Source organism: Hordeum vulgare, chromosome 7H (genome assembly GCF_904849725.1).
Source record: "Hordeum vulgare subsp. vulgare chromosome 7H, MorexV3_pseudomolecules_assembly, whole genome shotgun sequence".
In the NCBI taxonomy this organism is placed as follows: Eukaryota; Viridiplantae; Streptophyta; class Magnoliopsida; order Poales; family Poaceae; genus Hordeum; species Hordeum vulgare.
Genome location: NC_058524.1, coordinates 443,563,772 through 443,635,860, shown reverse-complemented (window position 1 = coordinate 443,635,860; position 72,089 = coordinate 443,563,772). Strand labels below are relative to the sequence as shown.

The 72,089-nt window shown below is 43.5% G+C and overlaps 2 protein-coding genes across 4 annotated transcripts; both read right to left on the bottom strand.

Annotated features, from left to right (window-relative positions):
* Positions 1-36,434: 36,434 nt before the first annotated feature.
* LOC123412392 (serine/threonine-protein kinase STY8-like) lies at positions 36,435-41,351 on the bottom strand. Its single transcript, XM_045105336.1, has 4 exons — positions 40,981-41,351; positions 37,857-37,941; positions 37,018-37,128; positions 36,435-36,731 (listed from the first exon to the last, which is right to left on the bottom strand). The coding sequence occupies exons 1-4, from the start codon at positions 41,280-41,282 to the stop codon at positions 36,669-36,671; spliced, it is 561 nt and encodes a 186-aa protein (XP_044961271.1). The 5' UTR covers positions 41,283-41,351; the 3' UTR covers positions 36,435-36,668.
* A 17,114-nt stretch (positions 41,352-58,465) lies between these two features.
* On the bottom strand, positions 58,466-61,307 carry LOC123408261 (protein FAR1-RELATED SEQUENCE 5-like). 3 transcript variants are annotated; one of them, XM_045101411.1, is made up of 5 exons: positions 60,975-61,290; positions 60,585-60,839; positions 59,941-60,138; positions 59,103-59,792; positions 58,466-58,952 (listed from the first exon to the last, which is right to left on the bottom strand). In XM_045101411.1, exons 4-5 carry the CDS (start codon positions 59,755-59,757, stop codon positions 58,699-58,701), a joined length of 909 nt encoding a protein of 302 aa, XP_044957346.1. In that variant the 5' UTR covers positions 59,758-59,792; positions 59,941-60,138; positions 60,585-60,839; positions 60,975-61,290; the 3' UTR covers positions 58,466-58,698. The 3 variants fall into 3 exon arrangements, with proteins under 3 accessions (XP_044957346.1, XP_044957345.1, XP_044957347.1); XM_045101410.1 differs by lacking the exon at positions 59,941-60,138; XM_045101412.1 differs by lacking the exon at positions 58,466-58,952 and having other exon boundaries at positions 59,245-59,792; positions 60,975-61,307.
* Between the last annotated feature and the right edge of the window lie 10,782 nt (positions 61,308-72,089).

Sequence of the window (72,089 nt, the reverse complement as noted above, 5' to 3'; positions counted from 1 at the left end):
TCTTCAAACACCCTGAAGTGCGAGGACATACACGGAGGCGATCAAATCTTGTGGGGAACGTGTGCAAAACTCTGCAGAGTACTCAAACCTAACCGATTAGCCGTGTCCACGATCATGGACAACTTGAGCCAAAGGAACTGAAGTTATTTGAAATTCTCAACACAAATAATAATATTGATGTGGGTAATATTGGTAACTTGGGTATCAGAACTGGTTGGCGGAACCATCTCATTAACAACCAACTGTGTAGTAATTTTTGCTTTTAGCCCCTCTTGTTGTAGGAGAAAATTTGCTTTACGCTAAAACTTACAACACCACCTGCCATATATGCATATAGTATAGATGATATTTTACCCCCTCTCATATGTGACTTGCTGGCATATTCAATATACTGACCTACACGGCTGCAACGTCTTATGTTGCAGATATTTTTCTTCGACGAGTAAGAGTACGATTCAGGGTTACGGTCTAGACTCAACTTGTCGTTGGTGTTTATTGGGACTCCACTCCCTTGATTGCTTCCGCTGAGATTTTAAGGTATATATCAGTTTTACGCTATTTACATGTGATTGCACTTTGATATATACATTGATGTACTGTGTGTGCCAGCATAATGATCCAGGGATGGCACAGAAACACAGAGGCTTAACTCGTTTTGAGTCGGGTCACTACAGAAATGGTATTAGAGCACATGTTGACTGTAGGACGTGACCCTAGAATCTAGAAACTTCTTAGGATATGATCTCTCAAAAATATTATTTTCGAAAACACCTTTCACTTCTCATCTCTTCTGATTTCATCAAATGTTCTCTCTCACCTCAAATAGTTATACAATCCCCTTACCCCTTCGACCTCATGAAGAATCAACAGAGTTCTACTTCAAAGTAAAGAGGATTTCACCACGCGTTTGAAGAATTGAAGCTACACCAACAGAGGACTCTCAAGACCCGAAGAACTCGAAGATCCTGAAGTGTTCGAATATTTATATGACCATTAGAAGTCCAAACCCCAATTATATACCCATGTTAGTTATGATGATTTGTGAGCCGTCATTGGTGTGTGTTTTTCGACGGCCACAACTAAAACCTATTCTCCAAAATATTGTTTGTATTTTGTGTATCTCCCTCTCTCTTACCCGTCTCATCCCCAAAACCTCAACCCTACCAGATGGAGTATGAAGCTGGACTTGTAGTCTCTGGACCAATGACCTAGCTGGAGGCTGATATATGGATTCAAAACATGGAGAACCACTTCGGGAGCAACTTTATCTCAAGGAAGTATGAAGTGGAACACGCTCTTCAGTACTTTACACAAAGTGCTGCAATCTGGTGGAAAATGCATCATGCCATGCAAGGATTTAGTGGAGCAGAAACCTGGGACGAATTCAAGAAGACCTTGTTAAGATCTCGTCTTATTCAAAAGTGCTATGATAATCCGAAGGAGAAAACTTGTGCATGCAAGATCTGTGGAGAAATAGGACACACCCAGGAAGAACACAAGGATGGGTGCACTCATTGTGAAGGAAATCACCCAGCTGAGGAGTGCCCAAGTAGTCAGGTGACTTGTTTCCTTTGTGAAGGAACCACCCACTACCCAGCTCAATGTCACATTTACCCCAAGGTACAACAAGTTGTCCAGCAGCAGAAAGAAGCAATGAAGGAAACACTCAAGAAGAAGATTCTAGAAGAGCCGGTGATGAACGAAAATTGAAGACCCTGATGGACAAGGTATGACCAGATTTTTCTCCAATGAATGCTACTCATGTGGAGAATAAGGACATTATTCACAGGATTGCACGAAGGGAAGCCAAGAGTATCTGGGAAACTTGCCGACGGAACAAGTGGAGTTTGACCCACTTGAAATAGAAGAACTGGCCAAAATAAAGGAGTCCGGAAAGAAAAAGAAAAGTACCCTCGGAAGAGCCAAATCTCTGCAAATATAGACCTGAGTCATGTCAGATGTTACAAGTGTATGGAATTTGGCCACCACAAATACATGTGCTCAAGAAGGAAGCCAGAAACCCAAGGAGCAAAAGAAAACACTAAGACGCCTCGAGACTTGACAGAACTCATTTGCTTTCGTTGCAAGGAAGCAGGACATTTTGCTAACGATTGTCCACAAAGGAAGAAAGCTAAAAAGGAGTAGTTAAGTTCTGACCGCGGCAATTAGTGTAATCTGAAGAACTCTTGTTTTTCATGAGATCATGGCGTGAAATTTTTTGTAACAGAAGTCCCTGAGATTGTAATAACATCATGAATAAATGGAATTTATTGTCTCATGATTGCCTATGTTGAAACTGTATGCGTTGTTTCTCTTCGAACAAAGATCTCTGAACAATTATGAGGATATGAGAAAATATGGTCTATGCAGGCATGAGTATAATTCATTTTAAGTGTGGTAGTAATCGGTAAACCCACAGGATCCACTGACTAGGAATGTACCATAACTACCAAGGAGACATATACATTCCTCTGAGTACCTAGTTACTGACACCTGTAGATGACAACTCTCTACGAGTCATTCCTCAAGGGCCCAGAAACGATCATGACCCTGACGAGTGATCATGATTACCCGAAAATCCTGAAGGACATGATGAAGCACATTCATCTTGAAGGAGATGCAGTCTACAAGGGCTACCCATTCATGGAAAGTGGAGTAGAACTTTGGTATGTGGAAGTACACCTCCACCATGTGAAAGGAGTTTGTCCAAAGACTATGGGGCAATACTTTTTCATTTCACGTGTACCACGAGCAACCTTCTTTGATGTTGTTCGTGAAGCTGCCATGGAAGCCATACACCAAATTGGAGAAATACTTGAAGCAAGACCCCGTCATACCCAGGAATACCTGAGTGAGGTACGTGCGGAGATGATGGAGATGAAGCTCATGGCCACCGTGAGAAAGCAAAAGATGGATGATTTCAAGGAACACATTGGAAAGTTCCAGTGGAACTAAAGTACCTTCAAGAGAGACAGATGAATAAAGTTGGCAGAAATGCTTGACCATACCAAACAATGTGGATGGCAGCATTTGTAATAAATTACTTTTGAGTTGGAATTTTGAAGAAAGTAAGGATGTAATAAAGGATTGATTTTGAAATGAATATGGTTTATGGATGAACCAATAACTTTTCATGGTAAACGCACCAATGGAAAGTATCCCACAGAGTGGAGTGTGTACCAAAAATAAGTCCGAGGATTACTATTATATGATGATTACCCCAAGAATATGATGGGTTGAAACACTATGGAATTTAAAGGCGTAGTAATTCCAAGTAAGTCTGCAACCCACAGATCCCGGGACTAATACGGATCTAGCACCACCTTTATGAAGAAAGAAACTTGGAAGAAGCTATGATGAATCAACAAACATTTTCTTAGGAGCACACGAAAACCTGAGAGTTGTGAAAAACGATAGATGTTTGTTCAGCTTGCAGAATCATTGGATTTATCCGAACTTCATGGACAAGAGGAATTCTGCAATGCTTGTGAGGATGCCCAAGTGTTAGAGTACGAGATTCACTAAGCCTTATACAAGGTAATGATTTCAGTGCGACATGGCTTGGCCACCATGACGACTTACTATTATCATTCTCTTGCTATTCGGAATGGTAAATCTGAGAGACTTACCCATAGTGAGAGACGACGTTCTTTGAAGTTTTTGTTTAAGCCTTAGAATGGTATGATGAAAGCCCCATGTACATGGCATTTGTTGTCACGCATAGGAAATTTTGCGGTGAGGATGAAGACAAGACCTCTCTCTCTCTGCAGGATAACCATAAATGGTAGACCACCATGAGAATCATCAATAGGTTATTTACAATTGACCATGAGACTGTCAGTTAAGAAGACCCAGAAACGGAAGAAGCTTATATCAACAGAAGAACCCTCGATTTTGATGGAAACGTTATGAATATAACGAAAGAGCTTCACCAGAGGAGTTAGTGTGAAGACCGTGAGGAGTCAGATGCCAAAACCCGAGAGGATTTCTAAATTTTGAGGGACGAGTAGCTCTCATTTTAAGTGTGGTAGCATCCCGCCTTGCCGGGAGTTGGATTTGTTAGAAGACCCCCAAAACCCTAACCTTTCTTTCTAGCCTCTTCGAATCTCGAGGACGAGATTCATTTTAAGTGTGGTAGGTTTGTAACATCCCAAATTTAGTAATGTTAATATAATTATTAGAATGTTTTTTTGGTTGCTTGAGTGATTGAAAGCTTGAGTGAAATTTGAAAACTTTTCAAAACTTTTGAATGAGAGGGAATAAAATGACTTTCCCCTTCTCCGGTGAATTCAAATTCAATCATTTAAAAGCAAAGAGAGAAGATGACATGACTTCTTCAACTATAAAGAATTTGAACGGAGTTTGCATTTGAATCCTTTCAAATATTTGCCCTTGCTTCTATATTTCTCTTTCCAGAGAAATACCCCGAAAATAACTCTTGCCAAGCAAGAAAGAGCGGAGGAAAATGACCCTCCCAAATCAGGGATATTTTTGGAAATATTTGAGCCAAGAAAAAACAAAATTTAATTGAGAAAATAATTGCAAAAATAAATAAAGCCTTAGGGGTTTTTTCTGAAAAAAACATTTTTTAAGTTTTCATTTTGGTCTTGGAAAAATGATAAACGAGTAGGAATTTTTTTTCTGAAAATTTTGGTATATAATACCCCTATTTTAGGATTTTAGTTTATTGCCTTTTTATTTGTTTTAGTTTCTGTTTTTGAAAAAATAGGGAAAAAATCGCTTTTAGGAAACCGCCCGAGCGTCATATAGTGCCCTGGGCCTTCCCCGAGCCCTCTCCTCCCTATAAAGCTCGCCCCTCGCCTCCGCACCCCGTTCCCCCCAAACCACGAGCCCCCTCGCCCCACGTACCCCACCCCTGCCTCGCCGGAGTTCGACAACCGACCGAACCTCCCCGAGCTACTGCTGCTTGCTGCCACACCCCCTGCGCCACCCACCACCACCAAAGAACCCCCTACCCTCTCTGCGTTCCATTCCCCTCCCCAAAACCCCGAGCCCTCCACCCAGCCTCCCCTGCGACCACCTCGCTGGAGCCCGACCACCACCGAACCCCCCGAGCTTCCCCTGCTCACCCCGACCACCCCCGACACCCCCTCTCCTTGCTGACATCGTCAGAGGACGCCGGAGCTCCTCCGCCACCCCGTGGACACCTCGGACGCCGCCGGAGACCGCCGGAGAGCCACCCCGACCACCGCCACTCCTCTGCCTCGCCGGAACAGGGCCATCGCCGGCAGCCCCCTGTGAGCACCCCATCTCCCCCTCCCGTAGCCGTGGATCTAAACGAACGCTTAGGATTAGAACTACATACCCCTTCGGTCTTTTAAATAAAATCGACCGAGTTTTCTTCACTTATTATTTAGCCACAGAGGTTTTTTTTAATTTGCGGCCATCCGCTAGTTAGTCATCGCAGCGCACACCTCCTAACCACTCAAGACGCGCCATGTAGACCCCCTATTCGTTAGGTTAGATTGGCCTTTCTATTTTTAGTTTTAAAAACAGAACAAGTTCAGTTTTTATTTCCTTTATAACTTTTATTCTGGAGATCTAATGAGGTTGATTCTTTTTCCAGTAGATCACAATTTTTCTATAGTTTTCAATAACATATTATTTGCCTATGTTCGAAATTTTCAAATTTGAATTAGATCAGATTTAGTTTAAACCTTGTTTTGCTTATTCTGGGAGTTTAAAAATAGATTTTTAATTAATTCTTTTTGCTACTGATCACTAGTGACATTATTTCTCAGTAGGTTTAATTTCAGAATTTTTAGGATCATTGGACTTAGGGTTTTAAGCAAAACAGATTCTGTTTTAGCCTTTTTTTTGTTTTCTTGCTATTTCTTTTGTATTAATTGTTCTTAATTTATTTATTTTTTGTAATTGTGACAAGTTATATTTTGTTTTCTGATATTTACCAGTAATGTTGAACAACAACAAAATTTTATTTTATTTATTCTTATTTGTTTGCATGGAATCAATTCTAGTTCTATACTAACTTGCGAATTGATTGCATTGCTAGTTTGATTCCCTATTTTGATAATACTTATAATATAATATTGTTTTGTAAATTTTACTTCTGTTATCTTAGTTATTTTATATTTTGTTTTCTGTTATTTTTTTATTTTATTGTTTTATTTTGTTGTTAAGTTTCATTAGACAAAAACTATTTAGTATTTGATGTAGTAGAAGACTCCCTAGTCTTATTTGAAGTTTCCTTCGGATTCTTATTCGCTCTCTCCTTTGTTTTGATTGCTAGAATGATTGCTAGTATGAGTGCTTACGTGAATGATATGGTTTTTATATAGATTTCATTGGAGAGTGACGAGTGGTCTATCAAGTTATTCCTCGAGAACGAAAATTCTTCTTCGTCAACATCACCAGGCAAGTCATTTGATCATGTATCACCTATGTTTTATGCATCGTAGTTCTACCATCCTATGCCCAATTGCATGCTGAGTAGGTACTTGGAAATTATGGTTACATATTGTAGTATCATGTGGTAGGCACCCAACAACCCCGTTACGAGTGATGCGAGAATAATTTAATAGCCAAGACCGGTTAAGTCAAGATTTTTCAAGACCTCGTGATGCAATGCAACTCTGCGTGAAGGACAGTTGATCGGCTCCTTGGAGAAACCAGTGGATGACCCGGGATGCTGGAGACGTGCCATGACATCTTGCGGAAAGCTTCACCCAGGCTCAAAGAGACGGACGGATATTTTCAAGACCCAAGGCTTACCTGCACAGCCACAAGTCATTATGGGATCTGGCTTGGTTGGACAACACGGCGACTCTGGACAGGCGGTGCCAGTAGATGTAGAAGAACGGTAGGATTTCGATGGGCACCGACAGGGATTCAGAGGGACCCGTTGAAAGACCATGTTTTGATCATCCGGTCTTCAAACACCCTGAAGTGCGAGGACATACACGGAGGCGATCAAATCTTGTGGGGAACGTGTGCAAAACTCTGCGGAGTACTCAAACCTAATCGATTAGCCGTGTCCACGGTCATGGACAACTTGAGCCAAAGGAACTGAAGTTATCTGAAATTCTCAACACAAATAATAATATTGATGTGGGTAATATTGATAACTTGGGTATGAGAACTGGTTGGCGGAACCATCTCATTAACAACCAACTGCGTAGTAATATTTTGCCTTTAGCCCCTCTTGTTGTAGGAGAAAATTTGCTTTACGCTAAAACTTACAACACCACCTGCCATATATGCATATAGTATAGATGGTATTTTACCCCTCTCATATGTGACTTGCCGGCATATTCAATATGCTGACCTACACGACTGCAACGTCTTATGTTGCAGATATTTTTCTTCGACGAGTAAGAGTACGATTCAGGGTTACGGTCTACACTCAACTTGCCGTTGGTGTTTATTGGGTCTCCACTCCCTTGACTGTGTCCGCTGAGATTTTAAGGTATATATCAGTTTTACGCTATTTACATGTGATTGCACTTTGATATATACATTGATGTACTGTGTGTGCCAGTATACTGATCCAGGGATGGCACAGAAACACAGAGGCTTGACTCGTTTTGAGTCGGGTCGCTACAGATACAAGCAGATGGTTTTGTCAATCCTAAGGATGCTAACAAGTATGCATGCTCCAGGGATCCTTCTATGGGCTGGAGCAAGCATCTCGGAGTTGGAATATACGCTTTGGTGAGATGACCAAAGTTTTTGGGTTTATACAAGGTTTGTGAGAAACTTTTATTTCCAAAGAAGTGAGTGGGAGCACTATAGAATTTCTGATTAGTATATGTGGTTGACATATTGTTGATCGAAAATGATGTAGAATTTCTAGAAAGCATAAAGGGTTGTTTGAAAGGAGTTTTTCAAAGGAAAACCTTGATTAAGCTACTTGAACATTGAGCATCAAGATCTATAGAGATAGATTAAGACGCTTAATACAACTTTCAACGAAATGCATGCCTTGACAAGTTTTTGAAGGTGTTTAAAATAGATCAGCAAAGAAGAAGTTCTTGGCTGTGTTGTAAGGTGTGAATTTGAGTAGGACTCAAAGCCCGACCACGATAGAAGAAAGAGAAAGGATGAAGGGAGTCCCCTATGCCTTAGCAATAGGCTCTAAAGTATGCCATGTTGTGTAGCGCACCTGATGTGTGCCGTGCCATGAGTCTGTCAAGGGGTACAAAGAGTGATCCATGATTGAATCACTGAACAACGGTCAAAGTTATTCTTAGTAACTAGTGGACTAAGAAATTTTTCTCGATTATGGAGGTGATTAAAGAGTTCATCGTAAAGGGTTATGTCGATGCAAGCTTTGACACTAATCCGAATAACTCTGAGTAGTAAACCGGATTCATATAGTGGAGCAATCATTTGGAATAATTCCAAATGGCACATGGTAGCAGCATCCAGGATCACATAGAGATTTGTAAAGCACAAATAGATCTGAAAGGTTCATACCCGTTGACTAAAAACCTCTCTCACAAGCAAGACATGATCAAACCCCAGAACTGTATGGGTGTTAGATTCATTGCAATCACATAGTGATGTGAACTAGATTATTGACTCTAATGCAAGTGGGAGACTGTTGGAAATATGCCCTAGAGGCAATAATAAATTGGTTATTATTATATTTCCTTGTTCATGATAATCGTTTATTATCCATGCTAAAATTGTATTGATTGGAAACTCAAATACATGTGTGGATACATAGACTACACATTGTCCCTAGTAGGCCTCTAGTTGACTAGCTCGTTGATCAAAGATGGTCAAGGTTTCCTGGCCATAGACAAGTTTTGTCACTTGATAATGGGATCACATCATTAGGAGAATGATGTGATGGACAAGACCCAAATTGTGAACGTAGCATATGACCGTGTTAGTTTATTACTACTGTTTTCTGCATGTCTATGTATCTGTTCCTATGACCATGAGAACATGCAACTCCCAGACACCGGAGGAATACCTTGTGTGTATCAAACGTCGCAACGTAACCGGGTCACTAAAAAGGTGCTCTACAGGTATCTCTAAAGGTGTCTGTTGGGTTGGCATGGATCAAGACTGGGATTTGTCACTCCGTGTGACGGAGAGGTATCTCGAGGCCCACTCGGTAATACAACATCATAATAAGCCTTGAAAGCAATGTGACTAAAGATTTAGTCGCGGGATCTTGTATTATGGAACAAGTAAAGATACTTGCCGATAACGATATTGAACTAGCTATGGAGATACCGACTATCGAATCTCCGGCAAGTAACATACCGATGGACAAAGGAACAACATACGGGATTAACTAAATCCTTGACATAGAGGTTCAACCGATAGATATCTTCATAGAATATGTAGGAGCCAATATGGACATCTAGGTCCCGCTATTGGCTATTGACCGGGGAGTGTCTCAGGTCATGTCTGTATAGTTCTCGAACCCGCATGGTCTGCACACTTAAGGTTCGGTAACATTTCGGTATTATTCAGTGATGTGTGTTGGTAGCCGAAAGTTGTTAGGAGTCCCGGGTGAGATCTCGGACATCACGAGGAGCTTCGTAATGGTCCGGAGGTAAAGCTGGATATATAGGAAAGTGGTTTTTGAACTCCGGAAAAGTTTCAGGCATTTCTGATTGTGTACCAGGAGTGACGAATGGGTTCTGGGGGTCCACCAGGTGGGCCCACCCACCCCAAAGGGTCTCATGGGCTGTGGGAGGACGTGGACCAGCCCTTAGTCGGCTGGACGAAGCCCCCACTAAAGCCCAAGGCGGATTGGAGGTGGGAAGGAAAGAAACCTATGTGGGGAAGGGAGGAATCCTACTAGGAGTAGGATTGGCGGTGGACTCCTCCACCTCCTCCTAGTTCGGCCGAACCCCTAGAGGATTTTTTTGGGTGGCTCCTCCCCTCCGTCCCTCCTATATATACTAGAGGATTTAGATGGGAGAGATAACCCTAATTGCCATGTGCTCCCTCTACTTCATCTAGATCGGTTTCTCCTCTAATCTAGTACGGCGGTGCTTAGGCGAAGCCCTGCTGGATTAGTTCACCACCACCACCACCACGCCGTCCTGTTGGAGAAATCATCTACCTCTCTGCCCCTCTTGATGGATCAAGAAGGCCGGGATTGTCATCGAGTTGTACGTGTGCTGAACGCGGAGGTGTCGTCCGTTCAGCACTAGATCGGGATGGATCGTCATGGGATCGCGGGACGGATCGTGATGAGATCGTAGGACGGGCTGCGATTTGAATCGAGAATATGTTCCACTACATCAACCACGTTATATACGCTTCCGCTTAGCGATCTACAAGGGTATGTAGATCCACTCTACCCTCTCGTAGATGATCATCACCATGGATAGGTATTGCGTGTGCGTAGGAAATTTTTTGTTTCCCATGCAACGTTCCCCAACAGTGGGAGAGAGAAATAGAAAACGAGCGAGAGCGGAAGGAGATGGAGGGAGCGGCGGGGTTGGTCACCGGTGGTGCGGTGCTCTGGATGCCGGCGGCCGAGGCGGCAACCTCTTGACGCTCCATGGAGGAAGAGGCGGGCCCGAGCAGGAGGCCAAGGTGGAAGCCTCTTTATGCGCCATGGAGGAGGAGGCGCCCCTAGGCAGGAGGTCCATGTCCGCGCCTTGAAGAGAGAGGGGCCAGAGGGACGGGAGAGAGGAAAGATTTAGGGGAGGAGATAGGGATTTTGGGGCTGTTAAAAAACTCTGTACTTAGTAGTAGCGCGGGTATAACCCGCGCTACTACTATGATATGTCCTAGGGGGCCACGTAGAGACCACTTAGTAGTAGCGACGAATAGAAACCCGCGATACTACTATCAACTTAGTAGTAGCATGGGTTTATACACCTTGCTACTACTATTGCATGTCCCCGGGGGGCACGGTTGACACCACTTAGTAGTAGCGAGGGGTAGAAACCCGCGCTACTACTATCAACTTAGTAGTAGCGAGGGGCAAAAACCCGCGCTACTAGTAAGTACCAGTAGCGAGGGTAAAAACACGCGCTACTAGTAAGCGTCTGTCTCTAAGCTTTTCCCTAGTAGTGTAGGGGGCCCCACAAGGTAATAGGGCACAACCACCCCCTGGGCATGCCCTGATGCCTTGTGAGTCCCCTTTGGGTTTTCTAGCACTCTCTCAAAGATTCCTAGGTCCCTTTCATTCCAATAAAATCATCAAAAAATTTCGTTCAATTCCGAGAATTTTTATTTTATGCACAAAAACAACCCCATAGTAATTCTGCAGAAAACAATGTCACTCCGCGCTAGTTCAATTTAAATCGTATAGAGTTCATCAAAACCATACAAAAGTATTGTAAACATGGGGAAAATGTGGCATGAATACTTCATAAATTATTGATATGTTGGAGACGTATCATGCACCACAGCATTACTAGGTATCAAAGATATCGACTGCAAAAGGTGATGTGGTGTTGATGAAAATCCAATGACCAGATAGTATATGAGCATATTTACCATCACCAATGTTTCTCCTAACACCCTTCTTCAGGAGTTCATTATCAAACAAAATGCACTCTCTTGAAACTTAACAACCAATGTTCTTAGTCTTCAAACAATTACGATTCATATTGTGCTCTACAAAGTCTAATTAACAGATCCACATACTCAACTATTATATAGTCTTCTATGATTGCTGGTACTCAAAGCATATTTTTAGAATAAACATCATCCATCAAACACAGAGAAAGATTCGGTCTTAATGTTTTGTACTTTTGTTGGGGAATGTTGCATAGGAAACAAAAAAAATCCTATACGCACCCAAGATATATCTATGGAGATGTATAGCTACAAGAGGGGAGTGCATCTACATACCCTTGTAGGTATCTAAGCTGAAGTATTGGGAAACACATTTGATGTATTCGAACGTCTTTGCGATCCAATCAGCATCCGTCCTAATCTAGTGTCGTACGGATGGCACCTCCATGTTCAGCGTATGTACGGCTCGACGACGTCTCCACCTCCTCGATCCAGCGAGCATAGGTGGAGTAGTAGATGAGTTCTCTGGCAGCACGACGGCTATGGAGGAGACTATCTAGGGACAGAGAGGGAGGGTGCCGCCAAGGCTTGGTGTGTTGGCTGCCTCCCTCTCCTTTCATATATATAGGGGGAGTGGTGAAAGAGGCCGGCCTAGGGTTTCCCCTAGGAGGGGTGTCGTCCAAGGTGGGCAGCCTTGCCACCCAAGGCAAGGGGTGGCATCCCACCTTGGGCTTTCCCTAGCCCTTGGTCGCATGGGCCTTTTGGTGGGAGGGGTGCCCAGCCCACCAGGGGCTTCTGCGCCTCTCTCACTAGACCATGGAGCCCTCCGGGGCAGGTGGACCCTGCCGGTGGACCCGTGGAACACTTCCGGCATCTCCGTCACAAAACTGGCAAGCCCCAAAACTTTTTTGGAACTCGAATATGAACTTCCCATATATGAATCTTTATCTCGAGACCATTCTGAAGCTCCTCGTCATGTCCGGGATATCATCCAGCACTCCAAACAACCTTTGGTCACCAACATATATAACTCAACAATACTATATCGTCATCGAACGTTAAGCGTGCGGACCCTACGGGTTTGAGAACTATGCAGACATGACTGAGACACCTCTATGGTCAATAACCAATAGCGGGACCTGGATGCCCATATTGGTTCCTACATATTGCACGAAAATCTTTGTCGGTCGAACCATGATGCCAAGGATTCAATCAATCTCGTATGCAGTTCCCTTTGTCCACGGATATGTTACTTGCCTGAGATTCGATCATCCATATCTCCATACCTAGTTCAATCTCATTACTGTCAAGTCTCTTTACTCGTTCCGTAATACAAGATCCCATGACTAACTCCTTAGTCACATTGCTTGCAAGCTTCTTGTGATGTTGTATTACTGAGTGGGCCCAGAGATACCTCTCCATCATACAGAGTAACAAATCCCAGTCTCGGTCTTTGGCAACCCAACAGACACCCTCGAAGATACGTGTAGAGCATCTCTATGATCACTCAGTTATGTTGTGACCTTTGATACACACAAGGCCTTTGTCCGATGTTATGGATTTGCGTGATCTTATGGTCATGGGAACGGATACTTGACATGCAGAAAGCAATACCAATGAACGTTGGCATACGATCAAATGCTATGCTTATGGTTGGGTCTTGTCCATCACATCATTATCCTAATGATGTTATCCCATTATCAAATGATAAATCATGTCTACGGTTAGGGAACCTTAACCATCTTTGATCAACAAGCTAGTCTAGTAGAGGCTTACTAGGGACTCTATGTTATCTATGTATCCACACATGTATGTGAGTTTTCAGTCAATCAATTATAGCATGGATAATAAACGATTATCACGAACAAGGAAATATGATAATAACCAATTTATTATTGCCTCTAGGGCATATTTCCAGCATGTTTTGCCTCCCAACGTACTTATCATGAAGATAATTTTCAACAATAATAACTCATGATGAAATATATTTGACTTGATATATGTGTTTGGATCTTTCCCTAGCACATGATGCTTGCCAACTAGAGACTAAGGTTGGAATAAGAAGGTGAACGAACATGAAAAGTAAATAACATGATAGAAAATAACATAAAAGTAAATAGAATGTCCCTTCACACAGGGAAGCAGGGATTTGCATAGGTGCCTTAGCTCATCGCTTAAAACAGGGATGAATATATTTTGGGTAGTGTGCCTTTCATGTCAATGTTACGATAAGCAATTTCAATATCTTCCATGCTAATCACATTATTGGTGTGGTTCACAAACAGAATTGAAATTTTACTCACCATGAACCATTCAAACATATTCCATGGCTAGCCATATCCACATGTGCCCTCCAAACAATTATCTTTCTAGGGGGTTCTTGTTTATTGATTTTTGTATTATGCAGTACTGGGCATCCTTTTTACCAGCCTCTCTCTTGTAATGTCAAGTGAATAAACACTCATCATGAGAATAACCCACTTAGCATGGAAGATATTGACCGCCCCGATCTCTTCATGAGTTGCTTGTATGACCAATATTGCTATTGTCAAACTTCAATATATTTTACTTTCGAAACCCAATCTGAACCAACTACTAAGCATGAAACACATTGATAATTTCAGATTTATGATTTTCGATTCGTTCACAATTTAGTCTTAGGATATATGGGAAGCACAAGAGTAAACATCAAACTACTCTCAAAAGATATGAGTGAATATCAATGAGTAGTCAAACAATCAAGTATCTATGTGAGGGATATCTATCAATAAATATTTTCAGATCTTAAATTTATTTAAAACAGTGAACAAAACAAAAATACACTCCAAGAATAGCACATATCATGTGAACGAATAAAAACCTAGGATCGACATAGGTTAACCGATAGTTGTTGAAGAAGAGAGGTGGGATGCGTAGCATCCCCAAGCTTAGATGCTTGAAACTTCTTGTAATATTGACTTATGGAGCACCAATAACCAGATAGGATATGAACAAGTTTAGCATCACCAATGTTTCTCCTAACACCCTTCTTCAAAAGTTCATGATCAAACAAAATGATTTACCATGTCTACAAGGCCAAGCGAGGTCCCATTGTGTTCAAGAAATCTGGAGTAAATAGCAAAAAAACTAACGCATTACATGCTAGGGTAACAAAAAACTACATGTTCTATTAATTTCCTAAAATCTACGACAAAATTGATGGGATGTTCCAAAAAAACAAATGACGTCGTTGCTTAAAACTAATTCAAATTATGACAGCTCGGGTCCACTCCTAACTAAACAGTGTGTTGACCGTTAACTTTGACTAATACTCCCTCCGTTTCTAAATATAAGACCTTGTAGATATTGCACTCTGAACTACATACAGATGTATATAGATATATTTTAGAATATAGATTTACTCATTTTGCTCCATATATAGTCTTCTAGTGTAATCTCTAAAAGGTCTTATATTTTGAAATGGAGGGAGTAATTGACATGTGGGACCCACATGTTAGCTATTTCTTCCTCTGTCTAGCTTTCTTTTGTATCTCCAATGGCCTTTTGCTGCTTCAGTGGTGGCAACGCCGGCGGCGTCTAGGCTGGTGTTGATGGCGTTCATGACTACGCTGTCCATGGGGGCAATGAAGTGCAGACGACCGCGACGCAATGCATGATGGTGATGGAGAGCATCCCATCTCGGTATGAGGCGGTGCGGCTCCTTCCATGGCCGACAGCGGCTAGAACGGGGCACAATTGGAGGGGCTCCATTGACGAGGTTGTGGATCCAGGCGGGCTCGGGCACGAGGGAGATCACGGGAGGCGCTCCAGATCGAGCATGCTTGGATCCGATGGCGAGTTGTTGGGGAGGCCACCATGGCGATTTGTAGCAGATAGGGGCAAGCTCCATGAAGGTCATCTGGCAACCGGCGGCGGGGTCAGAGAGGACACATGGAGAAGAGAAAGAGATGGAGATGCAACATGTTAGAGGGGCGGCAGGGGTGCCTGGTTTAACAAATGGCGTTCGCTGATCGCCGGAAGGCCCTAGGACGAGGGAGCTCTAGGTCGAGGAGCTCCTCTCGATCCAATCGAGCGTGGCTATGGGAACTCCTCTCTCGGTTTCTTTTTTCATTTTTTGGCAGGGACTCGATTGCTTTTTTCACTAATTATAGGAACCTGATTGATTATATATTTTTTGTAGGGACTTGATTGCCTTTTCTAAATATGTTGGTCCCATCTGTTGAAAATATGAGCAATTTATCATAGACTTTTATTAAAAGAAAAGTTAGGGAAAACATGACTATCATAAAATAGATGAAACAAGATATGGAATATAAAGATGAGACGACGAAAGACATGTGCACATATGATCTAGAAGAGAACATATGTAGAGCCGTACTATATACACAAGGCATTATATGGAGTGATGAACAGAAACGAAACATATCTAGAAGTGAAACTATAGAAAAAAGTTGTGATAGGAACTCAACGAAAAAGAACATGAGTACGTACTGTGTTGCAGCAGCAGTAGGGTTGGTGTTGGCGTTGTCGTTGGCCATGTTACCGAAGAGGTGGTCGACGTCGGGGAAGTAGTCGTCGTCCGGAAAGAGATCGTCGGTGTCCGTGATGGAAGCGAGTAGTCGCGCTGAGCGCTCCTCAAAAACCTTATCGCCCTTCTCCCGCACAGGACTCGAAGAGACGTAGTTTCGGAGGCCTACTGTCCCGACCTACGGTGCACGCCGCAAGACGGGATGGGGAAGAACGTAGCAGCAGCACAGAGAAAGGAACCGGTGGCGAGAGGGCAGTTCTGATACGTCTCTCTAGAAAGGAGCGACCTCTCTTTTATAGACGCGGGAGAAGGAGGCGATAAACCTGCGACGGGAGCCGAAGAGAGCGAGGGATACGAAACGAACAGACAGCAGGGTTCGAGCTTAGTGGGAGTCTGGCTCAATGATAAACCTCAATACTTATCGCACCATCAATGCTTGGTCGAATATGGTCATGCCACCAAGAGCCTTGCACTCGTCAAGAAAAGCCTACATATAGCATGGCCAAAACTGTCTTGCTCGTCTGGGAGCCAAACGCCACTAGTATGGTGCCATTGTTAAAAAATAGAGGTGGCTTTGGATTCCACTTTGGAAGTATTATAAGTGTTGATGGTGTACCACGTGGCCAACACCACCACTATAATTTCTCATCTACCGATGTATCATGTAATATACACTCCACCAATATTTTCTACAGCCAAAAACTATATTTTTGCACCACCATATAGCAATTTGCATCTCCCATTGTAGCATCACATATGAAATGGTATACAATACACCAACAATAAGTGTAATGATGAAACAATGACAGTTAATTAACGACAATCTCATAAACACTAGGTAGTCATTATAAACATGCACTACATGGTGAACTAATATTTAATAAGCAGTTTCCTTAAAATACCTAGTAGCATCAATTGCCAAGCCACGCACATACTTACAAATGATGAAGATAACGATCATCATCCTCAAGTTGCGGCGCATGATGTTCCTGAGAGTGACCAAAATGGCTTGTCCAACCTGAATATACTTGCCAACAAGGAAGTCATTCCACCTCACCAAGCTTAAGATGATGCTATTGTCCGGGTCATCTATGTACGCACTGTTGGGTAACGTAGCATAAATTCAAAAAAATTCCTACGCATGTTCAGATCTTCCTATGGAGAGACCAGCAACGAGAGAGGGGTAAGAGCATCTTCGTACCTTTGAAGATCGCTAAGCGGAAGCGTTGCTAGAACGCGGTTGATGGAGTCGTACTCGCAGCGATTCCGATCTAGTGCCGAACAACGGCACCTCCGCGTTCAACACACGTGCAGCCCGGTGACGTCTCCCGCACCTTGATCCAGCAAGGAGGAGGGAGAGGTTGGGGAAGAAAACCAGCAACACGACGACGTGGTGTTGGTGGAGAGACGAGGTCTCCCGGCAGGGCTTCGCCAAGCGCCGGCAGAGAGGAGGAGGAAGAAGTGCAGGGCTGCGCCGAGGGAGAGGGAAAACCGTGTCCTCCAAAGGCCAAAAGTGCCCACTATATATAGGGGAAGGGGAGAGGGGTGCCACCCCTAGGTTTCCCACCCTAGGGGGTGCGGCAGCCCTCCCAGATGGGGGAAGTGGCGGCCAGGGCAAGGAGGAGGGGTGGCGCACCCCTCTGGTGGGCCTAAGGCCCACCTTAGTCAGGGTTCCCCCCCTTCCCCTTTTTTCTGGTGCACATGGGCTGGGTGGGGGGCGCACAAGCCCACTTAGGGGCTGGTTCCCTTCCCCACTTAGCCCATCTAGCCTCCCGGGGTCGTCACCCCCCTTCGGTGGTCCCGGTGGTCCCGGCACGTTACTGGTGATGCCCGAAACACTTCCGGTGTCCGAAACCATCCGTCCTATATATCAATCTTTACCTCCGGACCATTCCGGAGCTCCTCGTGACGTCCGGGATCTCATCCGGGACTCTGAACAACTTTCGGTAATCTCGTATAACAATTCCCTATAACCCTAGCGTCATCGAACCTTAAGTGTGTAGACCCTACGGGTTCGGGAGACAGGCAGACATGACCGAGACACCTCTCTGGCCAATAACCATCAGCGGGGTCTGGATACCCATGGTGGCTCCCACTAGCTCCACGATGATCTCATCGGATGAACCACGATGTCAAGGATTCAATCAATCCCGTATACAATTCCCTTTGTCTGTCGGCATAGAACTTGCCCGAGATTCGATCGTCGGTATACCTATACCTTGTTCAATCTCGTTACCGGTAAGTCTCTTTACTCGTTCTGTAGCACGTCATCGTGGGACTAACTCCTTAGTCACATTGAGCTCATGATGATGTTCTACCGAGTGGGCCCAGAGATACCTCTCCGTCACACGGAGTGACAAATCCCGATCTCGATTCGTGCCAACCCAACATACACTTTCGGAGGTACCCGTAGTGCACCTTTATAGTCACCCAGTTACGTTGTGACGTTTGATACACCCAAAGCACTCCTACGGTATCTGGGAGTTGCACAATCTCACGGTCGAAGGAAAATATACTTGACATTAGAAAAGCATTAGCATACGAACAATACGATCTAGTGCTAGGCTTAGGATTGGGTCTTGTCCACGACATCATTCTCCCAATGATTTGATCCCGTTATCAATGACATCCAATGTCCATGATCAGGAAACCATGATCATCTATTGACTAACGAGCTAGCCAACTAGAGGCTTGCTAGGGACACATTGTGATCTATTCATTCACACATGTATTACTGTTTCCTGTTAATACAATTATAGCATGAACGATAGACGATTATCATGAACAAGGAAATATGATAATAACCATTTTATTATTGCCTCTAGGGCATATTTCCAACAGTCTCCCACTTGCACTAGAGTCAATAATCTAGTTACATTGTGATGTATCGAACGCCCATAGCATTATGGTGCTGATCATGTTTTGCTCGTGGAAGAGGTTTAGTCAACGGGTCTGCAATATTCAGATCCGTGTGTACTTTACAAATATCTATCACTCCACTCTGGACATGGTCCTGGATGGAGTTGTAGCGGCGCTTGATGTGCTTCGTCTTCCGGTGAAACCTGGGCTCCTTGGCTATGGCAATGGCTCCAGTGTTATCACAGAAGAGTGTCATAGGACCCGACGCGCTTGGAACCACTCCAAGGTCGGTGATGAGCTCCTTCATCCAAATTCCTTCATGAGCCGCTTCTGAAGCAGCTATGTACTCCGGTTCACATGTAGATGCTGCCACGACTTCTTTCTTGCTGCTGCACCAGCTCACTGCCCCACCATTCAACACATATACGTATCCGGTTTGTGACTTAGAGTCATCCGGATCTGTGTCGAAGCTAGCATCGACGTAACCCTTTACGACGAGCTCTTTGTCACCTCCATAAACGAGAAACATTTCCTTAGTCCTTTTCAGGAACTTAAGGATATTCTTGACCGCTGTCTAGTGTTCCGCACCGGGATTACTTTGGTACCTCCCTACCAAGCTTATCGCAAGGTTTATATCAGGTCTGGTACACAGCATGGCATACATTAGAGAGCCCACGGCTGAAGCGTAGGGGACAGAACCCATCTTCTCTCTATCTGCTGCCGTGGTCGGCGACTGAGTCTTACTCAATCTCATACCTTGTAAAACTGGCAAAAACCCTTTCTTTGAGTTTTCCATATTGAACTTCTTCAATATCCTGTCAAGGTATGTACTTTGCGAAAGACCTATGAGGCGTCTCGGTCTATCTCTATAGATCTTGATGCCTAATATGTATGCAGCTTCTCCAAGGTCCTTCATTGAAAACTCTTGTTCAAATAGGCCTTTATGCTCTCCAACATCTCTATATCATTCCCCATCAATAATATGTCATCCACATATAGTACGAGGAAAGCTACAGAGCTCCCACTCACTTTCTTGTACAGACAGGCTTCTCCGTAAACCTGTATGAACCCAAACGCTTTAATCACTTCATTAAAGCGAATGTTCCAACTCCGAGATGCTTGCACCAGCCCATAGATGGAGCGCTGGAGCTTGCATACTTTGTTAGCACCCTTAGGGTCGACAAAACCTTCTGGTTGCATCATATACAACTCTTCCTTAAGGTTCCCGTTAAGGAACGCTGTTTTGACGTCCATTTGCCAAATTTCATAATCATAAAAGGCGGCAATTGCTAACATGATTCGTACTGATTTCAGCTTCGCTACGGGAGAGAAAGTCTCTTCGTAGTCAACTCCTTGAATCTGTCGAAAACCCTTTACGACAAGTCGAGCTTTGTAAACGGTTACATTACCGTTTGCATCAGTCTTCTTCTTGAAGATCCATTTATTTTCTATGGCTCACCGGTCATCGGGCAAGTCCACCAAAGTCCATACTTTGTTCTCATACATGGATCCTATCTCGGATTTCATGGCCTCAAGCCATTTGTTGGAATCCGGGCCCGCCATCGCTTCTTCATAGTTCGAAGGTTCACCGTTGTCTAACAACATGATTTCCATCACAGGGTTGCCGTACCACTCTGGTGCGGAGCGTACCCTTGTGGACCTTCGTGGTTCAGTAGTAACTTGATCCGAAGCTTCATGATCATTATCATTAACTTCCTCTTCAGTCGGTGTAGGCACCACGGGAACAACTTCTTGCGCTGCGCTACTTTCCTGTTCGAGAGGGGGTGTAATTACCTCATCAAGTTCTACCTTCCTCCCACTTACTTCGTTCGAGAGAAACTCTTTCTCTAGAAAGGATCCGTTCTTGGCAACAAAGGTTTTACCTTCGGATCTAAGATATTAGGTATACCCAATAGTTTCCTTAGGGTATCCTATGAATACGCATTTCTCCGCTTTGGGTTCGAGCTTTTCTGGTTGAAGTTTCTTCACATAAGCATCGCAGCCCCAAACTTTAAGAAACGACAACTTAGGTTTCTTGCCAAACCACAGTTCATACGGTGTCGTCTCAACGGATTTAGACGGCGCCCTATTTAAAGTGAATGCTGCAGTTTCTAATGCGTATCCCCAAAATGATAGCGGTAAGTCGGTGAGAGACATCATAGATCGTACCATATCTAATAAAGTGCGATTACGATGTTCAGACACTCCGTTGCGCTGCGGTGTGCCAGGCGGCGTCAGCTGTGAAACGATTCCACACTTCCTTAGGTGTGTGCCAAACTCGTGACTCAAATATTCTCCTCCACAATCAGATCATAGACATTTAATTTTTCTGTCACGTTGATTCTCAACCTCACTCTGAAATTCTTTGAACTTTTCAAATGTCTCAGATTTGTGCTTCATCAAGTAGATATACCCATACCTACTCAAATCATCGGTGAGAGTGATAACATAACGATAACCACCGCGAGCTTCAACGTTCATTGGACCACACACATCAGTATGTATTATTTCCAATAAGTCGGTTGCTCTCTCCATTATTCCTGAGAATGGAGTCTTAGTCATCTTGCCCATGAGGCACGGTTCGCATGTGTCAAATGATTCAAAGTCAAGAGACTCTAATAGTCCATCAGTATGGAGCTTCTTCATGCGTTTAACGCCGATATGACCAAGGCGGCAGTGCCACAAGTACGTGGGACTATCATTATCAACTTTGCATCTTTTAGTACTCACGCTATGAATATGTGTAACATCACGATCGAGATCATCAAGAATAAACCATTCACCAGCGGAGCATGACCATAAAACATATCACTCATATAAATAGAACAACCATTATTCTCTGACTTAAATGAGTAGCCGTCTCGCATTAAGCAAGACCCTGATACAATGTTCATGCTTAAAGCTGGTACTAAATAACAATTATTGAGGTTTAAAACTAATCCCGACGGTAGATGTAGAGGTAGCGTGCCGACGGCGATCACATCAACCTTTGAACCATTCCCGACGCGCATCGTCACCTCGTCCTTGGCCAGTCTCCGCTTATTCCGCAGTTCCTGCTTTGAGTTGCAAATGTGAGCAACAACACCGGTATCAAATACCCAGGAGCTACTATGAGCGCTGGTAAGGTACACATCAATAACATGTATATCAAATATACCTTTAACGTTGCCGGCCTTCTTGTCCGCTAAGTATTTGGGGCAGTTCCGCTTCCAGTGACCCTTTCCCTTGCAATAGAAGCACTCAGTCTCAGGCTTGGGTCCGTTCTTTTTCTTCTTCCCGGCATCTGGCTTACCGGGCGCGGCAACAGCTTTGCCGTCTTTCTTGAAGTTCTTCTTACCCCTGCCTTTCTTGAAACTAGTGGTCTTGTTGACCATCAACACTTGATGCTCCTTCCTGATTTCTACTTCTGCAGACTTGAGCATCGAGTACAACTCGGGAATGGTTTTCTACATCCCTTGCATGTTGTAGTTAAGCACAAAGCCTTTGTAGCTTGGTGGGAGAGACTGGAGGATTCTGTCAATGATAGCATCATCCGAAAGTTTGACTCCAAGTGAAGTCAGACGACCGTGTAACCCAGACATTTTGAGTATGTGCTCACTGACAGAACTGTTCTCCTCCATCTTACAGCTGAAGAACTTGTCGGAGACTTCATATCTCTCGACACGGGCATGAGCTTGAAAAACTAGCTTCAGCTCTTGGAACATCTCATATGCCCCGTGTTGCTCAAAACGTCTTTGGAGCCCCGTTTCTAAACTGTATAACATGCCACACCTGACCAGAGAGTAGTCATCACTCCGCGCTTGCCAGACGTTTAGAATGTCTTGGGCTGCTGCGGGAGCGGGAGGGTCACCTAGAGGCGCATTAAGGACATAAGCCTTTTTTCTTGCTTCAAGGATGAGCTTCAGGTTGCGAACCCAGTCCACATAGTTGCTACCATCATCTTTCAGCTTGTTTTTCTCTAGGAATGCGTTGAAGTTGAGGTTGACGTTGGACATCTACAATATTTATAAAGACAACTTTTAGACTAAGTTCATGACAATTAAGTTCATTTAATCAAATTAAGTATGAACTCCCACTTAAATCGACATCCCTCTAGTCATCTAAGTGATACATGATCCATGTTGACTAACCCGTGTCCGATCATCACGTGAGACGGACTAGTCACCATGGTGAGCAACTTCATGCTGATCGTATTCAACCATATGACTCATGTTCGACCTTTCGGTCTCTTGTATTTGAGGTCATGTCTGTACATGCTAAGCTCGTCGAGTCAACCTAGGTGTTTCGCGTGTGTAAATCTGGCTTACACCCGTTGTATGCGAATGTTAGAATCTATCACACCCGATCATCACGTGGTGCTTCGAGACAACGAACCTTCGCAACGGTGCACACTTAGGGGAATACGTTCTCGAAATTTTAAGAGGTATCATCTTATTATGCTACCGTCGTTTTAAGCAATAAGATGTAAAACATGATAAACATCACAATGCAATCATATAGTTACATGATATGGCCATTATCATCTTTGCTCTTTCGATCTCCATCTTCAGGCATCGCATGATCATCATTGTCACCGGCGTGACACCATGATCTCCATCATCATGATCTCCATCATCGTGTCTCCGTGAAGTCGTCACGCCAACTATTACTATCACTACTACTATGGCTAACCGTTAGCAATGAAGTAAAATAGTAAGCACATGGCGTTGCATCTCATACAATAAATTAAGACAACTCCTATGGCTCCTGCCGGTTGTCATACTCATCGACATGCAAGTCGTGAAACCTATTACAATAACATGATCATCTCATAATCATACATGCAACATCACAACTTTGGCCATATCACATCACATGTCAAACCCTGCAAAAACAAGTTAGACGTCCTCTAATTGTTGTTGCAAGTTTTACGTGCTGATTTGGGTTTCTAGCAAGAACGCCTTCTTACCTACGTGACAGCCACAACAATGATATGCCAAAGCTATTTACCCTTCATAAGGACCCTTTTCATCAAATCCAATCCGACTAGAGTAGGAGAGACAGACACCCGCTAGCCACCTTTATGCACGATGTGCATGTCTGCCGGTGGAACCAGTCTCACGTAAGCGTACGTGTAAGGTCGGTCCGGGCCGCTTCATCCCACAATACCGCCGGAAAAGAATAATACTAGTAACGGCAAGCAAATTGACAAACCATTGCCCACAACTTTTGTGTTCTACTCGTGCATAGAATCTACGCATAGAAAACCTAGCTCGGATGCCACTGTTGGGTAACGTAGCATAAATTCAAAAAAATTCCTACGCATGTTCAGATCTTCCTATGGAGAGACCAGCAACGAGAGAGGGGTAAGAGCATCTTCGTACCTTTGAAGATCGCTAAGCGGAAGCGTTGCAAGAACGCGGTTGATGGAGTCGTACTCGCAGCGATTCCGATCTAGTGCCGAACAACGGCACCTCTGCGTTCAACACACGTGCAGCCCGGTGACGTCTCCCGCACCTTGATCCAGCAAGGAGGAGGGAGAGGTTGGGGAAGAAGACCAGCAACACGACGGCATGGTGTTGGTGGAGAGACGAGGTCTCCCGGCAGGGCTTCGCCAAGCGCCGGCAGAGAGGAGGAGGAAGAAGTGCAGGGCTGCGCCGAGGGAGAGGGAAAACCGTGTCCTCCAAAGGCCAAAAGTGCCCACTATATATAGGAGAAGGGGAGAGGGGGTGCCACCCCTAGGGTTCCCACCCTAGGGGGTGCGGCAGCCCTCCCAGATGGGGGAAGTGGCGGCCAGGGCAAGGAGGAGGGGTGGCGCACCCCTCTGGTGGGCCTAAGGCCCACCTTAGTCAGGGTTCCCCGCCTTCCCCTTTTTTCTGGTGCACATGGGCTGGGTGGGGGGCGCACGAGCCCACTTAGGGGCTGGTTCCCTTCCCCACTTAGCCCATCTAGCCTCCCGGGATCGTCACCCCCCTTCGATGGTCCCGGTACGTTACCGGTGATGCCCGAAACACTTCCGGTGTCCGAAACCATCCGTCCTATATATCAATCTTTACCTCCGGACCATTCCAGAGCTCCTCGTGACGTCCGGGATCTCATCCGGGACTCCGAACAACTTTCGGTAATCTCATATAACAATTCCCTATAACCCTAGCGTCATCGAACCTTAAGTGTGTAGACCCTACGGGTTCGGGAGACAGGCAGACATGACCGAGACACCTCTCTGGCCAATAACCATCAGCGGGGTCTGGATACCCATGGTGGCTCCCACTAGCTCCACGATGATCTCATCGGATGAACCACGATGTCAAGGATTCAATCAATCCCGTATACAATTCCCTTTGTCTGTCGGTATAGAACTTGCCCGAGATTCGATCGTCGGTATACCTATACCTTGTTCAATCTCGTTACCGGTAAGTCTCTTTACTCGTTCTGTAGCACGTCATCGTGTGACTAACTCCTTAGTCACATTGAGCTCATGATGATGTTCTACCGAGTGGGCCCAGAGATACCTCTCCGTCACACGGAGTGACAAATCCCGATCTCGATTCGTGCCAACCCAACAGACACTTTCGGAGGTACCCGTAGTGCACCTTTATAGTCACCCAGTTACGTTGTGACGTTTGATACACCCAAAGCACTCCTACGGTATCCGGGAGTTGCACAATCTCACGATCGAAGGAAAAGATACTTGACATTAGAAAAGCATTAGCATACGAACAACACGATCTAGTGCTAGGCTTAGGATTGGGTCTTGTCCACCACATCATTCTCCCAATGATGTGATCCCGTTATCAATGACATCCAATGTCCATGATCAGGAAACCATGATCATCTATTGACTAACGAGCTAGTCAACTAGAGGCTTGCTAGGGACACATTGTGATCTATTCATTCACACATGTATTACTGTTTCCTGTTAATACAATTATAGCATGAACGATAGACGATTATCATGAACAAGGAAATATGATAATAACCATTTTATTATTGCCTCTAGGGAATATTTCCAACACGCACAAGTGGAGGTGGCACCCCTTGTCGTGAGGTGTACTCCAGTATAGCATGTTTCATCGGCCTCGACGGCATAGGGCAGAGCTAGCTTCTTAGGCAATCTTTGTAAGAAAACATACACATATATAGAAGTGATGTCAATTAACTAGCGTAGCATATACTCCCGCAAGCATATCATATGGATTCTACACAAAAGTAAATCCATACACTAAGATAAATGAGCATGTCATGCAAATTATAAAAAAGGCATATACTTGAATTTGCATATCATCGAATTCTACACTAAGATAGATTTCGCGTTAAGAATATCATCGGATTCTCGACTAAGCATATCAATAATATTCTACACTAAGCATGTCAATTAGATTCTACACTAAGCATATCATCGAATTATACACTAAGCATGCATATCAATCGGATTCTACACTAAGCATACTATCGGATTATATGCTAACCATACATATCAGTCAGATTTTAAATGAAACGAGCAGATTCTACACTAACATACCATGAGATGGCGACCGCTAACATTGGTCTTAGTCAACAGGGTCATGAATGGCACCCCGATGTAGTCATCATGTGACAGAAGTTTGTTGAAAAGATTCTAGTCTCATCCTCGTTGAGCTTAATTCTGTTGGGGAACGTCGCATGGAAAACAAAAATTTTCCTACGCGCACGGAGACCTATCATGGTGATGTCCATCTACGAGAGGGGATGAGTGATCTACGTACCCTTGTAGATCGTACAGCAGAAGCGTTAGTGAACGCGGTTGATGTAGTGGAACGTCCTCACGTCCCTCGATCCGCCCCGCGAACAATCCCGCGATCAGTCCCACGATCTAGTACCGAACGGACGACACCTCCGCGTTCAGCACACGTACAGCTCGACGATGATCTCGGCCTTCTTGATCCAGCAAGAGAGACGGAGAGGTAGAAGAGTTCTCCGGCAGCGTGACGGTGCTCCGGAGGTTGGTGATGACCTTTTCTCAGCAGGGCTCCGCCCGTGCTCCGCGGAAACGCGATCTAGAGGAAAAACCGTGGAGGTATGTGGTCGGGCTGCCGTGGGAAAGTCGTCTCAAATCAGCCCTAAAACCTCCGTATATATAGGTGGGAGGGAGGGGACCTTGCCTTGGGGCTCAAGGAGCCCCAAGGGGGGAAGGCTCCCCCCCCCCCAAACCGAGTTGGACTTGGTTTGGTGGGTGGGAGTCCTTCCCTTCCTTCCCACCTCCCTTTTTTTTCTTTCTCTTTGATTTTTTTCTCTATGGCGCATAGAACCCTTTTGGGCTGTCCCACCAGCCCACTAAGGGCTGGTGCGCCACCCTTATGGCCTATGGGCTTCCCCGGGGTGGGTTGCCCCCCCCGGTAAACTCCCGGAACCCATTCGTCATTCCCGGTACATTCCCGGTAACTCCGAAAACCATCCGGTAATCAAATGAGGTCATCCTATATATCAATCTTTGTTTCCCGACTATTCCGGAAACCCTCGTGACGTCTGTGATCTCATCCGGGACTCCGAACAACATTCGGTAACCAACCATATAACTCAAATACGCATAAAACAACGTCGAACCTTAAGTGTGCAGACCCTGCGGGTTCGAGAACTATGTAGACATGACCCGACATACTCCTCGGTCAATATCCAATAGCGGGACTTGGATGCCCATATTGTATCCTACATATTCTACGAAGATCTTATCGTTTGAACCTCAGTGCCAAGGATTCATATAATCCCGTATGTCATTCCCTTTGTCCTTCGGTATGTTACTTGCCCGAGATTCGATCGTCAGTATCCGTATACCTATTTCAATCTCGTTTACCGGCAAGTCTCTTTACTCGTTCCGTAATACAAGATCCCGCAACTTACACTAAGTTACATTGCTTGCAAGGCTTGTGTGTGATGTTGTATTACCGAGTGGGCCCCGAGACACCTCTCCGTCACACGGAGTGACAAATCCCAGTCTTGATCCATACTAACTCAACCAACACCTTCGGAGATACCTGTAGAGCATCTTTATAGTCACCCAGTTACGTTGCGACGTTTGATACACACAAAGCATTCCTCCGGTGTCAGTGAGTTATATGATCTCATGGTCATAGGAATAAATACTTGACACGCAGAAAACAGTAGCAACAAAATGACACGATCAACATGCTACGTCTATTAGTTTGGGTCTAGTCCATCACGTGATTCTCCTAATGACGTGATCCAGTTATCAAGCAACAACACCTTGTTCATAATCAGAAGACACTGACTATCTTTGATCAACTGGACAGCCAACTAGAGGCTTGCTAGGGACGGTGTTTTGTCTATGTATCCACACATGTAAATGAGTCTTCATTCAATACAATTATAGCATGGATAATAAACGATTATCTTGATACAGGAATTATAATAATAACTATATTTATTATTGCCTCTAGGGCATAATTCCAACAGTCTCCCACTTGCACTAGAGTCAATAATCTAGCCCTCACATCATCATGTGAATTACATTGTAATAAATCTAACACCCATACAGTTCTGGTGTTGATCATGCTTTGGCCGTGGAAGAGGTTTAGTCAGCGGGTCTGCTACATTCAGATCCGTGTGCACTTTGCATATATTTACGTCCTCTCCCTCGACGTAGTCGCGGATGAGGTTGAAGCGTCGTTTGATGTGTCTGGTCTTCTTGTGAAACCGTGGTTCCTTTGCTAAGGCAATGGCAGCCGTGTTATCACAGAACAAGGTTATTGGATTCAGTGCGCTTGGCACCACTCCAAGATCCGTCATGAACTGCTTCATCCAGACACCCTCCTTAGCCACCTCCGAGGCAGCCATGTACTCCGCTTCACATGTAGAATCTGCTACGACGCTTTGCTTGGAACTGCACCAGCTTACCGCACCCCCATTAAGAATAAATACGTATCCGGTTTGCGACTTAGAGTCGTCCGGATCTGTGTCAAAGCTTGCATCGACGTAACCTTTTACGACGAGCTCTTCGTCACCTCCATACACAAGAAACATCTCCTTAGTCCTTTTCAGGTACTTCAGGATATTCTTGACCGCTGTCCAGTGATCCACTCCTGGATTACTCTGGAACCTACCTCCCATACTTATGGCCAGGCTAACATCCGGTCTAGTGCACAACATTGCATACATGATAGAACCTATGGCTGAAGCATAGGGGACGGAGCGCATATGCTCTCTATCTTCATCAGTTGCTGGGCACTGAGTCTTACTCAATCTCGTACCTTGTAAAACTGGCAAGAACCCTTTCTTGGACTGTTCCATTTTGAACCTCTTCAAAACTTTATCAAGGTATGTGCTTTGTGAAAGTCCTATCAGGCGTTTTGATCTATCCCTATAGATCTTAATGCCTAGAATGTAAGCAGCTTCTCCTAGGTCCTTCATAGAGAAACTTTTATTCAAGTAACCTTTTATGCTCTCTAAAAACTCTACGTTGTTTCCAATCATCAATATGTCATCCACATATAATATTAGAAACGCCACAGAGCTCCCACTCACTTTCTTGTAAATACAAGATTCTCCAACCACTTGTATAAACCCCAAATGCTTTGATCACCTCATCAAAGCGTTTGTTCCAACTCCGAGATGCTTGCACCAGTCCATAAATGGATCGCTGGAGCTTGCACACCTTGTTAGCATTCTTAGGATCGACAAAATCTTCGGGTTGTATCATATACAATTCTTCTTTAAGGAAACCGTTAAGGAACGCCATTTTGACATCCATCTGCCAGATTTCATAATCGAAAAATGCAGCTATTGCTAACATGATTCTGACGGACTTAAGCATCGCTACGGGTGAGAAAGTCTCATCGTAGTCAACTCCTTGAACTTGTGAAAAACCCTTTGCCACAAGTCGAGCTTTATAAACGGTGACATTACCGTCAGCGTCCGTCTTCCTCTTAAAGATCCATTTGTTCTGAATGGCCTTGCGGCCCTCAGGTAGTACCTCCAAAGTCCACACTTTGTTCTCATACATGGATCCTATCTCAGACTTCACGGCTTCGAGCCATTTGTTGGAATCTGGGCCCACCATTGCTTCTTCATAATTCACAGGTTCATTGTTGTCTAACAACATGATTGATAAGACGGGATTACCGTACCACTCTGGAGCAGCACGTGGTCTCGTCGACCTGCGTGGTTCGACAGAAACTTGAACTGGAGTTTCATGATCATCATCATTAACTTCCTCCTCAACCGGCGTCGCAATGACAGAGGTTTCCCCTTGCCCTGCGCCACCATCCAGAGGGATGAGAGGTTCGACAACCTCGTCAAGTTCTATCTTCCTCCCACTCAATTCTCTCGAGAGAAACTCCTTCTCGAGAAAAGCTCCGTTTTTAGCAACAAACACTTTGCCCTCGGATTTGAGATAGAAGGTGTACCCAACTGTCTCTTTTGGGTAACCTATGAAGACGCACTTTTCCGCTTTGGGTTCCAGCTTTTCAGGCTGAAGCTTTTTGACATAAGCATCACATCCCCAAACCTTAAGAAACGACAACTTTGGCCTTTTGCCATACCACAGTTCGTATGGTGTCGTCTCAACGGATTTTAATGGTACCCTATTTAAAGTGAATGCAGTTGTTTCTAATGCATAACCCCAAAATGATAACGGCAAATCGGTAAGAGACATCATAGATCGCACCATCTCTAATAAAGTACGATTACGACGTTCGGACACACCATTACGCTGTGGTGTTCCAGGCGGTGTTAACTGTGAAACAATTCCACATTGTCTTAAGTGAGTACCAAACTCGAAACTCAGATATTCACCCCCACGATCAGACCGTAGGAACTTGATCTTCTTGTTACGATGATTTTCCACTTCACTCTGAAATTGCTTGAACTTTTCAAATGTTTCAGACTTGTGCTTCATTAAGTAGACATAACCATATCTACTTAAATCGTCAGTGAAGGTGAGAAAATAACGATATCCGCCGCGTGCCTCCACACTCATCGGACCACACACATCGGTATGTATGATTTCCAACAAGTCACTTGCACGCTCCATTGTTCCTGAGAACGGAGTCTTAGTCATCTTGCCCATGAGGCATGGTTCGCACGTGTCAAGTGAATCAAAGTCAAGTGACTCCAAAAGTCCATCAGCATGGAGTTTCTTCATGCGCTTTACACCAATATGACCTAAGCGGCAGTGCCACAAAAATATGGCGCTATCATTGTTAACTCGAACCCTTTTGGTCTCAATGTTATGTATATGCGTATCGCTATCAAGATTCAATATGAACAATCCTCTGACATTCGGTGCATGACCATAAAAGATGTTACTCATAGAAATAGAACAACCATTATTCTCTGACTTAAAAGAGTAACCGTCTCGCAATAAACAAGATCCAGATATAATGTTCATGCTCAACGCAGGCACTAAATAACAATGATTTAAGTTCATCACTAATCCTGATGGTAACTGAAGTGACACTGTGCCGACGGCGATTGCATCAACCTTGGAACCATTTCCTACGTGCATCGTCACTTCATCTTTCGCCAGCCTTCGTCTATTCCGCAGTTCCTGTTTCGAGTTGCAAATATGAGCAACAGAACCGGTATCGAATACCCAGGCACTACTACGAGAGCCGGTTAAGTACACATCAATAACATGTATATCAAATATACCTGATTTTTGTTTGGCCGCCTTCTTATCTGCCAGATACTTGGGGCAATTGCGCTTCCAGTGACCCATACCCTTGCAATAGTAACACTCCGTTTCAGGCTTAGGTCCAGCTTTGGGTTTCTTCGTCGGATTGGCAACAGGCTTGCCGCTCTTCTTCGAATTGCCCTTCTTGCCTTTGCCATTTCTCTTGAAACTAGTGGTCTTATTCACCATCAACACTTGATGCTCTTTACGGAGTTCAGACTCTGCGACTTTCAGCATCGCAAACAACTCGCCGGGAGACTTGTTCATCCCTTGCATGTTGTAGTTCAACACAAAGCCTTTATAGCTTGGCGGCAGTGATTGAAGGATTCTGTCAGTGATAGCTTCTTGCGGGAGTTCAATCCCCAGCTCAGCTAGACGGTTTGAGTACCCAGACATTTTGAGCACATGTTCACTGACAGATGAGTTTTCCTCCATCTTGCAAGCATAGAATTTATCGGAGGTCTCATACCTCTCGATGCGGGCGTTCTTCTGAAAGATAAACTTCAACTCCTGGAACATCTCAAATGCTCCATGATGCTCAAAGCGACGTTGAAGTCCCGGTTCTAAGCCATACAAGACTGCACATTGAACTATTGAGTAGTCCTCCTTACGTGCTAACCAAGCGTTCTTAACATCCTGATCAGCCGTAGCGGGTGGTTCATCTCCTAACGCAGCATTAAGGACATAATCCTTCTTCCTAGCTTGTAAGATTAGCTTAAGATTACGAGCCCAGTCTACAAAGTTGCTTCCATCATCTTTCAACTTAGCTTTCTCTAGGAATGTATTAAAATTCAGGATGACTGTCGCGTGAGCCATGATCTACAACACAAATATATTCAAAGTGGACTTAGACTATGTTCAAGATAATTAGACTTTAACTTAATCAAATTATTCGCTAAACTCCCACTCAAAAAGTACATCTCTCTAGTCATTTGAGTGGTTCATGATCCACTTACACTAGCTCAAGTCCGATCATCACGTGAGTTGAGTATAGTTTCAGTGGTAAGCATCCCTATGCTAATCATATCATCTATATGATTCATGGTCGACCTTTCGGTCTCATGTGTTCCGAGGCCATGTATGCACATGCTAGGCTCGTCAAGCTTAACCCGAGTGTTCCGCGTGCGCAACTGTTTTGCACCCGTTGTATGTGAACGTTGAGTCTATCACACCCGATCATCACGTGGTGTCTCGAAACGACGAACTGTAGCAACGGTGCACAGTCGGGGAGAACACAATTTCGTCTTGAAATTTTAGTGAGAGATCACCTCATAATGCTACCATCGTTCTAAGCAAAATAAGGTGCATAAAAGGATTAACATCACATGCAATTCATAAGTGACATGATATGGCCATCATCACGTGCTTCTTGATCTTCATCACCAAAGCACCGGCACGATCTTCTTGTCACCGGCGCCACGCCATGATCTCCATCAACGTGTTTCCATCGGGGTTGTCGTGCTACTCCTGCTATTACTACTAAAGCTACATCCTAGAAAAATAGTAAACGCATCTGCAAGCACAAACGTTAGTATAAAGACAACCCTATGGCTCCTACCGGTTGCCGTACCATCGACGTGCAAGTCGATATTTCTATTACAACATGATCATCTCATACATCCAATATATCACATCACATCATTGGCCATATCACATCACAAGCATACCCTGCAAAAACAAGTTAGACGTCCTCTAATTTTGTTGTTGCATGTTTTACGTGGTGACCAACGGTATCTAGTAGGATCGCATCTTACTTACGCAAACACCACAACGGAGATATATGAGTTGCTATTTAACCTCATCCAAGGACCTCCTCGGTCAAATCCGATTCAACTAAAGTTGGAGAAACCGACACTTGCCAGTCATCTTTGAGCAACGGAGTTACTCGTAACGATGAAACCAGTCTCTCGTAAGCGTACGAGTAATGTCGGTCCAAGCCGCTTCAATCCAACAATACCGCGGAATCAAGAAAAGACTAAGGAGGGCAGCAAAATGCACATCACCGCCCACAAAAACTTTTGTGTTCTACTCGAGAAGACATCTACGCATGAACCTAGCTCATGATGCCACTGTTGGGGAACGTCGCATGGGAAACAAAAATTTTCCTACGCGCACGGAGACCTATCATGGTGATGTCCATCTACGAGAGGGGATGAGTGATCTACGTACCCTTGTAGATCGTACAGCAGAAGCGTTAGTGAACGCGGTTGATGTAGTGGAACGTCCTCACATCCCTCGATCCGCCCCGCGAACAATCCCGCGATCAGTCCCAAGATCTAGTACCGAACGGACGGCACCTCCGCGTTCAGCACACGTACAGCTCGACGATGATCTCGGCCTTCTTGATCCAGCAAGAGAGACGAAGAGGTAGAAGAGTTCTCCGGCAGCGTCACGGCGCTCCGGAGGTTGGTGATGACCTTGTCTCAGCAGGGCTCCGCCCGAGCTCCGTAGAAACGCGATCTAGAGGAAAAACCGTGGAGGTATGTGGTCGGGCTGCCGTGGGAAAGTCGTCTCAAATCAGCCCTAAAACCTCCGTATATATAGGTGGGAGGGAGGGGACCTTGCCTTGGGGCTCAAGGAGCCCCAAGGGGGTCGGCCGAGCCAAGGGGGGAAGGCTCCCCCCCCCAAACCGAGTTGGACTTGGTTTGGTGGGTGGGAGTCCTTCCCTTCCTTCCCACCTCCCTTTTTTTTCTTTCTCTTTGATTTTTATCTCTATGGCGCATAGGGCCCTTTTGGGCTGTCCCACCAGCCCACTAAGGGCTGGTGCGCCACCCTTATGGCCTATGGGCTTCCCCGGGGTGGGTTGCCCCCCCCCCCCCCGGTGAACTCCCGGAACCCATTCGTCATTCCCGGTACATTCCCGGTAACTCCGAAAACCTTCCGGTAATCAAATGAGGTCATCCTATATATCAATCTTCGTTTCCGGACTATTCCGGAAACCCTCGTGACGTCTGTGATCTCATCCGGGACTCCGAACAACATTCGGTAACCAACCATATAACTCAAATACGCATAAAACAACGTCGAACCTTAAGTGTGCAGACCCTGCGGGTTCGAGAACTATGTAGACATGACCCGACATACTCCTCGGTCAATATCCAATAGCGGGACCTGGATGCCCATATTGTATCCTACATATTCTACGAAGATCTTATCGTTTGAACCTCAGTGCCAAGGATTCATATAATCCCGTATGTCATTCCCTTTGTCCTTCGGTATGTTACTTGCCCGAGATTCGATCGTCAGTATCCGTATACCTATTTCAATCTCGTTTACCGGCAAGTCTCTTTACTCGTTCCGTAATACAAGATCCCGCAACTTACACTAAGTTACATTGCTTGCAAGGCTTGTGTGTGATGTTGTATTACCGAGTGGGCCCCGAGACACCTCTCCGTCACACGGAGTGACAAATCCCAGTCTTGATCCATACTAACTCAACCAACACCTTCGGAGATACCTGTAGAGCATCTTTATAGTCACCCAGTTACGTTGCGACGTTTGATACACACAAAGCATTCCTCCGGTGTCAGTGAGTTATATGATCTCATGGTCATAGGAATAAATACTTGACACGCAGAAAACAGTAGCAACAAAATGACACGATCAACATGCTACGTCTATTAGTTTGGGTCTAGTCCATCACGTGATTCTCCTAATGACGTGATCCAGTTATCAAGCAACAACACCTTGTTCATAATCAGAAGACACTGACTATCTTTGATCAACTGGACAGCCAACTAAAGGCTTGCTAGGGACGGTGTTTTGTCTATGTATCCACACATGTAAATGAGTCTTCATTCAATACAATTATAGCATGGATAATAAACGATTATCTTGATACAGGAATTATAATAATAACTATATTTATTATTGCCTCTAGGGCATAATTCCAACAGTCTCCCACTTGCACTAGAGTCAATAATCTAGCCCTCACATCATCATGTGAATTACATTGTAATAAATCTAACACCCATACAGTTCTGGTGTTGATCATGCTTGGGCAATTATGAGCAATTCATAATAATAAATAGTGATGTAAAATGGATGTATCAATGTGTTAGTGCGTGAGTGTTTCCCTACTATTAATGCTTCTTATTTGGTCATGTGTTGGCTTTTCCAACTTTCTGCTCATATCCCTTATTATTTTTCTCCAGTTATATTTCTATTTTTGGATAGTTGACAATGTTTTTTTCTTATTGTTTTCAATAGTGTAGCGTGACCAGCATGACACGTGCGTATGAAAAAAATGTGAACTCGCAAGACGAATCATGAGCCTTATTTGTTTATGAGGAAATACTGTTTAATCGAATAGGTGAGCGTTTCAAGTTGTCCGGTGTTATTTTCACCCTAGGCATATTTCCCTCTAACAAAACAACACACATTTCTTCACATGCAAGACATGGTAGGATTTTTTGCATGAATTGCAAGAGACTAACGACGACATGTTATTGTCTTGCACCCGTTTTTCCAAGTTACACATGGCATAATGATTATCGATGGAGAACCACATAAACTCAAGATCTAGATGGGGGATAATTTATGGGTTGGGGATTCAGTAGGAGTTTGTGTCGGTTGGGGAGGGGATTGGAGGTTCCTAAATGATGATGGCAAGAGATGGTAATCTCTCTCTCACATCAATAGCCAAGAATGTCTGTTAAACTCCATGGTTCACCTGGCACATGTATCTTTGAATGATCATGTAATAACATTGAGCCAAAATGGTATAATTGGAATATACCACAATGACGTACAATACATCATAATTTTCCAAACAAGGAATCACATTGGTACGGTCCTTGTTGGGAACCATGCCATGAAGAGACATGTTTTATTTCACTCATATGTACTAGTGTATGTAGGACATATAGATGCATAATGATCTATTATATAATTTCACGTGAGATTCCAGAACTTTGCAAGTTCAATCACTGTGAACAACTTCAAATAGATCTCAATCGTATGAGACTATAATTGGTATTTTACATATACCACTACAATTATTCAATCGGTGTTAGTGGGCACACAATACGCTCACACCACACACAGAGTCACACAATGACATCACCATACACACTTATAAGCCTCCACAGGGCTAATAGGATATCAAATTTATCTTCAACTTCAACATGTGCATTCTTCAATCCGCATGGCTTATTATATATACATATTTTCACGTATCATTTCATCTTTTATTGCCTCGAGCATACCTTTAACATCCTGGAAACAAAATTGAAGTGTGATTTTCATTTTCATGGACAAATCATAACCTAACCCACTAATTGTCAGGAAAGTGTACGAAAACTATTTATGTGAATAATACAACAAAACACATTGATGTCAGTACATTTTGCCCTTTGGATTACATTCATATAATAATATAATGTTAGGAAAAAATCACGATGACGATCCAACAATCTAGGCTTCACAATTGTTGGCATAATGATTAATATCAACCATGATCTCGATTAATTCTAGTAACATAGTAACATTTAGAAAACTTTACCTCTTGAGGCCAACCATCAACATTAAAAATGCTCAAACAAAATCCATCAGTTGTGGTGAAGATATGAGCTTCATGAACATGAAATCCAACCCCATACATCAATAGAGACAACTGCACAATAAGTAATAGTATATAAGACTGAATGGCGAATTTTTGAGTAGACCTCACTTAAGAAAAAGGTTCCACTTTCTACCATCTAGTTGTATCATGGAGTACGAACGATGACCCAATTTACTTTGCCTTATGCCCATCTTGTCATTTATTCCAAAATCATATTCGATTTGTACTTATATTACAAACCAGAATAACTTATAACAAGCATCCATTGAATTAGATGGAAAGTGTTTTTTTCAAGAATAAATATAATTATAAAATGATATTCCATTATAGTTTAAGTTGTAATATCATAAAAAAATAAGACAATCAATTTAATCGAGTTAATAATAATAGATATATGATTTCTACCAAGATTTAAAAAAAATCTCTACAACCATTCTAGAATATATTTGGCATGGCATACATATGGCATGTCAGTCATCTGCCATAGGCTTGACATGTGTGGTTTAGTCATGTGTCATAGGCTTGACGTGTGTGGTCCGATTTATAGGTTGGAGGAACATTGTTAAATGAGGTAAATAATAGAGTTAAACATAATTACCATGAGGTGGCCGGTTGAAGGAACATTTTCTGTAAAAATCAATAATTTATGACATGCACACTATGAAAATCATACTATGTATTTAAAATTTATCGCATATCACTAAGTTCTCAATGTTTCAAAAGCAGTAAGGTTTTACAAAATAAAATATACATTTGTTTAAATTAATTTGATAAATTACCTTGCTAAGAAGCTTTGGTTTGTCGTAAGAAGCAAAAATGATCTCATGGATAAATATTTCATCTTGCATTGTACTTCCACTTGATCTGAATCATAGAAAGTTCATATTCTAATTAATTTCTAAAAAAATCTAGGTGTCTAATAAACCTAAAGTCTAGAGTAAAATTACTTTCTACACAAAGATCTGATTTTTGTGATAATGAGTACCTTATTTGAGAAATTTGTCACCAATATACCCCATTTAGCAAGTTTATTGATATTGTACTCTTTTTTAGCAAATTGAGTAGGGAAGAGATACAACCGGGGAAAAGGACAAAGGAAATATGGTGCGAACATGGACAAGAAAGCGAGAGTTTATCGGAACTAACATATCAGTTGGATAATACACAAGCAAACCAACGAAGATGATCAATTGCTGACCGTTATGGATGTTAGGAAGCGTGTGGTATGGGAATATATTATTTGACATGATTCATTTGGGTCAAAAGTATATGTATGCATGGGCTACACAGACAAAACATAAACAGGGCTTCAGATACGAAAATTCTGTTTTTACATGAGTCCCGCCGGAAAAGACTATTCATTTCTGTTCTCATATGTAAGAGAAACTTTCCGTCCCCGCTTTAGTTAACTTTCATTTTTTCATATGTGTTATTCTTCTTCCCAAAACAGACATGAAGTTTACTCTCCATTTTTATCCCTACACATATTTGTGAAATATGCTTCCTAACTACCAAAAGGGAAACTGTTAATTTGGTCAATACGTCCAAACCAACTTGTTGTATCGCTCATGAACGTCATTGACAAAACTCGATCTTACCGCGATCGGTGAGATTACTTGTCACATGCTATTCGATGTGTTGGTTTTCCAATACAAAACACTATTGACAACCAGTGGCGGAAGAAACAAAATGAAGGATCGGCTCAAAGTTCATGCGTAGTGAACTAAACGTCCTTTTATACAATAATTTATATCGGTTTAGCAAGATGGCCATTATCTTCTAGTCCTATTGTCCAATTAAGCTCAGCACCTTCTAAATTACTAGTGGGAACATGTATCATTCACTAGAATATTCTATGAGTTTTTCAAAAATAAAATTTTGAGCTAAAATTTTATATATTTTTTAACAAAATAGCCATTATCTCTCACTCATTCGTCCAAATAAGCTCAAAATTTGCTACATTTCTACAAACGCATGCAATATTTATTAGAAAAAATAGCATTTTTATTATAAAAAATTTGTGTACTAATGCAATACCAAGAAGAGGCCAAATAAAGGATTTTTTGGCAATACGGCAAGTGTATGGGCTAAACTAGTTGGTTAGCACGGAGACTCCAAGGCTTCCACCAGTTCCTACTGCTCAAGCAAGTTCGACTACTCCCAATTCAAAAATTTACTAATTCTCTGCACCATTCCCTGTTGTTGCAGGAAGGAAGCCAGAGTGTGCATACAGACTAGGCCAAGAGTAATAACATTAGTCGGATTCTTTTACTTATTTTGTAAGGGTAGGCTTCAGCTGTTGAAGCCCCCCTCTTGGAATTGCCATTGCTGACAACTAAGGTTACAATTAGAGTGACAGTCGAGTAGTTGACGACATCAGTTCCTATTGCTGCAAGTTCTACTACTCCTAATTCATTTTTTTTACAATTTATCTGCATCGTTCATCGTGTAGTAAGGAAGTTAGAGTACGCATATGGGCTGGGCGCCTGGGCCGAGAGTAATAATAGTAGTAGAATTTTTTTACTTATTTTGAAGGATATGCTTCAGCCCGTTGAAGCCCATCTTGAAATCGCCACGGTTGACAGTTAAGTTTAGGATTAGTGTTGCGGTTGAGTGGCCAAACAAATGGTACTCCTTCGATCCATATTTATTAGGCTGGTTGTAATAAGAAGTATCATATATTAGTATCATGCATATATATTAATATATGATATTACATTCGTAATGCATAATATCATATGTTAGTATCGTAAGGTAGTTTATTTATTAACATGCATGACACCTAATAACACATCATTTAATATGATACGATATTATGATATAATATTTAAATTTTTTATTTAATTTTATATCATCTCATTAAAATTACCTAGTTAACATGCATAATAAAAATACTATTTATGATACTTTCGTTACTACGAGGCTTAGAGGATGCTTGGATCCAAGGGACTAAAACTAGTCTGACTAAAAATAGTTTCTTTAAGAGGCTAAAGTTTCAAGCACCCCTGACTAAAGAGAGGCTAAAAATAGTCTTGAGGCTAAAATCTTTTAGTCAGGGGTACCCCTACTAAAATGTGGATTAGTCCTCTCTCTCCTCATTTAATTTCTCTTCTTTAACACATGCGAGGTCTGGATTGAAGGGTTTGGAGGATAATAAATGCTCATTAACTTGATTTTAGTCTCTTTAGTATTTGGATCGAAGCATGGATGAGGCTAACAAGTTTTAGTCCCACTACTTCTAGTCATGGGACTAAAACGTATCAAGCACCCTCTTATCACTACTCGAGTACAACTTCATGTTAATAGTGAAGGACGAAGCAAACGAGTGCGGACGTTTGGAGCTCGACCTCCATGGAGGCTGAAATTTTTGAATAATTCAAAATTCAAACTTTTCGGTTTCAAAAAAATCTGAAAAAAAATATGGAAGTAAAGAAGGATGTTATGTGTATGTGTGCAAAAATTTAGGATGAAATACCTTGAAATACAATCTGCATAAAAAAAACAAATTCTTGGTCTGAAACGATGAATAGTGTCATGTGTAAAAAAGCCTTAGATTTGTCTTTTTTGCATAACCCTCATTTCAATGTATTTTTTTCTGAAAATTTACACAGATGTGTGTTACGCCTTCACTTATCCCTGTATTTTTTTCAAAACTTTTTAAAATGTAAAAATATGAATTTTCATGAAATTTGAATTTCAAATTTAAAGGCCACCGTGGAGCTCGGCCACCAAACGCAATTTCCGGAAGCAAACGCCATAACAAAGGGCACGTGACAGCGAGGGCCAAGGCGAATCAAATGGTGCCTCTGTCAGCTAGAAAGTGTATTCCACGTGGCATGGCTTGCTAGCCCGCTAGTCATTTCAGTCAGTTTAGGGGAACAAGTTGGGTGGTAATGTTTATACCTCAACTCCGGCAGCCGTGGCTGAGCCGCTGGCGGATCGCCGCCGCCGTCATCGTCGTAGTGGACCTGAACACGGTGCACGAGGCGGGCGTGGGCGACGAGGCGCTTCTTTGCTTTGGCGTCGGCGAGGAGCCTCTGGTCGAGCAGCACGTCTTCCGGCGACCCCACACAGCGGGTGTGCAAGTAGCTCCGCGGAAGGCGATCAAAGTGATGGCGGAAGGAGGAGAGCGGCTCATGCGATTTGCCCGTCGCCACCAGCCGGTGGTGCATCATCCGCACAGCCGCGGCCCGACCGTCCTCCATTGCGGCCTGCCGGCGCCGGCGCCGGCCAAGATATCAACTAATCGCGCGATCTTGGGTAGGTACGTTGGCTCAAGTAGAACGGAACATCGAGCTCGGTATGTACGGCCTGTCGACCTATAAATCAAATGGAATGCCCTCTCCCAGCCACACATTTATTAACAAATGCATAAACGAGGTCGGCGTACGATGGATCCATCGATCGATGGTAACGATGTGCTTGGTAGATTCATTCACCCCCCGCAAAAACGAAAGAGATTCATTCACCCGTTCTACTATTTCATTCATTTTCTTTTGATCGTGACTACTTCACATTTTTTAGAGTACTCGTTAATCGCTATGCAATCCCAGTCGGTGATCGCACAAAGAGCGCGTGGAGTGTGAGAAAGCATCAAGGTCATCGCTCGGTTCCTCGTCAAGTACGGTCGAATCCCGTCTGATCCCACGATTCTCTTTTGCGTCGATGTCGTATCCGTCGTCGGGAGCATTACCTCCTTTCGAAAATTTGTGTAAGTAAGAGCATCTTCAGCTATCACTTGCAAAATTGAAACCTTCAAACGTTCGTAAACGTGTTCGGTCAGTGACCGGATATGTTCCCTATTTGTTCATTCGTACGGCTGTATTTTTATTGTTTTTTTCTCATATGTGTGTTCACTTGCACATGATTGATGAAGAGAGAAAAAAAATGATGGTTCGGGGTGGCGCCGCATCTTATGTGACGGACTGACCGGGCACGCCCGGACGCGTCCACGAGCCCTTATATCCTCCTCATATTTGAGATAAGTATTAGGATTCGCGAACATCACGGACATATAGAGACGATAAAACGGGTCCGATTGAGTCATTTTTTTCTTCTTCTCTCTCCTGCCAGGTCACTGTCTGGTCGCGTCCGTGGACATATGAGGGGTCATTTGAGGGGTCCGACTGTCATGGCATAACTGTTAGGTATTCAGATATCTAAGGATAGTTTGTCAGTTAGGTATAGCAGATCTGGCACGTACCGCTTGTCTACACGGACTCCTTGAATTACTCTCATCGTCGACCGTCTGATCTATTTTATTGTTTATTAATGTTCTTCTTCAACACATTGCCGCAGTGCAGGCAAAACTGATACACTTATATAAAGGTCGGGTTGTGTGAGAGTTAGGTATTGAGAATTCCCCAATTTGCCTTATGGCTAGACCCTAATACATACACCATGGCTTATTGGTAATCAAAGCACTAGTTCCTCGACAGCTTTCAATTAGATCAAAAGAATTCAAGAGAGGAGAGAACACCGACCCTATTCCTTCCTTAATGTGTTGAGGCGGAGGTGATTCGTAGTGATGCCGGCGCACGGTGGCGGACTTCCTTCGCGAGCGTGGTTGGCGGCGGCGAATCCCTGCTGGCGCAGGGGCGGTGATTGCTCGGGTACAGATCAGTAGCGCGGAGTGGTTGTGTTGGATCCCTTCAGTGTGATAAAATCCCACGTCCTTCGTCGATCCATGTACCTTGGCGTGGAGCTTTGGCGCGGGAGGATTTGGAGTTTTGAGGCTGGTTGTCGTAGTTGTGGTGGTAAAATTCCCCCTCTCTTCTCTAGATCAAGGTGATGGGGCATGCCAAGACTATTGATGAGGACGATTTGTAGGAAATTTTGCCCACGCGAGATGATTTGGAGTATTTCAGGAAGATAGTGCCGAAAATTCGTTTCTGAGCTCGAGCTCAGATGATCTCCATATCCATACCGACCGGAGGCGTTATGATTCGTGCGGGCTGATGTATACTCCGGATGTATTTTCCTATTTTCTGTCCGTGACTGTCATCCATTTATTGCGGCCACTGTCTCATCTCCATTTGGGGACAGATGGAGGAGCGATGGATCAGCAGCTATTATGTGCCGTCTTGAGCCGTTCTGAGACGTCAAATACACTGTATCCCCCCGGGCCCGTGCTGCTCACATTAACACCACTCTCACACCGGCCATCCGTGCACATCTCTCATTCAACGCCCTTCCTCCTTACTCCTCACTCACCCATGTCTGCCTCGTCGTCTTCATACCTCCCCGTCCCAGCCGATTGGCTTCTACCCATCATCCCATGCCCACTATGCGGCGAAGAAGTCGACACTAACGTCGCAAGGACCGGTCGCCAGGCGGGACAACGCTTCTACAAATGCATCAGATATGATGTAAATGCATTTTGAGCGCTTTTTCGTTCAGGTTTTAGATCTCGCTAATGCGGTCGCCCATTTCTTGAATTTGCAGGCAAACAGTGCAGATTCTTTGAGTTCCAGCGCACCTACTGCAGAAGGATGACCCATCAGCAGATCACTGCTGCACAGCAGGAAGCCGGGATGCAGCCACGCGCCCATGGACCCGGATTTCACCAGCTTGTTCCTGCTGCTGTTCAAGGCGATGTGCAGGCGCATAACAAGATGCAGGCTCAGCCGCAGATCCAGCCCCAAGTGCAGCAGCTCGCGTCGGTGTCCAACAACTTAGCGGTCGTGGTTGTACATCTTACAGTCATGAACATCATGCTTACTTTGCTCGTCCTAGTCGTTGTAGTCGCGATATACTTCGCGTAGGCCATGTAATCGTGCATTAGCCCTGGTTTGGATTATCCGTGTTGTACCAAATGTGTTGCTCCCTGTAACTCTAGGCATGTTTCCTCCACCCCCCACACCCCTTTAAAAAAACATGGGGATATCTTGGCACATAGCACTGATTTCATTGTAATGGAGTGTCTTAAGTTAATGGATCTATTATTACCTTCTACCTAATTCTAGTCAGTAACCCCATTTTTATTCATATTTTGTTTTGCGTACGTGTTTTGTGGTACTGCAAGACCACCTGCTGTTTGCAAGTACAGCCATACTGTAGACAACGAGCTGTTCTTCAATTTAACAAGCTCGAGAAACATGTTAGTCTCGTATCTACCAGAGCATTCCGCAGATCAGGGCTAGTTGCCACATCTATGCCAATCGGGGCACACTTTTTCCGCGTCCAACCATTAATGATTAGTACCCCCACCTTCAATAATCGCAATGGGCAACATCGTCATTCCTCCCCAACCCCCTCGTCTCCTTTCTCCTAGGTGCATACACGCTGTCCTCGGATATATCGTTTCTGTTCATTCCCCAAACAAATCTGACGCCGCCGCCGGTCGGGTTGGCCAAGCTGCTATCGTCTTCTTCCTAGCATGGTATGCAATGCGCTACTAATTTGTTTTCCCCCCACCAATACATTTCTTTGGCCAGTCTGCCGAATCTTACATGTTCTGCGCGCACAATCCCTTTCTCGTAGAACGAGCATAGTTCGCAGTCCGGTAGTTGCGCCGCCCAGAGCGATGGTTCCGGCAACGTTTCCTCGGATGCCGTTGGTCTCGGACACGGTCCCGATCTGGATGGTTCATCCTCCAGCGCGAAAGGTGGCCATCCACCTGCGCCAACATCACGAATCTCCGTCAAGCATGCAGTCAGTGTGATTCACACATTCGACGAGTACAAGATGTGGCTGGTAGATCAAATTGGTTTTGGAGGCATGCTGAAGCTGCCAGATCTTCAAAAACTGAATTTGAAGTGCAATGCATGGATAATGAGCAGAGTTAGTGTCAACCGTAGAGAAATTCAGCTGAGCGAACACAAGGTATTAAAATTCTATGCTGAGGACGTTTACAAGGTTTTTGGTATACCTTGCGGCCACCGTAATGTTAAAGGAAGGGATGCAACCATAAATCCAGAGGCTGTTAATTTCATAAAATCAACACTCCAGATGAACAAAACTGGCGTGCATAGTTTAAGCGCCGTTGAACACTTTCTGATGCGGCAAATCGATGAGAATTCTAGCAAGATAGAGAAGGATTGCTTCCAGATTGCATTTGTTATTTTTGTCATGGGACATGTGCTAGTGCCAACCACAAAGCACAACTACACCACCATTCGCTTCTGGGGTGCTATTGCTAATACTGAATCGATAGATTAATTTAACTGGTGTGAGTATGTTCTTCAACACCTCCTTGGTGCAGTGAACAAACTTAAGAGAGACATGATGGCCAACAATGCATCGACCAATTTAACTAGGTGCCACCTATTCTTGCAGGCAAGTAAATTTTTTTCGCATGTGCAGTACCTCTATTGATCAATTGCAATTCAATTCGTACACCTTACGTATTTCTTATCGTCCATTTGGTATGCAGATTTTCTTGCTGGACAACCTTGATCTCGGCATCTTCAACAAACCGCACAATGTTCTCCCCAGGATATCTGTTTTCGACGGGGATTCGCTAAGGAGAATGCTTACCATGGCAGTGGACCCTATCAAGGGGGCGACATCGTACTCTCATGCAAATGTAAGATCTTTTGAATCAACTCAGTTTTGTTGTATAAATGTTTGTTCCAACACACCCTCATTCTAGGTTCATATGTCCATCTGTGCGTCAGCTAAGAGATGTGTCGACTGTCTGCTACACACGTCAGAAGTCGCAGATTTCTGCCCCCTTGTCATCAGCAAGCAAAAAGGCTGCCAGGGTTTGTGATTCAACCACACTGGGTCATGACAAGAATACAAACACCCCATGTAAGCATGTCAACAGCAGCAGACCTGAACCAAATGTTGCAACTCCTGGGCCATTAGACTTTGCCAAGTACCTACCTGAGACATATCCACAACTTGTACGTGCATATTTCTCTTTCTTTTTCCAGCATTGTTTACACCAATTTAAAATCATATACACATATGCGAACTCGTGTCACTCCTTTTTTTCACCAAAATGTGCAAATGCAGGTCGCTGACGAGGTTACCATGATGTTAAAGCAACACAATCACTAGTGGGGACGGGGCCTTTAGCCCCGGCCCGTAAGGGGCTTTAGTCCCGGTTCACCAACCGGGACTAAAGAGGCGGGACTAAAGGCCTAACCTTTAGAACCGGCCCTGTTACAAGCCGGGACTAAAGGTGCTCCACGTGGGCGCCTCGTAGCGCCCGAGGGGCAGGCCCTTTAGTCCCGGTTCGTTACACGGACCGGGACTAAAGAGTTTCAGATTTTGTTTATTTTTGGGTTTTTTTTGAATGAAATTATTTTTGGGTTTTAGGGTTTTAGGGTTTAGGTGTTCGGAGAATAACGTGATGCCTCGTTTGGTGTTTGGGAATTAGTTTTCATATAATTTAAATAGAAATAATTATGCATATATATATATATATATATATATATATATATATATATATATATATATATATATATAAGGTTAACTTATCTTACAAGCGAGCATATATATACAATTATATGGAGATCTGAATTATCGGGACTAGAGCCCGTCTATTCGATTACATGGACGAACATCAGTAATGGCCCCTAGCTACACTAAATCGTCCTTTGTCATCTATAGCTTCCCTCCTCAGAAAGGTCGCAAGCTCCTGTGCAACAGCAATCGCGCGTTGCTCTGGTAGGACCTTCGTCGTCATGGCCGTGTGCTATATAAGAAGAGGAGATGAATATGAATATCAATCATGATAACAAAGAATGACGGGTAAAAATAGATGTGTGAATGTTCATTGCTTACGTCGAATCTGTGATCCTTGTGTTGAGAGATAAACGTGCGAATGGTCTCGCAAACATAGTATCTGCATAGATGCGTCCCCCGTGGCTGCTGGTCGCACTTTATGATTATAGAATATATATAATCAAAATAATAATCTAGCATCATAAATGTATTGAAAATAGAAGTATATCATACTACTACTTACCTGAGCCGCTCTAAAGGTCAGCTTCTCAGGCTCTATACCGGGAGTCACGCACTTGAACCGCTTCCAAACCCTGCCCGACAAGGATAATGATTTGCTAAGTTTTTCATTAATTGATATATCAAAAAATCATCGAAAGAGACTGATAGAGTGCAAGAATGATTGAAATTACCCTTGGAGCATGTCCTGCAGGCTTTGGAACTGTTCCAAGGGTCTCGATAATGGGTCGAAGGCATCAACTCTTCCCTTATCAATTTGAATGTCCAACAGAATCCAATGGAAGCTGCACATGTATATATATATATATATATATATATGTGTCAGTAACTTATCAATTACACTTATAAGTGAATGGACACAACAGAGTAAAGACCCTCACCTGAAGTTGTATGGAAACAGTATGTGGTCACAGAAATTTTGATCTGTTAGAAACCTTAGAAGGTTTTCCTCCGTCTCCTTGGGATAATCAGTTAGCGTCGCTATATGTATTTTATCTGGGTCAATAAACCCAATATTTAGGATGTTCTTACTTTTACAATCCAGAATCTTCATTCTGCATAATAGAGTACAAGTTATATATAGACAATGAATTGAAATAACTAAACAAGTTATATGTAGACAACGAATTGAAAAACTTACAGACAATAGCAACTCATAAGCGATTTGTCGAGGGCGTCGCCATTGTACATCTGAAAGAGTTCATCAAAGTCGATATGGATTTCTTCGGGGCGGCCGTAGTACTCTCGTGGGACACGCAGCACGATCATCGTTCTCCCATTCCTTGATTCACTTAAGTACCATTGATGCAAGTAACGCATATTTGTTGGGAGATCATCTTTGCTGACCAAAGGCTCACCCATGACAAACTGTGGCTTAGGGGCTACCACAGCCTTGGGTATCCTGTCGTCTTGGGAAGCCAACAAATCTTCAACGGCGACACCACATTCAGCCGCCAACTCCTTTGCTATTTCAAAAGCTAGCCCCTGCACCGGAGGGGGAACATTCTCGGTTAACACCTTGAGGGGTGGGATCGACTGTTTGGCCTGTTGTCCAAGCTGAGGAACGTCTGATTTTTTCTTGCTTGTAGTGGAACTTGATTTGCTCCCACTTGCACTTGCACGTGATCTGCTCTTTTTCACTTCCTTCTGCAATGTGCGTGTATAGTCATCAGGCTTATGGTGTAAGTCATACTGTCATGGAAGGGTCATGAAGTAGTTTGCAAATGCTATTTGCTTCTCGGTGTATTCCGGGCGGGGCTCGGGTTCCTTCTTTTTCATCTGCGCATCATGATGTTCCTTTGCTATCCTGGCATTTTCCTCGGGGGTACGATCATAAGGTCTGATAGGAAGATTAGCATGACATACCTTTGGGAGGGGCGACCGTTTGCGCTTTGGGGGGCTCCGTGGCTTAGGAATCGTCGGCGGAGCGTTCTTGGTGGCACGCTCCCGCTTAGTATCCGGAGCGGGCGGTGGCAGAGACGGACGACCCAAGTCCGGCGGCGGTGATCGAGATGGACTCGTGTTGTGATGGCCGACGTCATGCGGAGGGCTTGGAGGTGATCTGCTCTTTTTCACTTCCTTCTGCAATGTGCGTGTATAGTCATCAGGCTTATGGTGTAAGTCATACTATGATGGAAGGGTCGTCAAGTATTTTGCAAATGCTATTTGCTTCTCGGTGTATTCCGGGCGGGGCTCGGGTTCCTTCTTTTTCATCTGCGCATCATGATGTTCCTTTGCTATCCTGGCATTTTCCTCGGGGGTACGATCATAAGGTCTGATAGGAAGATTAGCATGACGTACCTTTGGGAGGGGTGAACGTTTGCGCTTTGGGGTGCTCCGTGGCCTAGGAATCGTCGGCGGAGCGTTCTTGGTGGCACGCTCCCGCTTAGTATCCGGAACGGGCGGCGGCGGAGACGGACGACTCAAGTCCGGCGGCGGTGATCGAGATGGACTCGTGTTGGGCTGGCCAACGTCATGTGGAGGGCTTGGAGGTAATGGAGGTTTAGGTGACCTGCGACGACTCGGAGGCGGTGTTGTCCTTGGGGCCGAGCCTGGAAGCTTGATGTAGTTCTTGTCCCATAGGATGACTCCACCCAGTACTTCTCCGAGTGTCCTCTCATCTTCGAGTCCAGCTTTTTCGAGCTCCATATCATGAAACCCCGTCAGGATTTCATCGTCGGGCGGGGCCTCAGATTCAGCCACGCTGCTTTCCTCTTAGATGGGGCGCCGGTAATATCAAGTGCAGGATCTTCCTCGCGCGCTACTCCTCTAAGCTCATCAACCTGCTTCTGTTGCTCGTTAATCCTGGCAAGCAACTGGTTGAACTTGTCATTCTCCTCATGCTGCTGCCGCTTCTTTGCTCTCTCTCGGCTTCTGTAAGTGTCTTGGTCTCTGGCAAACCCACCCACCACGGGTAAGAAGGACCGAAGCCTCGCGTTCGTCCTCCATGTTCGTCATTGCCGAGGACCAGTGTGAGCAAATCATTCTCTCTATCTGCAGTGAACTTTCTTTTTCCCTCCTTAATTTCTTTCACTATCCTTTTCCAATTCTCCCTGGGTATCCTAAGACCGTCAGTGCAGATGAGGTCCCCTGTTTTTTCGTCGTACGAACCACCATGCGCAAGGAACCAATTTCTTGGTCTCAATTCCCACTCATCACGGAGTGGTTCAGGTACGATGCCTTTATCTAGCAGATCTTGCTCTTTCTTATCCCACTTTGGGATGGCAGTCTCATAGCCCCCTAGCCCCAGCTTGTGGTGATATTTCTTCTTGTCGGCATTTATCTTGTTCTTTTCTGATAATGCCTGGGCATCTTCTGACTCCTTGTAGTCTTGAAATGCCTTCCAGTGATTCACCTGCTTGGCTAGATACCCCTCGAATACTGGCACTTTCTTTGTCTTCAGATAGTTTTTCCATAGCTTCTTCTTCCAGCTACGGAACAGTTCGGCCATCTTCTTTAGAGTCCACTGCTTGACTTTGGCCCTCACTTTGTCTACGACGTCTTCATTCTCACATTCTGGCAGGTTGAAATGTGACATGAGATTATTCCAAAGATTATCTTTGTACCTTTCAGCGACATAGTCACTATCGGCTGCCTCTTTGCGCTTGTTCCACTCCCGAACGCTGATCGGGACGTGATCCCTAACGAGAACTCCGCATTGCTTCTTGAATGTGTCAGCAGCATTCTTAGGAAGCTTGGGTTCGCCCGTAGGCAATATCACCTCAAAGGTGTAATGCGTCAGTGCATCCAACTTTCTAGTCGGGCCTCGTTTCGTAGCTTTGCTCGATGTGGAGACCTAAGAGGGAGAAACATTCGTCAAATGAATGTATATGTATACAATATAGAGCTATCTCCAATATTTTTCACATATTACAAGTGATTGTCGAACTTCATATGTATACCTCGCCGGACTTTATTATTTCTTCACCGGCTTCTCCATCAGTGGAGCTATCACCTTCTCTGTCATTGGACCTATCTACTGCCCCATCGGCTTCATCTTCGCGTCGCTCGACCTCCATTCCATATCCGGAGGGGTTTAGATATGATGACGGAGATACAACTGGTTCAACGTCGGGGCCGTCTTTGATTATATCTTCGAAAAGTTCTTCCTCTTCGAGGTTCCTGATATGTGGATCCATAGTTCTGCAAAAAACGGACATTTGATTAACTAATAAACTAACAAACTATATAAGAGGGGTTGGAAACTTCGAAGTGTCGTTTTATATAGGAGGACCTTTAGTCCCTGGTCTTGGCTAGAACCTAAACTCTAAAATACCAGCCGGGCGGAGCCCAGTCCCGGACACTTAAGCATATACAATAGCAAAATTAAACTAGTTATATTAATTTTCTTGCTAAAAATAAACTATTAACACTTAAGCATATACAATAGAAAAAATAAACTATTAACACTTAAGCATATACAATAGCAAAATTAAGCAATAATCTAAGAAACACTATTAACACTTAAGCATATACACTATACAATAGCAAAATTAAATGACAAAAATAATATTTCTTCTTCTTGTAACCCTAAACTAATTTTTCCTCTTCTTCTATTTCTCCTCTTCTTCTACTTCTTCTTCTACTTCTACTTCTCCTCTTATTCTACTACTTCTCCTCTTCTCTTCTTCTACTTCTCCTCTCCTCCTCTTCTAATTTTTTCTCTTCTTCTACTTCTCCTCTTCTTCTATTTTTCCTCTTCTTCTCCTCTCCTCCTCTTCTTATTCTCCTTTTTCTTCTTTTCTTCTCCTCCTCTTCTTATTTTCCTTTTTCCTAATTCTACATATTACTAACCCTAATAATCTAGCACAAACCTAATAACAATAGGAATTAAATGACAAAAAAAATCTTTTTCTTCCTTTCTTCCCTTTTTCTTCCTTTCTTCTCCTTTTTCTTCCTTTCTTCCCTTTTTCTTCCTTTCTTCTCCTTCCCTTTTTCTTCCTTTCTTCTCCTTTTTCTTCCTTCCTTCTCCTTTTTCTTCTTTTCTTCTCCTTTTTCTTCCTTTCTTCTCCTTTTTCTTCTTTTCTTCTCCTTTTTCTTCTTTTCTTCTACTGGCCGGAGTGTTGGGGAGGAGGGGGCGGGGGCTTACCGGCCGGAGGTGTCGACGGCGCACGGCGAGGAGGACGGCGGCGCGCGGCGCGCGGCGAGGAGGACGGCGGCGGCGAGCAGGACGACAGCGACGGCGACGGCGAGGAGGACGGCAGGCGGCGACGAGCAGGACGACGGGCAGCCTGACGGCGTCGTCGAGTTCGTCGTTGTGCCGCGCCGGGCAGGAGAACGAGAGGAAGAAGAAGAGAAATGGACGATTTGGGTTCGAAATTTTCTAAATCCCTCTTATACAGGTGGATCTTTAGTCCCGGTTCGGGGCTCGATCCGGGACTAAAGACCCCTTTAGTCTCGGGTGGAGCCACGACCCGGGACTAAAGGTCCTTTTTCGGCAGACCAAAAGGCGGGAAGCAGGGTCCTTTAGTCCTGGGGCGTGGCTCGAACCGGGACTAAAGACACCCTTTAGTCCCGGGTGGAGCCACAACCCGGGACTAAAGGCCCTTTTTCGGCAGACCAGAAGGCGGGAAGCAGGGGCCTTTAGTCCCGGGGCGTGGCAAGAACCGGGACTAAAGTGTTGCCTATATAAACCCTCGCCCCTGCCCACCATATCCCCTGTTTTTTGGTTGTTGAAGTGTGACCATGCCATGCTCTTGCCACTCTAGTTCATGCACATGACGTGTTCGATGAAATGCCCGAGCCACTCTATTTAAGCTTTCTCCTCTCCAAGCTCGACCTCCAAGCTCCATTTTCCTTAATATTTGTCTAGGTTTGGCCATGCACCAACTGCACAATTGTTTTAAAAGGTTAGCTACTTCATCCTTTCCTTTGTCACTGCTAGTGTAGCTCATTTCAAATGCTCAAATTAACTTCTTAGAGTCTGCACATGCGTAGGGTGTCGTCCCGTGCCCGTCCTCACCATTGTCGATCGCCCCGTGCCGATCTCGTCGCGAGCACCACCGTGGTGAGCCTCTTGTTCTTATCTTCTTTTTAAAAGAAAAAAAAATCTTACTTGTATGATTTAGATACATACTTGTATAAATTACTAACTTTCATTATTTTTTGTTATTATATAGTGCGATGATTTTGGTATCCGCCTCCGTCGGCCCTCGTCCTGTCTATGATTCGGATGTGGTATATATTATATTTTATAACTATTTGTTTTATTTAGTGTGTATGACAATTATGACGACCAACGTGACATATATTTTTTTAATCTAGGAGCTATGTGAACCGGAAATTCCAACCCACATAAAAATTCTTGTCGAGAAGTTAAATTTGGTTGAAAAAGAAAATAAATACTTGAAGAAAAAATTGAAAATAATTGAGGATAAGAATATGGAACTGGAGTTGCATGTCGCCGATGTCATCGATGATCGCAAGATGAAGATCGATGCGATGCGGTTGAAGATGGATGCAATGCGCTTGAAGATTAAGAATATTAGAAAATATGCCATTGATTAGGAGGCTTGGTATCATTATGCTGTTGGGTCAATTGTTACCTTAGTTGCGATTTTGATCGCGTTTGTTGTTGCATTTAAATGTTTTACATAGTTGTATGTTGTTTTATGAGAGAACTTTATGTATTTATTTTTTGCAATAATAACATTTGATCACTACTGTTCTTTGGCTTTAATGTGATGATGAACTTGTATTAATTTGGTCATATGTTCTGCAATGGTTTTTTGATATATTTAATTTCATAATAGAGATGAATCGCCAATTTGACCCTGAAATTGAAAAGCACTACAAATGAACTCTGAAAATGTTGAAAGTTGGCATGCTATCATCATTTCACCCACATAGCATGTGTTAAAATGTTGAGAGGGATACGACAAAAACTGGATGCACTTCGTGTACAAAACGAACAATCTCTCTCGAAGTATCAGGGTTTTGAACGAGAACTCATCTCTTACATGGATACTATGTAAATGAAAAGTGTTTGAAATTTAGTACATTCCATACATGCATTACATAAAAGGTTTAATACATTATTACATTATTGCACCAATATTCCTATCTATTATTTCTGTTTTCTTCTAGGTCGTAGCCATGGAGAATCTCCATCATTCAGTAGGATGCTTGGGTCAGTTTTCACTTTGAAGGGCGGAATTTCATGAAACTTATTATAATCTTCTGACATGTCTGTCTTGTCATCTACTCCCACGATGGTTCTTTTCCCTGAAAGAACTATGTGGCGTTTTGGCTCATCGGACGATATTTTCTTTTGCTGATTTCATTTTCTCGTTTTTGTAGACATGTCCTTCACATAGAAAAGCTGAGTGACATCATTGGCTAGGAAAAATGGTTCGTCCATGTACGCAAGATTGTTGAGATCCACTGTTGTCATGCCGTACTTTTGGTCTACAACTACCCCGCCTCCTGTCAGCTTCACCCATTTGCACCGAAACAAAGGGATCTTAAAAGTAGGTCCATAGTCAAGTTCACATATCTCCTCTATGTACCCGTAATATGTTTCCAAACAGTGCCCATTCTCATCTGTTGCATCAAAGCGGACACCACTATTTTGGTTGGTGCTCTTTTTATCTTGGGCAACAGTGTAAAATGTATTCCCATTTATCTCATACCCTTGGAAAGTACATATAGTTGAAGATGGTGGCCTGACCAAACAGTACAGCTCATCTCCAACGGTGTCATCATTCATGAGATGTGTCTGCAACCAACTGTCGAAAGTCTTCTCGTGTTCCCCTTTAATCCAAGAGTCAGCCTTCCCCAGGTTTTTGGAGCGTAGAATATTCTTGTGTCTCACGATATACGGAGCCACCACAGTGGAATTGTGTAGAGCTGTGTAGTGTGCTTGAGAGAAAGAATGCCCGTCCATACATACTTTTGCTTTCCTTCCTAGTGTGCCTTTTCCTGTCAGCCTACCCTCACACCGAGATTCGGGAACACCAATCGGCTTAAGGTCAGGAAGAAAGTCCACACAAAACTCAATGACCTCCTCTGTTCCATAGCCCTTGTAGATGCTTCCTTCTGGCCTAGCACGGTTACAAACATATTTCTTTAAGACTCCCATGAACCTCTCAAAGGGGAACATATTGTGTAGAAACACAGGACCGAGAATTATAATCTCTTCGACTAGGTGAACTAGGAGGTGTGTCATTATATTGAAGAAGGATGGCGGGAACAACAACTCAAAGCTGACCAGACATTGGACCACATCAATCTGTAACCCTGATAGACTTTCTCGATCGATTACCTTCTGAGAAATTGCATTGAGGAATGCACATACCTTCACAATTGCCAGGCGAACATTTTCCGGTTGAATTCCTCTCAATGCAACCGGAAGCAATTGCGTCATAAGCACGTGGCAGTCATGAGACTTTAGGTTTTGGAATTTTTTGTCTTTCATATTTACGATTCCCTTTATATTCGACGAGAAGCCAGTCGGGACCTTGATACTGAAAAGGACTTCAAAGAAGATTTCCTTCTCTTCCTTAGTAAGAGCGTAGTTGGCACGCCCTTGAAATTGTCCTGGATGCATGCCATCTCTTCCTTTATGACGTTCCTGGTCCTCCCGTGCTTCCGGTGTATCTTTTGACTTCCCATACAAGCCCAGGAAGCCTAGAATATTCACGCAGAGATTCTTCGTCAGGTGCATCACGTCGATTGCCGAGCGGACCTCATGGACTTCCCAGTAGGGTAGCTCCCAAAATATAGATTTCTTCTTCCACATGGGTACGCGCTTATCAGGGCCATTAGGAACAGGTTGGCTGCCAGGACCCTTTCCAAAGATTACTTTTAAATCTTTGACCATATCAAATACTTCAGCACCAGTACGGATGACAGGCTTCCCCCGGGGTTCTGCCTTGCCATTGAAATGCTTGCCTTTTTCTTTAAGGGATGCTTGGGCGGAAGAAAACGACGATTGTACGGGTACACATTCTTCCTACATTTGTCCAGATATATACTTTCTGTCTGATCCAAACAGTGCGTGCATGCATTGTATCCCTTGTTTGACTGTCCTGAAATGTTACTAAGAGCAGGCCAATCATTGATGGTTACGAAAAGCAATGCTCGAAGGTCAAATTCCTCTTGTTTGTGCTCGTCCCATACACGTACACCTGGTTCGGCCCACAGCTGTAAAAGTTCATCAACTAATGGCCTTAGGCACACATCAATATCGTTGCCGGGTTGCTTTGGACCTTGGATAAGCACTGGCATCATAATGAACTTCCGCTTCATGCACAACCAAGGAGGAAGGTTGTAGATACATAGAGTAACGGGCCAGGTGCTGTGACTGCAACTCTGCTCCCCAAAAGGATTCATGCCATCTGTACTCAGACCTAACCATAAGTTCCTTGCGTCAGCTGCAAATCTCGGGAACTCTCTCTCGATTTTTCTCCACTGCCGACCATCAACGGTGTGCCTCAACTTATTGTCTTTCATACGATCTTCCATGTGCCATCGCAACAACTTCGCATGATCTTTATTTCTGAATAGACGTTTCAACCGTGGTATTATAGGAGCATACCACATCACCTTGGCAGGAACCCTCTTCCTGGGTGGCTCGCCCTCAATATCACCAGGGTCATCTTATCTGATCTTATACCGTAATGCAGTGCATACCGGGCATTTATCCATATTCTCGTACTTCTCACCGCGGTAGAGGATGCAGTCATTAGGGCATGCATGTATCTTCTGCACGTCTAATCCTAGAGGGCAGACAAGCTTCTTTGCTTCGTACGTGCTGGCGGGCAATTCGTTCTTTCTTGGAAGCATCTTCTTCATCAGTACCAGCAACTTTTCGAATGACGAGTCAGTCACACCGGTCTCTGCCTTTCACTTCAGCAATTCCAGTGTGCTACCCAGCTTCTTCTGGCCATCATCACAAGTTGGGTACAACAATTTGTTGTGGTCCTGTAACATCTGCTCGAACTGCAACCTCTCCTTTTCTGTGTCGCAACCTCGCCGTGCATCAGAAATGACCCGGCCAAGATCATCAGCAGGCTCATCTGGTTCCCGTTCTTCATCCCGATCTTCTTCTTCATTGTCTGCCATTGCGGTATCAGCATACTCAGGGAACATAGATCGGTAGTTGTCATCATCGTTCTCTTCTTCTTCATCGTCGTCTTCCATCATAACCCCTCTTTCTCCGTGCTTGGTCCAAACATTATAGCCCGACATAAAACCGGACCGAAGCAGGTGGCTCTGAATGACTCTTGAGGAAGTGTAATCCTTCTCATTCCGACATTCAACACATGGACAAAACATATATCCACCACCATGCTTGTTCGCATCGGCTGCATCTCGAAAAGAATGCACGCCTTCTCTGTAAGCGGCTGTGCATCGATCACCGTACATCCATGGATGGCTCATCTATGTTATACGACAGTATATCAAATACAATCACGATCCTAAAAATTAGTACCGCACGGTCTAAACGAGGAAATATAGTTGCTAACCTTTTAGAATAAGTAGAAATAAAGAGGAAGAGGTTTTAGCATGGCTCAGGCATCTCATATCATAGTTGTGTTCGGTGAACTGAAGCGGCATCGCTCTAACACACATTTCAACAAACACCTCTAGTGCATAAAAAAAAGTGGAGAGCTAGCACACACCCACAATCCTCCATCCAAGAAAAATGCAAGGAAGAGGGGAAAGGAGGGCTGTGCTATATATAGGCAGAGGACTTTAGTCCCGGTTTGAAACACAAACCGGGACTAAAGGTGGCGCACATGCGGGCTGCCCACCGCGTAGCCCTTTAGTCCCGGTTTGGGACACGAACCGGGACAAAAGGCTCCTTACGGGCCGGGACTAAAGCCTCGAGGGAGGCATTGAGAATTGGGGCGACGTGGCCGGGACCAGGCAGGCCGGGACTAAAGGGTCCCGCCAAAGGCCCGTTTTCCACTAGTGAATGTGAGGGCGTTGATGCATTTGACACAGGCAAGCAACTCTATCCAACAGACGTTGTTACAAGAAAAACACGGTCTACAGATGGATATGTACAAGTTTTCCGATAAAATTATCAACTCAATAACCAGTCGGTGCGTGTGCGCCCGTAACCGCAGTCTTACTGATTGTCAAGCATCAGGCAAATACCTGTTTTGTTCCATGTTGTAATTTTATGTCAATCAACTATGATTATACGGGATTTGGCCCTCCTCGTTTCTCACAATTTTTTTTCGGACACAGCCTCTGTGCCCGCTAACACGAGATCTGTGCGTTTCAGCACGCTTGTTGCTCACAAAATTCATGGACAAAGGCTCGAACTGTCGGAATATGAAGGTTAGAACATCGTCGTTTTCTCCTAGCATTCTCATATTTTCATTTCTTGTTATGGCCACCGCTGATTATCTTTTCTGCTCTGACGACTTCTTTTTTGTGTGTGCTAGAGATGTCCCCTGCTGCAGCAGGTTGCCCCTCTCGTAAACGCATGTCCGATACTGTCGACTCTACATCCACCATGAAGAAATCATCATCATCAGCATCATGCAGTGTGCTTAATTATTTCAAGGCAACGTTAATGTCAGTCGCCCAGTTATATGCGGATCTTCCAGCCAACCCACCAATCGTTGTTTTTGGACAATGTCGCCCAAATCTACAAAAGCGCAAATATATATTCCAGCATGGTTTTTCCACTGACCCATGGCAGAATGGAGTAGTGTCACATCCTCCTCAGGAGCAAACCACTGATCTTATTGTGGCCCATTCTACGGACATGCCTGACGAAGATCTAAAGAGGTGAATCTGTTTTCGTTAGACGCTCTTCTTTCCATGTGCCCTGCCACTAGTTCAAATATTATAGCTTCCCCCTTGACTAGTCCTCCACACGCCCACCAGTTGAGTGGTGTCGTTACAAAAGTCTGCCTACTTAACTCACATGGTCTCATTTGTTTAAATCAGACACTACATTATCCATGGTAGCCCAAGGCTCATTCGCGTTTCCGGCTCAGCTATGCATAAGCAATTAATTGAGACAGATGCCCTTGACCACGAGCTCGCGTCCATTGTTATAAGAAGATATTCGTAGTGTGATCAGGAATCAAATTCCGAGAGTACATACATGAACTGGAGGCACAACATGGAACCCGAATTTGCGGTATTTGATTGATGTTTCCTACTGGTTTCAAATCTAGTTCATCCTCCTTTCTAATCAATTTCACCTTTCTGGTATCTTATTACTGTCTTTTCAACCTTTTTTCATCTCTTGGGCTCAATCGAAGACATTTGTTCTGGATTGTACTTATCGAGAAGCGCACCCCAAGCTGCTTCGAACTCGTCTTCGGTCAGCATGTGGTTCACAACCTTATGAAATTCAGCCTGAAAATCACTCTTCCTGGTGTACAGTGGGCCGAGTGTTTCCTTTGCCTTCTTTTGTACATGCCACTTGCACCATCGGTGCACAGTGTCTGGATAAGTTTTTCTTATCGCGACCTCCATAGCCCTACATTGATCTGCCGACGAAAATTAGGAACATTGTCAGCAAAACGCATCTCTGAACATTTTCTGACTAATTTATTGGTTTAACATACGTGTTGTTTTTCAAAAGTTAATGAACAGCTAGGTCATTACTAAATTTATGACAAAATGGTTTGGTGTCCTACCTGTAAGTATCGTTTTTGGGGCAGGTCCGCCCATCAATCGAACAAATTCAGCAAAAACCCATTCGAAGCTTTCTTCTTGTTCATCACGCATCAACACCCCTGCTAATATTATGCTCTGGTAGTGATTGTTAACCCCAACAAATAAACCAAAAGGCATGTCATAGTGATTGGTCCTATACGTCGTGTCAAATGTTACCACATCACCAAAAAACTTGTACTGTAGCCGTCTGCTTCCATTTTCCCACATGAGATTTTTCACCTTGTTTGACTGGTCGGCTAACACAACATAGGTGAATCCAGGATCATTTGAACGAATGTCTGCAATCGCCTCTAGCGTCTTTCGCACATCATCCTCTGCCTGTTCACGGCTAATCTTCCCACAAATATTCCTCAGTGTCCTTTTGGTGAAGGGTACCTTCTTGACAAACCCGAAGAAGCTGCCGATTATGCTGTACACCTTCGTGAGGTTGACGTTGTTCTCCCTCAGCTGTTTTATCAAATCCTTTGTATACACATCTATATGTTTATAAGATGGCCAGTGCACTTTCTCACCCATCGTAATTGACATTGAGTGATTGTGACTTTCCGGTGCTCTGTGATATACCAGCTGTTGTTGGACGCACGCAGGAGCCTGATCAAAGCTGGGCATTCGCATCTGCAAGACCTGCTGTTCACGGCTTCTGGTTTTCCCTGTACATAATAGCATCATGAGTAACGCCATAGCAGTACCAAAAAGGATCGTCATTTGGCTTTTATGCAAAACATTGCTCACGAGCAACCACACACTATCTCCTGCATGGTTTTTGTCCTTTTGGCATTTAGCCTGCTTTTCCCGTACCTTATTCCAAATCCAATCTCCCAAGAATAGAGATTATAGAAATCATACGCCTCACCCAATGAGTCAAAGGCGAGTCCCATCTCAGGTCGAACAACACTCTTGTCGGGTTGTTCTGCATATTTTCTGATTGATATCTCAAGAGCGCAACGCCTAGAAGGACAGGGTGTATGATCTGGGGGTGCACTGCCAAGCCTAAGCCTGACATAACATTTTCAAAACTAAAAAAGTTAACCTTTCATAAAAATCACCTACTGCTGTCATCTATCAACTTTTATTGAGAAATACACTGACATTCGTGCGGAAAACGATCGTCACCACCGCCGAAAAAACGAACATTATAAATTCTTTACTATGCCTAGGAAAACAAGTTTTTGTTTATTACCTTTTTGTCCATGGGGGACAAATCAAACTCTAAAACAAAATACGAGTTGTCCTGGTTTTTTCGAGTGTCGAACCTAAATGACTACCAGCATTTTTAACAGCTGAAAAAGATCATGTATACAACAAGACGCAGGCATAATAAAATTCGATTCCGTATCTTAAAAACTAGTCTTCATTTTTGGTAAGTGCTTTTTTGTTGCTGAGACAGGGGCAAACCAACGCTAAAACAAATACGATTAATAGTTTTTTTTGAACTGCCGTACCTCTTAGTCCACCCCGGAGCCTCTGGATTCACTCTGTCAGTGGACTGAGCCGACTTTGCTGGAGATGCATCACGCCGGCGCCGACCAATTTCTGTCGCAGCGGCCAACCCAAATTCGACGGATTTCTCAGCAAGGCCGGAGGTTGCAGTAACATCCTCGGGACTGAGATCTGCTACCTCATTCCGCAGCAAATACAACAATGGCACCGGATCTGGCTGTTCGAGGTTGTCGGCAAACTCCTCTGTTACGCGGAACCTTCAAAAGGGACGAATAATGTAGGGCATAATCCTTAGAACATGCAGCTGCCAACCCAATCATCACCATCCGAATCCCACTAATGTTAAAAATGACGAAATAAAATCCGAGGAGGCAGATCTGGCACATACTAACCTGTCCACCGCGTCGAGCAAAAACTCCATACCATCATTGTCCATCAACGGGGCGCCACCGCTGACTGTTGCCGTCAATGCGCAGACTAGGAAATGCCTAACCACCCTTCCTTGATTCTTGGTTTCCTCTGCTATCTCGTGTGGTGTCGACTGCAAAATGGAGCAGATGGGAGGAGCTAACAGTTGGGGATGAAATCCTATTTTTTTGGGGTGCCGTCCAGGGATACGAACACATGTGTTTCCTTACGATTGACAATCGGCTCAGATAGCGATCAACAAACTGTACCCATTATCTGTTCCCTGCCCACAAAAAAAGGGAACGCTAACGTCCCTGCTACACGGCTCATACGTTAAGCGAACTTACTGGGCCACGGCTCGGTAGCAAACCTGCGCGACGTCCGTCAGGTCTACCCGGCACGGTCCCATTGTGTCGCACTGTTACCTAGCGTATATCGCCGTATTTGTTTATTTTCCACGCACCCCCTCTGACATGTCAATTGTGTTCTTCCGCATCGCAACACGGAACTCACGACCGAGATATCAGGTGCATCTGGGCTCGGGCACCGAAACGCCACTCTCAGTTATGCGTACATATGTCTCTAAACTGTAGGAAGATGTGTTGTCTATCACTTCCAAACAAGGAGAAATATCATTTCAAGTTGGGAGCATATAAAATATTGTGCTAGAATTCAGGAAATAGTTAACTCCCATGAGTTCAGTTTTGCAGAAAACTGTGTCTCCTAGTGGTTCTGGAACCCAAGAAGTGCAGCACACTGATACTGGTCACATTGTTAAGTCACCTACTCTGTAACACCAACAAGTAGAAAGACCAAATGCTAGAACACAACAGTTGAGACATCAGTTGGAGGCTGAAAGAGGGAAAACCAGACAGTTAGAGGAGTTACGGCTGCTCAACTTACCCCCAATCAAAACTAGTAGGCACACAGTTACACTACACCTGGTTACACTAATCAAGTACATCAGGAAAGTACTAATATGATTGGTACTCCAGTTACACAAAGAAGAGAAGGGCATACACCTGCATTCCAACAATACCAAAAGCCAACTAGGGACAAGCAATTGTGGCAAGGTTACTTGAGAGCATATGAGCAAGAAATGCAAGTGCAATTTATGAAAACAATGAAAAAGGACCTAAGATGGATTTCCCTATGTTTTCTGGTGAAGATCCCGTAGGTTGGATACGACAGTGTAACAAATATTTCAAATGGTAGGACCACCTGAAAAAGTACAAACTTTCACTGTCTCAGATGTACATGAATGGAGATGCAAATGTGTGGTTGAGGAGATCTAGCCTGCTCAAGAAACAGCTAACATGGCAAGCATTTGGAAAGGTGAAGCAATTTTCCTCACAGGGCTCTTATGATCTCACTTAGAAATTTAACAATCTCAAACATAGCAATCAGACTATGCCTGAATATACCAAATTATTTGAAGATTTGATGGCTGAAATACAAGAAGAAAATCCTACATTATCTGAAGAATTGTTTGTTTGATGCTATGTCAATGGATTGAGGGATGGCATTAAGTACCAATTGAGATCTCTGAGGTGAGCTACTTTAACTGATGCATATTGTTTAGCAAAAAGGTGGAACCCTATCACCGTCCTCAAGTATTTTAGGAGAAGAAGCCAAGTGTTCCTTACAACACCTACTAACAGAAAAATTATGTGTCATCAACTGCAAAATCTACAACTATACGTATAACATCACAAATTGCCAGTGGCCACAAAAACACTAAATCTGTGAACACCAATATTCATAGAATCAGAAAGGTTGGTGAGTGTTGGAGATGTGGAGATAAGTGGGTACATGGTCACAAGTGCACCTTAGTACCGAATGTGCATTTATTACACCAAGAGTTTGAAGAATTCGACCCTTTAGACACTCATGGACCAGTTCAGGACTTGCAAGAAGAAACAACTGAACAATGTGAAGAAGCAGTGTTTATCTGCTCTCATGCAATGCACCAGCAACTTATAATGCAAAATCCTATAGTGGTTGTGTTTGTTAATGGAAAACGAGCAGTAGCCTTGTTGGATTCACGCAGTCCAACCTCTTTTCTTAGTGAAAAATTTGCTATTTAAAGCTAACTGCTACTTGCTACCAGATAAGTCTAGAAAAATATTTTTTGCTGGAGGAGGAATGTTGTTATCTATTGTAGTAGTTCCTCAGTGTACTACCCAAATGGCCAATCTCAAACACGAGCATTTCTTTCGAGTTTTATATCTTCCAAGTCATGACATGGTTTTGGGATATGGTTTGTTTTCTATGGTCAGCCCAATAGCTTTTGATATTCCTCTCCAGTAATTAAGTTTTACTATTCAAGGTAAAACTACAATCACAACTGCTATTTGCAATTCTGCCGAGGAAATTGTGGAAATACTAGTTGAGCAAGTAGCCAAGTTATTGGATAAGGAAGTCCAGTCCTTTTTGCTCCAAATTCATAATATTGTGGCAGAAACTCTTGAGAACCACTGCATGCCTGCTGCTATAAGCAAGTTACTGGTGGACTACAAGGATGTATTTGTTGAACCCACTAAGTTATCCCCACCAAGAGCACTTGATCACAAGATCACTTTGCTACCAGGAACTGATCCTTCTCATTCCAAGCCCTATAGAGTTCTACATCACCACAAAGAACATATGGAGAAGCAAATCAAACATTTGTTAGATAACAATCTGATCAGAGAGAGTCAAAGCCCTTATGTTGCTCCTGTGATACTAGCTAAAAAGAAGGACAACATGAGGTTATGCACTGTTTTCAGGAAATTAATTACAATGACAATTACAAACAAGTTTCCTATTCATGTGATTGAGGATTTTCTTGATGAATTTCATGGGGCTAAAGTTCTGTCCAAAATAGACATGAGGTTTGGGTATCACCAAATCAGAATGGACCCTAAAGATATCCATAAAACTACATTCAGAACCTTTTTGGGGCACTTTGTATTTAGTGATGCCATTTGGGCTATCCAATGCTCCTGGGACATTTCATGCTCTCATGAACTTTTTATTTGCTAAATACAATAGTTAGTTTTTGCTTGCATGTTTTGATGATATACTAATATTCAGGGGGAGTATATAAGAACATGTGGAACACTTAAACCAAGTCTTACAAATTCTCAAGGAAAATGAGTTGTATGCTAAGATGTCAAAGTGTGCTTTTGTAGTTCCCCTTACGGCGTGTGGTTTCTGAAGAAGGTCTATTGACTGAGCCTACAAAGATCAAAGAAATTGCAGAATGGCCAATACCAACTGATGTTAGTAAACTAAAGGATTTTCTAGGACTGACTGTGTATTACACAAGGTTTATCAAAGATTATGGAACAATCTTTAGACCATTACATTATGTTCTGAAGAAAGGGTAATTTATGTGGACATAGCAAGACGGTGTAGATTTCCAAAAGCTTCAACAAGACCTAAGTAGTAGCCCTTCCAAACTTCACCTTACCTTTTACACTCGAAATAGATGCGCGTGACCATGGTATAGGAGTTGTGTCAACGCAAGGGGGCAAACCAATAACATAATGTAGCTCCTCTCTTTGTCCTAGAAATGTTGCTCTCTCCACATATCAAAAAGAAGCTTTAGCTATTCCCAAACCTTTAGAAAAGTGGAGACATTATCTGTTGGGCGGTAATCTGATTATCAAAACTAATCAATCTATCTATACTTATACTAATTTGTGGCTCTCTAAAAAATCCCACGTTAATTAGATTTTATGGGCCGTTAATCTGGTGGAACCGAATTATTACGGTGTAGATCGATTCTTGATCTGTTAGATAAAAATGATTTAAATAATAATAATAATCTATATCTATATATTTATTTATACTAAACTTATACTAATTTGTGGCTCTCTAAAAAATCTCACGTTAATTAGATTTTATGGGCCGTTAATCTGGTGGGACCGAATTATTACGGTGTAGATCAATTCTTGATCTGTTAGATAAAAAATGATTTAAATAATAATAATAATCTATATCTATATATTTATTTATACTAATTAGGCACTTCCTAAAAAATACCACGGTAATCAGTAATTAGGAGCCGTTAATCTTGTGGAGCCGAATTATTATGGTGTAGATCTATCGATTTTTTTTTCAACATCAATCCGAAGAAATAAAAAACATGAGCCGTCCACTTATATGAGACCAAGAGTTATAATGACAGAGATTAACTTACGGGACAAACTAGAAAAGTCACAACAACCTTTTGACAACGTACAACAGACAAACTCTATTTAATCGATCTATCTTTTATTTTCTAGGTGCGACTATCTCTTCTCTTTCCTTTAATTAGTTTAACCTGCCCACATGCACGTAAAATTCGTTGATGTCCTTTTTTTTATGAAGGCATGATGATTATAGTTCCTATTCAAGCCTAATCAGCCAACATATAATTCATGGGAAAAAACAAAGCAAGAACCCATCTATTCCATCCCGCTCCCCTTGGCGTAGTCTTTCTTAATGACTATGCCCGAGTCTGAGTGCCCTTCCCCTCAAAGCAAAAAAAAATCTGAGTCTGTACTTAATCAAAATACCTCATGAATAATCTCTAGCCATTAATTAGAATTACATAGTCCAACGAGCAGGACATCTCTCTTCTCCGCGTCTTCCACAATATATCTCACATGCAGGACATCTCTCAGTCATAATTTTTTCTCTTTCTATCAACGTTGCCGGCCTGCAGCAATCACGACTCTCTTCATCCCCTCCCTGCTGCCTTCTGCTTAACCTCCTGTTATCTCTCTCCTCCTCGGATTTCCCTGGAATTTCAAAATACACAAACACCATTCTCCATCTCTCAGTAATGGCCTCAGTCCAAGTTCATTGACTGAGCAGCGTCCCGGTCCTCTTTTCATACACCGGCCCGTATTTGCATACAATGAACTTGAGTATCTATTTTAATATTGTTGGAAAGTGCATAAGTCATTTTGGAGCATTAGATGGTTTGTTCAATCCACTTCTCTATGTTTTCAAGAAAAAAAATACAGTTTTGCGACTTGGATCTGTTCTTTTATTTTTATGATCTCATGCCATGATCCAGTTTGATATGTTCATCTTAGAAGCACATGTTATGTTTTCTCTGATGGAATTGTTTTCTATAGTAATTTTTTCAGATAAGGAGTGTATATATGCAGTCAGAAGATCAACATGGTGACACCTTAACAGTATTCATTCGAAGCAACATCTGATGCATTGATCCAATTTGATATGTTCATCTTAGACGCACATGTTATATATGTTTTCTCCTGATGGAATTGTTTTCTATAGTGATGTTTGCAGATAACGAGTGTATATATGCAGTCAGAAGCTCAAGAGGTGACACCTTAACAGTATTCATTCGAAGCAACAAGGAAGTTAACCTCTTGGTTGTCCTTCCTCATATTTTTTCTACTTGATTATTTTAATGTATTTCCTTTGCTAAATGGATGTGCTAAAAATTAAGAACATATATGAGTTTATTTTTGTATAGTTATGTAGTGTATTGTAAGAATTTTAGGTATTGGGACTTGCTTAGTAAGAGAAGCCACGTAATTAAGTTCTGACTCGGCAGTACTAAGAAATTCAAAGAAATTATATGTATAGGTTGGTTCCATGAGATTAAACTGTATGTTTGTTGTAGTTGATACCTATGTTATAACTGCATGTGTAGACTTTAGTATAAAAGCATCTTGAACAACTTTTTGTATGTTCGCCTTTATGCATACAATATATCGTAAATGACATAATATAAATGTTTGTGAGTGTACTTGGTTGTTTGCACGTTTTGTTGCTATAATTTGGATATCTAGCCATAGCATATAGAATTTTGTATCATGCTAACTTGGTGACTTGGGTTGCTTTTCCTACCCAAAGTGCTATTGGTTGTGCAATACTATCATGACGGTGCAAGGAGGGTAACGGAAGTTGTCCCCTATTGATGCGATTCTTATTTTTCATAAGTTATATTGCTTTTATTGACTAATTAATTTGTTGTCTTGGTTAAATATAGTTGGTAAAAGGTAGAAAAATAGTTGACAGGGTAAAAGAGCTTTTGTGCATGTAATCCATCAATACTACAATTTTCAGCATTCAATGAAAGCTTACGTATAGCATTGAAATTGTACAAGAAAGTAGCCCGTGCATTCGCACGGGTTAACGACTAGTAGTCCCTAAAGTTTATTACTAATGAGAAGATAACAGAAGGGGTACAACACAAGCTTATGATGAAGCTTCTAGAATTCAACTTCACTATCCATTACAAAAAGGGCAATACCAACAGAGTAGCAGATGATCTCTCAATAATGTTCCCTAAATGCATGTCTATATCAAGTGTTACTCCAGTTTGGGCTGAAAAGTCGTTGAGTAGTTATAAGACATACCTTGTTACCAAGAAGTTGCAAGAGAAATTATTGTTCCAAAGTTCTTCTGATAACTCTAATTATTCCATCCATGCTGGAATTATTAGATATATGGGTAAGATCTTGGTGGGCAATGATTTGAAGCTAAAAGAAAAATTAACTGTTGCTCTACACAATCTCCGTGTTAGAGGGCACTCTCGAATGAGAGCCACTTACCATAGAACTAAAAGCATTTTTATTGGTCTCGATTGAAACAAGTTGTGGAACAATTCCTTGCAACTTGTCCTTTTTGCCAAAGGGGCAAACATCAAAATTTCTTACAACCTGGATTGTTCGATCCCTTACTAATTACACTTATGGCATGGCAACACATATCCATGGACTTTATTGAGGGACTTCCTAATTGTCACGGCATGGAAGTAATCTTGGTAGTGGTGAACAAGTTTTCCGAGTACTCCCACTTTATCACTTTATCCCATCCCCTATAAAGTACAAACTGTGGCTCGGGCATTTGTTGATCACATCATTAATCTGCATGGGCCTGCAACTCTCATCATTTCAGATACATACATAATTTTTACCACCCAACTATGGAAAGATATTTCTGCTAGTTACAAAACTGAGATCAGATATTGTTCGGTTTATCACCCCCAAACTGATGGTCGGACAGAGAGGGTAAATCAATGTTTGGAAACTTATTTGTGATGTAGGACAACTCAAGAACCAAAGAAATGGAGAGGACAGTTGCCTTTAGAAGAATATTGTTGTAACACAACTTATTACACAGCTTTGAAGATGTTACCATTCCAAGCTTTGTATGGCTTCCCTCTACCATTGATTGCTGAACTAGTTATACCAGGACAACCGAATTTAGAAGCTCACGACTTCTTATCATCAAAGCAGAATATGTTGGAGCAATTGAACGAAAATCTTCTACACGCTAAGAGAAGGATGAAGAAGTATGTAGATCAAAAAAGAATTGAAAGACAGTTCCAACCTGGACATTTTGTATATCTCAATTTGGCCCCGTACATATTAGCAGCCTTTGTCTTTCGAGGTACTATGAAGCTTCAAGATAAGTACCATGTACCATTTCTTTCCATTCAGAAAATTGGCAACACTTCTTACAAGCTACAGTTCCCTGATCATGTCAAAATGCATCATGTCTTTCATGCCACTCAGTTAAAGAAGTGTATTGGTCGTCAATCTATACCTAGCCCTGATCTTCCTATGGTCAATGAGGATGGCACAATCAAAGCAGAACGAGTTGGAGTCTTGGAAGTCGGACAAGTTGCTCGCAAGAATTTGCCAGTAGTTAAGTAGTTGATTCAATGGGAAAACATGCCTCTAGATGATGCAGCCTCAGAGGATGATGACTTCATCAAACATATGTTCCCTTAGTTCTTCAAGAGTACAACCAAAGCTTGGCAATCAGACCATTCAACGTCGTGATGACACATCGCTTCTTTAGGAGGAGGCAATGTCAGTTACTCAGATATCTGAAGATAGTTCGTCAGTTAGGTGTAGCGGATCAGGCACATACCGCTTCATGTCATCCAACGGTCTATAGAGACTCCTCAAATTACTCTCATCGTCAACTGTCCTATCTACTTTACCATTTATTATTGTTCTTCTTGTAAACATTACCACACTACGGGTAAACTGGTACACCTATATAAAGGTCAGGTTGTGGCTAAGCTGGGTACTGAGAATTCCCCAATTTGCCTTATGGCTAAACCCTAATACATAGATTCGCTCTATAGATGATAAAAATCCCGATCTGGGTCTCTTACCTTGAAATTCCTCTAGAATTCCTTCGATCCACAACTTATAAATCTACTATGACCTGACAAGAATCCTCATTGTGGACACACTAGAGGTTCATGGATGGCCTCATGACCCGAAGTGGTAGCTTTGCCTAGAGGTCGACCCTGAAACCCTAGCTTCGCAGCCCCCATTTCACATGTGTTCACGTTCTAGATTAACTCGCCCAACGACGTTGGTACGGAAATGTATACCAATGAAATTATAAAAAATAAAATTAGAATATATGAGAATAATACCACGCCACGTTATCATCATATGATTGTAGAAAACCTAAAGATAAATGGAGGATAAACGTATGCCATATTGCCCTATGACATTCAAGTTCAGTTATTGTTGCTTAAAATATAAAAAAATGATATGAAGGACTTCCATGTGCTTGATAATATGAAGGGTTTTTTATGTGGCGAAAGTGAAATGGTTGCATGCACGATTGACGATGTGAAGGGATTAACTTGCATCCAGTCTAACCATCCCCTCCCCCTGTTGTGCATCCACACTCTCTTCATCAACCGTCGTCGTTGTATCTCTCAGCCACCGCCTACGCATTGTCGAACATCCGAGCCCCCACCCACATGTTTACCCCCTTTGGACTACACCACCATCAACCCAGGATCTCTCCGTACCCATGTACCCTTTGCCCCCTGCTGAAATTGTCCATGGCAGACACCATGCCTGGCACGTGTTCTATCAAATGCCATTGTGTTTTTTTGAACTTCTTGTTGTTTTCAAGAATAAGCACGAAAGCAGGGTACTCGGTGATGGAGGATGCTTTATTATGCGATGTGTGTTAGGTCATATATGTGCATTTTGTAGGTATGAGTCCAGGGGGTCAATCTCTTGGGAAACATGCATGCTTCATTTCAATAACAAAACCACGACGCACCTATGACTTGCACGTGATCCATTATCACAATGTAAAGTCGCTAGCCCATCAGCAATACACCATCTCCAACTACATCATGAAGTTTTCCGATGTGATTGCACAAATGTAACGTAGGTGGCCACCGGGCTCACAAACCATTTGAGATCTTAAGTCTTGCTTGTTAATCTACGTGTTGGTCAACTGATTGATTCACTCAAAAATGCAACTTGATAATCATCACATTGTATAGTATGAACCTGTTGTCGTTGTTGGGTAACGTAGCATAAATTCAAAAAAATTCCTACGCATATTCAGATCTTCCTATGGAGAGACCAGCAACGAGAGAGGAGTGAGTGCATCTTCATACCTTTGAAGATCGCTAAGCGGAAACGTTGCTAGAATGCGGTTGATGGGGTCGTAATCGCGGCGATTCAGATCGCGGTGTGATTCCGATCTAGTGCCGAACCACGGCACCTCCGCGTTCAACACACGTGTAGTTTGGTGACGTCTCCTGGACCTTGATCCAGCAAGGAGGAGGGAGAGGTTGGGGGAATATCTCCGGTAGCACGACGGCGTGGTGTCGATGGAGAGACGAGGTCTCCCGGCAGGGCTTCTCGAAGCACCGGCAGAGAGGAGGAGAAAGAAGAGGAGGGCTGCACCGAGGGAGAGGGAAAACTGTATGTGAAACAGCCCCGAAACCCCTACTATATAGGAGGAGGGGAGGGGGGGTGCCACCCCTAGGGTTCCCACCCTGGGTGGTGCGGCAGCCCCCCCAGATGGGAGGTGCGGCGGCCAAGGTAGGGGGGAGGGGTGGCGAATCCCTAGGTGGGCCTTAGGCCCACCAGCGCCTAGGGTTTCCCCCCTCTCCACCTCCTGCGCCTTGGGCTGAGTGTGGGGGGCGCACCATCCCACCTAGGGGCTGGTTCCCTCCTGCACTTGTCCCATCTAGCCTCCCGGGGTCGTGGCCCCCTTCCGGTGGAGCCCCGGGGCCACTCCCGGTGGTCCCGGTATGTTACCGGCGATGCCCGAAACATTTCCGGTGTCCAAAACCATCTGTCCTATATATCAATCTTTACCTCCGGACCATTCCGGAGCTCCTCGTGACGTCCGGGATCTCATCCGAGACTCCGAACAACTTTCGATAACCTCGTATAACAATCCCCTATAACCCTAGCATCATCGAACCTTAAGTGTGTAGACCCTACGGGTTCGGGAGACAGGCAGACATGACCGAGACACCTCTCCGGCCAATAACCATCAGTGGGGTCTGGATACCCATGGTGGCTCCCACTTGCTCCACGATGATCTCATCAGATGAACCACGATGTCAAGGATTCAATCAATCCCGTATACAATTCCCTTTGTCTGTCGGTATAGAACTTGCCCGAGATTCGATCGTCGATATACCTATACCTTGTTCAATCTCGTTACCGGTAAGTCTCTTTACTCGTTCCGTAGCACGTCATCGTGTGACTAACTCCTTAGTCACACTGAGCTCATGATGATGTTCTACTGAGTGGGCCCAGAGATACCTCTCCGTCACGCGGAGTGACAAATCCCGATCTCGATTCGTACCAACCCAACAGACACTTTCAGAGGTACCCGTAGTGCACCTTTATAGTCACCCAGTTACGTTGTGACATTTGATACACCCAAAGCACTCCTACGGTATCCGGGAGTTGCACAATCTCACGGTCGAAGGAAAAGACACTTGACATTAGAAAAGCTTTAGCATACGAACAATACGATCTAGTGCTATGCTTAGGATTGGGTCTTGTCCATCACATCATTCTCCCAATGATGTGATCCCGTTATCAATGACATCTAATGCCCATGACCAGGAAACCATGATCATCTATTGACTAATGAGCTAGCCAACTAGAGGCTTGCTAGGGACACATTGTGATCTATTTATTCACACATGTATTACTATTTCCTGTTAATACAATCATAGCATGAACAATAGACGATTATCATGAACAACGAAATATGATAATAACCATTTTATTATTGCCTCTAGGGCATACTTCCAACAGTCTCCCACTTGCACTAGAGTCAATAAT

Bases quoted from the DNA above. Each gene is read 5' to 3' on its own strand.
- LOC123412392 (XM_045105336.1), bottom strand. From the start codon at position 41,282: ATGGAGGACGGTCGGGCCGCGGCTGTGCGGATGATGCACCACCGGCTG. The intron at 37,129-37,856 runs GTAATTTATCAA...CTTATTGTGCAG, and splicing joins AACCAAAGCTTCTTAGCAAG to TTGTCTCTATTGATGTATGG. The intron at 36,732-37,017 runs GTAAAGTTTTCT...TTTTGTTTCCAG, and splicing joins TTGATGGTTGGCCTCAAGAG to GATGTTAAAGGTATGCTCGA.
- LOC123408261 (XM_045101411.1), bottom strand. From the start codon at position 59,757: ATGCGAATGCCCAGCTTTGATCAGGCTCCTGCGTGCGTCCAACAACAG. The intron at 58,953-59,102 runs GTAGGACACCAA...TTTCGTCGGCAG, and splicing joins CCCAAAAACGATACTTACAG to ATCAATGTAGGGCTATGGAG.